The following is a 72,089-nucleotide window of genomic DNA, read 5'->3' on the forward strand; positions in this document are numbered from 1 at the left end:
TGGTAAGATCATTTTGACGCTTACTAGTGAACATGTAAGGCCATAAATGTGCCCATTAGTTCACTAGTAAGAACATTTTGAGGCTTACTAGTTGACATGTAAGCCACAAAATGCCCACTAGTTCTCTAGTAAGATCATTTTGAGGCTTACTAGTGAAGATGTAAGCCACAAAACGCCCACTTGTTCACTAGTAAGATCATTTTGACGCTTACTAGTGAACATGTAAGGCCATAAATGTGCCCACTAGTTCACTAGTAAGATCATTTTGACTCTTAGTAGTGAACATGTAAGGCCATAAATGTGCCCACTAGTTCACTAGTAAGATCGTTTTGAGGCTTACTAGTTGACATATAAACCACAAAACGCCCCTTAGCTCACTCGTAAGATCATTTTTACGCTTACTAGTGAACATGTAAGGCCATAAATGTGCCCACTAGTTCACTAGTAAGATCATTTTGACTCTTAATAGTGAACATGTAAGGCCATAAATGTGCCCACTAGTTCACTAGTAAGATCATTTTGAGGCTTGCTAGTTGACATGTAAGCCGCAAAGCGCTCACTAGTTCACTAGTAAGGTCATTTTGACGCTTACTAGTTAACATGTAAGCCACAAAACGCCCACTAGTTCACTAGTAAGATCATTTTGAGGCTTACTTGTTGACATGTAAGCCGCAAAACTCCCACTAGTTCACTCGTAAGATCATTTTGAGGCTTACTAGTTGACATGCAAGCCGCAAAACGCCCACTAGTTCACTAGTAAGATCATTTTGACGCTTACTAGTGAACATGTAAGGCCATAAGTGTGCCCACTAGTTCACTAGTAAGATCATTTTGAGGCTTACTCGTTGACATGTAAGCCACAAAACGCTCACTAATTCACTAGTAAGGTCATTTTGACGCTTACTAGTGAACATGTAAGCCACAAATTGTCACTAGTTCACTAGTAAGGTCATTTTGACGCTTACTAGTTAACATGTAAGCCACAAAACGCCCACTAGTTCACTAGTAAGATCATTTTGAGGGTTACTTGTTGACATGTAAGCCGCAAAACACCCACTAGTTCACTCGTAAGATCATTTTGAGGCTTACTAGTTGACATGCAAGCCGCAAAACGCCCACTAGTTCACTAGTAAGATCATTTTGACGCTTACTAGTGAACATGTAAGGCCATAAATGTGCCCACTAGTTCACTAGTAAGATCATTTTGAGGCTTACTCGTTGACATGTAAGCCACAAAACGCTCACTAATTCACTAGTAAGGTCATTTTGACGCTTACTAGTGAACATGTAAGCCACAAAACGCCCACTAGTTTATTAGTAAGATCATTTTGAGGCTTACTTGGTGACATGTAAGCCGCAAAACGGCCACCAGTTCACTAGTAAGATCATTTTGACGCTTACTCGTCAACATGTAAGCCACAAAACGCCCACTAGTTCACTGGTAAGATCATTTTGAGGCTTACTGGTGAACATGTAAGGCCATAAATGTGCCCACTAGTTCACTGGTAAGATCATTTTGAGGCTTACTAGTTTACATGTAAGCCGCAAAACACCCACTAGTTCACTGGTAAGATCATTTTGAGGCTTACTAGTTTACATGTAAGCCGCAAAAAGCCCACTAGTTCACTGGTAAGATCATTTTGAGGCTTACTAGTGAACATGTAAGGCCATAAATGTGCCCACTAGTTCACTAGTAAGATCATTTTGAGGCTTGCTATTTGACATGTAAGCCACAAAACGCCCACTAGTTCACTAGTAAGATCATTGTGAGGCTTAATAGTGAACATGTAAGCCACAAAACGCTCACTAGTTCACAAGTAAGGTCATTGTGACGCTTACTAGTGAACATGTAAGCCACAAAAGAACCCACTAGTTCACTATTAAGATCATTTTGAGGCTTACTAGTTGACATGTAAGCCGCAAAATGCCCACTAGCTCACTCGTAACATCATTTTGAGGCTTACTAGTTGACATGAAAGCCGCAAAACGCCCACTAGTTCACGATGAAGATCATTTTCACGCTTCCTAGTGAACATGTAAGGCCATAAACGTGCCCACTAGTTCACTGGTAAGATCATTTTGACGCTTACTAGTGAACATGTAAGGCCATAAATGTGCCCACTAGTTCACTAGTAAGATCATTTTGACTCTTAATAGTGAACATGTAAGGCCATAAATGTGCCCACTAGTTCACTAGTAAGATCATTTTGAGGCTTACTAGTTGACATATAAGCCGCAAAACGCCCCTTAGCTCACTCGTAAGATCATTTTGACGCTTACTAGTGAACATGTAAGGCCATAAATGTGCCCACTAGTTCACTAGTAAGATCATTTTGACTCTTAATAGTGAACATGTAAGGCCATAAATGTGCCCACTAGTTCACTAGTAAGATCATTTTGAGGCTTGCTAGTTGACATGTAAGCCGCAAAGCGCTCACTAGTTCACTAGTAAGGTCATTTTGACGCTTACCCCTGAACATGTAAGCCACAAATTGTCACTAGTTCACTAGTAAGGTCATTTTGAGGCTTGCTAGTTGACATGTAAGCCGCAAAACGCCCACTAGTTCACTAGTAAGATCATTTTGACGCTTACTAGTGAACATGTAAGGCCATAAATGTGCCCACTAGTTCACTAGTAAGATCATTTTGAGGCTTACTCGTTGACATGTAAGCCACAAAACGCTCACTAATTCACTAGTAAGGTCATTTTGACGCTTACTACTGAACATGTAAGCCACAAATTGTCACTAGTTCACTAGTAAGGTCATTTTGACGCTTACTAGTTAACATGTAAGCCACAAAACGCCCACTAGTTCACTAGTAAGATCATTTTGAGGCTTACTTGTTGACATGTAAGCCGCAAAAAAACCCACTAGTTCACTCGTAAGATCATTTTGAGGCTTACTAGTTGACATGCAAGCCGCAAAACGCCCACTAGTTCACTAGTAAGATCATTTTGACGCTTACTAGTGAACATGTAAGGCCATAAATGTGCCCACTAGTTCACTAGTAAGATCATTTTGAGGCTTACTCGTTGACATGTAAGCCACAAAACGCTCACTAATTCACTAGTAAGGTCATTTTGACGCTTACTACTGAACATGTAAGCCACAAATTGTCACTAGTTCACTAGTAAGGTCATTTTGACGCTTACTAGTTAACATGTAAGCCACAAAACGCCCACTAGTTCACTAGTAAGATCATTTTGAGGCTTACTTGTTGACATGTAAGCCGCAAAACACCCACTAGTTCACTCGTAAGATCATTTTGAGGCTTACTAGTTGACATGCAAGCCGCAAAACGCCCACTAGTTCACTAGTAAGATCATTTTGACGCTTACTAGTGAACATGTAAGGCCATAAATGTGCCCACTAGTTCACTAGTAAGATCATTTTGAGGCTTACTCGTTGACATGTAAGCCACAAAACGCTCACTAATTCACTAGTAAGGTCATTTTGACGCTTACTAGTGAACATGTAAGCCACAAAACGCCCACTAGTTTATTAGTAAGATCATTTTGAGGCTTACTTGGTGACATGTAAGCCGCAAAACGGCCACCAGTTCACTAGTAAGATCATTTTGACGCTTACACGTCAACATGTAAGCCACAAAACGCCCACTAGTTCACTGGTAAGATCATTTTGAGGCTTACTGGTGAACATGTAAGGCCATAAATGTGCCCACTAGTTCACTGGTAAGATCATTTTGAGGCTTACTAGTTGACATGTAAGCCACAAAATGCCCACTAGTTCACTAGTAAGATCATTTTGAGGCTTACTAGTTGACATGTAAGCCGCAAAACGCCCACTAGTTCACTAGTAAGATCATTTTGACGCTTACTAGTGAACATGTAAGGCCATAAATGTGCCCATTAGTTCACTAGTAAGATCATTTTGAGGCTTACTAGTTGACATGTAAGCCACAAAATTCTCACTAGTTCTCTAGTAAGATCATTTTGAGGCTTACTAGTGAAGATGTAAGCCGCAAAACGCCCACCAGTTCACTAGTAAGATCATTTTGACGCTTACTAGTGAACATGTAAGGCCATAAATGTGCCCATTAGTTCACTAGTAAGATCATTTTGAGGCTTACTAGTTGACATGTAAGCCACAAAATTCCCACTAGTTCTCTAGTAAGATCATTTTGACGCTTACTAGTGAACATGTAAGGCCATAAATGTGCCCATTAGTTCACTAGTAAGATCATTTTGAGGCTTACTAGTTGACATGTAAGCCACAAAATTCCCACTAGTTCTCTAGTAAGATCATTTTGACGCTTACTAGTGAACATGTAAGGCCATAAATGTGCCCACTAGTACACTAGTAAGATCATTTTGACTCTTAATAGTGAACATGTAAGGCCATAAATGGGCCCACTAGTTCACTAGTAAGATAATTTTGAGGCTTACTAGGTGACATATAAGCCGCAATACGCCCCTTAGCTCACTCGTAAGATCATTTTGAGGCTTGCTAGTTGACATGTAAGCCGCAAAACGCTCACTAGTTCACTAGTAAGGTCATTTTGACGCTTACTCGTGAACTTTTAAGCCACAAATTGTCACTAGTTCACTAGTAAGGTAATTTTGACGCTTACTAGTTAACATGTAAGCCGCAAAACGCCCACTAGTTCACTAGTAAGATCATTTTGAGGCTTACTTGTTGACATGTAAGCCGCAAAACACCCACTAGTTCACTCGTAAGATCATTTTGAGGCTTACTAGTTGACATGCAAGCCGCAAAACGCCCACTAGTTCACTAGTAAGATCATTTTGAGGCTTACTCGTTGACATGTAAGCCACAAAACACTCACTAATTCACTAGTAGGGTCATTTTGACCCTTACTAGTGAACATGTAAGCCACAAAACGCCCACTAGTTCATTAGTAAGATCATTTTGAGGCTTACTTGTTGACATGTAAGCCGCAAAACGGCCACTAGTTCACTAAGAAGATCATTTTGACGCTTACTCGTGAACATGTAAGCTACAAAACGCCCACTAGTTCACTGGTAAGATCATTTTGAGGCTTACTAGTGAACATGTAAGGCCATAAATGTGCCCACTAGTTCACTAGTAAGATCATTTTGACGCTTACTAGTTGACATGTAAGCCACAAAATCCCCACTAGTTCACTAGTAAGATCATTTTGAGGCTTACTAGTTGAAATATAAGCCGCAAAACCCCCACTAGTTCACTGGTAAGATCATTTTGAGGCTTACTAGTGAACATGTAAGCCACAAAACGCCCACTAGTTCACTGGTAAGATCATTTTGAGGCTTACTAGTGAACATGTAAGGCCATAAATGTGCCCACTAGTTCACTAGTAAGATCATTTTGACGCTTACTAGTTGACATGTAAGCCACAAAATCCCCACTAGTTCACTAGTAAGATCATTTTGAGGCTTACTAGTTGACATATAAGCCGCAAAACCCCCACTAGTTCACTGGTAAGATCATTTTGAGGCTTACTAGTGAACATGTAAGCCACAAAACGCCCACTAGTTCACTAGTAAGATCATTTTGAGGCTAACGAGTGAAGATGTAAGCCACAAAACGCCCACTAGTTCACTAGTAAGATCATTTTGAGGCTTACTAGTGAACATGTAAGCCACAAAACGCCCACGAGTTCACTAGTAAGATCATTTTGAGGCTTACTAGTTGACATGTAAGCCACAAAACGCTCACTAATTCACTAGTAAGGTCATTTTGACGCTTACTAGTGAACATGTAAGCCACAAAACGCCCACTAGTTCACTAGTAAGATCATTTTGAGGCTTACTAGTGAACATGTAAGGCCATAAATGTGCCCACTAGTTCACTAGTAAGATCATTTTGACTCTTAATAGTGAACATGTAAGGCCATAAATGTGCCCACTAGTTCACTAGTAAGATCATTTTGAGGCTTACTAGTGAACATGTAAGCCACAAAACACCCACGAGTTCACTAGTAAGATTATTTTGAGCCTTACTAGTGAACATGTAAGCCACAAAACGCCCACTAGTTCACTGGTAAGATCATTTTGAGGCTTACTAGTGAACATGTAAGCCACAAAGCACTCACTAGTTCACCAGTAAGGTCATTTTGACGCTTACTAGTGAACATGTAAGGCCATAAATGTGCCCACTAGTTTACTAGTAAGATCATTTTGACGCTTACTAGTGAACATGTAAGGCCATAAATGTGCCCACTAGTTCACTAGTAAGATCATTTTGAGGCTTACTGGTTGACATGTAAGCCACAAAATGCCCACTAGTTCACTAGTAAGATCATTTTGAGGCTTACTAGTGAAGATGTAAGCCACAAAACGCTCACTAGTTCACTAGTAAGGTCATTTTGACGCTTACTAGTGAACATGTAAGCCACAAAACACTCACTAGTTAACTAGTAAGGTCATTTTGAGGCTTACTAGTGAACATGTAAGGCCATAAATGTGCCCACTAGTTCACTAGTAAGATCATTTTGAGGCTTACTAGTTGACATGTAAGCCACAAAATGCCCACTAGTTCACTAGTAAGATCATTTTGACGCTTACTAGTGAACATGTAAGGCCATAAATGTGCCCACTAGTTCACTAGTAAGATCATTTTGAGGCTTACTAGTGAACTTATAAGCCACAAAACAACCACTAGTTCACTAGTAAGATCATTTTGAGGCTTACTAGTTGACATGTAAGCCACAAAACGCTCAGTAATTCACTAGTAAGGTCATTTTGACGCTTACTAGTGAACATGTAAGCCACAAAACACCCACTAGTTCATTAGTAAGATCATTTTGAGGCTTACTTGTTGACATGTAAGCCGCAAAACGCCCACTAGTTCACTCGTAAGATCATTTTGAGGCTTACTAGTTGACATGCAAGCCGCAAAACGCCCACTAGTTCACTAATAAGATCATTTTGACGCTTACTCGTGAACATGTAAGCCACAAAACGCCCACTAGTTCACTAGTAAGATCATTTTGAGGCTTACAAGTGAACATGTAAGGCCATAAATGTGCCCACTAGTTCACTAGTAAGATCATTTTGAGGCTTACGAGTTGACATGTAAGCCACAAAATGCCCACTAGTTCACTAGTAAGATCATTTTGAGGCTTACTAGTGAACATGTAAGGCCATAAATGTGCACACTAGTTCAGTAGTAAGATCATTTTGAGGCTTACTAGTGAACATGTAAGGCCACAAATGTGCCCACTAGTTCACTAGTAAGATCATTTTGAGGCTTACTAGTGAACATGTAAGCCACAAAACGCTCACTAGTTCACTAGTAAGATCATTTTGACGCCTACTAGTGAACATGTAAGCCACAAAACACTCACTAGTTAACTAGTAAGGTCATTTTGACACTTACGAGTGAACATGTAAGCCACAAAACGCCCACTAGTTCACTAGTAAGATCATTTTGAGGCTTACTAGTTTACATGTAAGCCACAAAACGCCCCTTAGCTCACTCGTAAGATCATTTTGAGGCTTACTAGTGAACATGTAAGCCACAAAACGCCCACGAGTTCACTAGTAAGATCATTTTGAGGCTTACTAGTGAACATGTAAGGCCATAAATGTGCCCACTAGTTCACTAGTAAGATCATTTTGAGGCTTACTAGTTGATATGTAAGCCACAAAATGCCCACTAGTTCACTAGTAAGATCATTTTGACGCTTACTAGTGAACATGTAAGGCCATAAATGTGCCCACTAGTTTACTAGTAAGATCATTTTGACGCTTACTAGTGAACATGTAAGGCCATAAATGTGCCCACTAGTTCACTAGTAAGATCATTTTGAGGCTTACTGGTTGACATGTAAGCCACAAAACGCTCACTAATTCACTAGTAAGGTCATTTTGACGCTTACTAGTGAACATGTAAGCCGCAAAACGCCCACTAGTTCACTCGTAAGATCATTTTGAGGCTTACTAGTTGACATGCAAGCCGCAAAACGCCCACTAGTTCACTAGTAAGATCATTTTGACGCTTACTCATGAACATGTAAGCCACAAAACGCCCACTAGTTCACTAGTAAGATCATTTTGAGGCTTACTAGTTAACATATAAGGCCATAAATGTGCCCACTAGTTCACTAGTAAGATCATTTTGAGGCTTACTAGTTGACATGCAAGCCGCAAAACGCCCACTAGTTCACTAGTAAGATCATTTTGACGCTTACTCGTGAACATGTAAGTCACAAAACGCCCACTAGTTCACTAGTAAGATCATTTTGAGGCTTACTAGTGAACATGTAAGGCCATAAATGTGCCCACTAGTTCACTAGTAAGATCATTTTGAGGCTTACTATTGAACATGTAAGCCACAAAACGCTCACTAGTTCACTAGTAATATCATTTTGACGCCTACTAGTGAACATGTAAGCCACAAAACACTCACTAGTTAACTAGTAAGGTCATTTTGACACTTACTAGTGAACATGTAAGCCACAAAACGCCCACTAGTTCACTAGTAAGATCATTTTGAGGCTTACTAGTTGACATGTAAGCCACAAAACGCCCCTTAGCTCACTCGGAAGATAATTTTGAGGCTTACTAGTGAACATGTAAGCCACAAAACGCTCACTAGTTCACTAGTAAGGTTATTTTGATACTTATTCGTGAACATGTAAGCCACAAATTGTCACTAGTTCACTAGTAAGGTCATTTTCACGCTTACTAGTGAACATGTAAGGCCATAAACTTGCCCACTAGTTTACTAGTAAGATCATTTTGACGCTTACTAGTGAACATGTAAGGCCATAAATGTGCCCACTAGTTCACTAGTAAGATCATTTTGAGGCTTACTCGTTGACATGTAAGCCGCAAAACGCCCCTTAGCTTACTCGTAAGATCATTTTGAGGCTTACAAGTGAACATGTAAGGCCATAAATGTGCCCACTAGTTCACTAGTAAGATAATTTTGAGGCTTAGTAGTTGACATGTAAGCCACAAAATGCCCACTAGTTCACTAGTAAGATCATTGTGAGGCTTAGTAGTTGACATGTAAGCCGCAAAACGCCCACTAGTTCACTAGTAAGGTCATTTTGACGCTTACTAGTGAACATGTAAGGCCATAAATGTGCCCACTAGTTTACTAGTAAGATCATTTTGACGCTTACTAGTGAACATGTAAGGCCATAAATGTGACCACTAGTTCACTAGTAAGATCATTTTGAGGCTTACTGGTTGACATGTAAGCCACAAAATGCCCACTAGTTCACTAGTAAGATCATTTTGAGGCTTACTAGTTGACATGTAAGCCGCAAAACGCCCACGAGTTCACTGGTAAGATCATTTTGATGCTTACTAGTGAACATGTACGCCACAAAACGCTCACTAGTTCACTAGTAAGGTCATTTTGACGCTTACTAGTGAACATGTAAGCCACAAAACACTCACTAGTTAACTAGTAAGGTCATTTTGACACTTACTAGTGAACATGTAAGCCACAAAACGCCCACTAGTTCACTAGTAAGATCATTTTGAGGCTTACTTGTTGACATGCAAGCCGCAAAACGCACACTAGTTCACTAGTAAGATCATTTTGACGCTTACTCGTGAACATGTAAGCCACAAAACGCCCACTAGTTCACTAGTAATCATTTTGAGGCTTACTAGTTGACATGTAAGCCACAAAACGCCCACTAGTTCACTAGTAAGATCATTTTGAGGCTTACTAGTTGACATGTAAGCCACAAAATACCCACTAGTTCACTAGTAAGATCATTTTGAGGCTTACTAGTTGACATGTAAGACGCAAAACGCCCACTAGTTCACTGGTAAGATCATTTTGAGGCTTACTAGTGAACATGTAAGGCCATTTTTTTTTTTTTTTTTTTTTTTCCAAGATGGCGCCCGAGTAGGCAGCCTTCGGCAAGTGCTCTTCAAGAGCCTTGCTTTTTTGTTCTTTTTTGCTGTTTTTGTCTTTTGTTTTGTCACATGTTGTTTGTTGTTTCATTGTGTGGACCTGATATGGACTGTTTTCAGCGCTTTTTGGCCACGACATTCGTCAAAGGAGCAGTATCTGTGCTTGGTGGTTGCGCCTTCTCGGCAGCACGCCTGTACCAGCACAGATTTTGATTGGGAGGAATGTCGGCGCCATTGACTGTCGGTGCTGGACAGACCTGGGGCGCTTGTGTTTTTTGCGCCAGTAATGGGCAGCATTTTTCACAACCCCGATTTGTTCAGTGGCTATGTCAGCGCTGTTGGACAGTTGGCGTTGGTGCGGCTGGATGGATGGCCGCTGAAGTTGAGGATAAGGAGAGAGGAGCGTTGGTGAAGAGCGCCGATGCGTATTTGGAACCGTGAGTTGCCGCTTGGAATTGAAATGGATTTCCATGGGACAGGAGAAGTGAACCAATCTCTTTTTTTGTCAATGGATGCTACAGCTTCTTGTTGACTTTGAAACTTAGCTTGTAGCCGACGTGTGCACATTTTGAGCATGACGTCTCTGATCCACTGGTTAAAGGCCACTTTGATTCTCTCCTCTTTCATCTCAAACCGCTTCAAACAACAAAGCGTGTGACGGAAAAGTGGTTAGGACTGCACGACTGTCTGTGTTTTATGTTATGTGTTGTGTTTATTATTTTACCTTATGTTAACTGTTTTGTAAAGCGCTTTGTTACAGCTGCCGCTGTTGTGAAAGCGCTATATAAATCAGCATGTATTGTATTGTATTGTATTGTATAAATGTGCCCACTAGTTCACTAGTAAGATCATTTTGAGGCTTACTATTGAACATGTAAGCCACAAAACGCTCACTAGTTCACTAGTAAGATCATTTTGACGCCTACTAGTGAACATGTAAGCCACAAAACACTCACTAGTTAACTAGTAAGGTCATTTTGACACTTACTAGTGAACATGTAAGCCACAAAACGCCCACTAGTTCACTAGTAAGATCATTTTGAGGCTTACTAGTTGACATGTAAGCCACAAAACGCCCCTTAGCTCACTCGGAAGATAATTTTGAGGCTTACTAGTGAACATGTAAGCCACAAAACGCTCACTAGTTCACTAGTAAGGTCATTTTGATACTTACTCGTGAACATGTAAGCCACAAATTGTCACTAGTTCACTAGTAAGGTCATTTTCACGCTTACTAGTGAACATGTAAGGCCATAAACTTGCCCACTAGTTTACTAGTGAGATCATTTTGACGCTTACTAGTGAACAGGTAAGCCACAAAATACCCACTAGTTCACTAGTAAGATCATTTTGAGGCTTACTAGTTGACATGTAAGACGCAAAACGCCCACTAGTTCACTGGTAAGATCATTTTGAGGCTTACTAGTGAACATGTAAGGCCATAAATGTGCCCACTAGTTCACTAGTAAGATCATTTTGAGGCTTACTATTGAACATGTAAGCCACAAAACGCTCACTAGTTCACTAGTAATATCATTTTGACGCCTACTAGTGAACATGTAAGCCACAAAACACTCACTAGTTAACTAGTAAGGTCATTTTGACACTTACTAGTGAACATGTAAGCCACAAAACGCCCACTAGTTCACTAGTAAGATAATTTTGAGGCTTACTAGTTGACATGTAAGCCACAAAACGCCCCTTAGCTCACTCGCAAGATAATTTTGAGGCTTACTAGTGAACATGTAAGCCACAAAACGCTCACTAGTTCACTAGTAAGGTCATTTTGATACTTACTCGTGAACATGTAAGCCACAAATTGTCACTAGTTCACCAGTAAGGTCATTTTCACGCTTACTAGTGAACATGTAAGGCCATAAACTTGCCCACTAGTTTACTAGTAAGATCATTTTGACGCTTACTAGTGAACATGTAAGGCCATAAATGTGCCCACTAGTTCACTAGTAAGATCATTTTGAGGCTTACTCGTTGACATGTAAGCCGCAAAACGCCCCTTAGGTTACTCGTAAGATCATTTTGAGGCTTACAAGTGAACATGTAAGGCCATAAATGTGCCCACTAGTTCACTAGTAAGATCATTTTGAGGCTTAGTAGTTGACATGTAAGCCACAAAATGCCCACTAGTTCACTAGTAAGATCATTGTGAGGCTTAGTAGTTGACATGTAAGCCGCAAAACGCCCAATAGCTCACTCGTAAGATCATTTTGAGGCTTACGAGTTGACATGTAAGCCACAAAACGCCCACTAGTTCACTAGTAAGGTCATTTTGACGCTTACTAGTGAACATGTAAGGCCATAAATGTGCCCACTAGTTTACTAGTAAGATCATTTTGACGCTTACTAGTGAACATGTAAGGCCATAAATGTGACCACTAGTTCACTAGTAAGATCATTTTGAGGCTTACTAGTTGACATGTAAGCCGCAAAACGCCCACGAGTTCACTGGTAAGATCATTTTGATGCTTACTAGTGAACATGTAAGCCACAAAACACTCACTAGTTAACTAATAAGGTCATTTTGACACTTACTAGTGAACATGTAAGCCACAAATCGCCCACTAGTTCACTAGTAAGATCATTTTGAGGCTTACTTGTTGACATGCAAGCCGCAAAATGCACAAGAGTTCACTAGTAAGATCATTTTGACGCTTACTAGTGAACATGTAAGGCCATAAATGTGCCCACTAGTTCACTAGTAAGATCATTTTGAGGCTTACTAGTGAACATGTAAGCCACAAAACGCCCACTAGTTCACTAGTAAGATCATTTTGAGGCTTACTAGTTGACATGTAAGCCACAAAACGCCCCTTAGCTCACTTGGAAGATCATTTTGAGGCTTACTAGTGAACATGTAAGCCACAAAACGCTCACTAGTTCACTAGTAAGGTCATTTTGACGCTTACTCGTGACCATGTAAGCCACAAATTGTCACTAGTTCACTAGTAAGGTCATTTTCACGCTTACTAGTGAACATGTAAGGCCATAAACTTGCCCACTAGTTTACTAGTAAGATCATTTTGACGCTTACTAGTGAACATGTAAGGCCATAAATGTGCCCACTAGTTCACTAGTAAGATCATTTTGAGGCTTACTCGTTGACATGTAAGCCGCAAAACGCCCCTTAGCTTACTCGTAAGATCATTTTGAGGCTTACAAGTGAACATGTAAGGCCATAAATGTGCCCACTAGTTCACTAGTAAGATCATTTTGAGGCTTAGTAGTTGACATGTCAGCCACAAAATGCCCACTAGTTCACTAGTAAGATCATTGTGAGGCTTAGTAGTTGACATGTAAGCCGCAAAACGCCCACTAGCTCACTCGTAAGATCATTTTGAGGCTTACGAGTTGACATGTAAGCCACAAAACGCCCACTAGTTCACTAGTAAGGTCATTTTGACGCTTACTAGTGAACATGTAAGGCCATAAATGTGCCCACTAGTTTACTAGTAAGATCATTTTGACGCTTACTAGTGAACATGTAAGGCCATAAATGTGCCCACTAGTTCACTAGTAAGATCATTTTGAGGCTTACTGGTTGACATGTAAGCCACAAAATGCCCACTAGTTCACTAGTAAGATCATTTTGAGGCTTACTAGTTGACATGTAAGCCGCAAAACGCCCACGAGTTCACTGGTAAGATCATTTTGACACTTACTCGTGAACATGTAAGCCACAAAACGCCCACTAGTTCACTAGTAATCATTTTGAGGCTTACTAGTTGACATGTAAGCCGCAAAACGCCCACGAGTTCACTGGTAAGATCATTTTGATGCTTACTAGTGAACATGTAAGCCACAAAACGCTCACTAGTTCACTAGTAAGGTCATTTTGACGCTTACTAGTGAACATGTAAGCCACAAAACACTCACTAGTTAACTAGTAAGGTCATTTTGACACTTACTAGTGAACATGTAAGCCACAAAACGCCCACTAGTTCACTAGTAAGATCATTTTGAGGCTTACTTGTTGACATGCAAGCCGCAAAATGCACAAGAGTTCACTAGTAAGATCATTTTGACGCTTACTAGTGAACATGTAAGCCACAAAACGCTCATTAGTTAACTAGTAAGGTCATTTTGACACTTACTAGTGAACATGTACGCCACAGAACGCCCACTAGTTCACTAGTACGATCATTTTGAGGCTTACTTGTTGACATGCAAGCCACAAAACGCTCACTAGTTCACTAGTAAGGTCCTTTTGACGCTTACTAGTGAACATGTAAGCCACAAAACGCCCACTAGTTCACTAGTAATCATTTTGAGGCTTACTAGTTGACATGTAAGCCGCAAAACGCCCACGAGTTCACTGGTAAGATCATTTTGATGCTTACTAGTGAACATGTAAGCCACAAAACGCTCACTAGTTCACTAGTAAGGTCATTTTGATGCTTACTAGTGAACATGTAAGCCACAAAACACTCACTAGTTAACTAATAAGGTCATTTTGACACTTACTAGTGAACATGTAAGCCACAAAACGCCCACTAGTTCACTAGTAAGATCATTTTGAGGCTTACTTGTTGACATGCAAGCCGCAAAATGCACAAGAGTTCACTAGTAAGATCATTTTGACGCTTACTAGTGAACATGTAAGGCCATAAATGTGCCCACTAGTTCACTAGTAAGATCATTTTGAGGCTTACTAGTGAACATGTAAGCCACAAAACGCCCACTAGTTCACTAGTAAGATCATTTTGAGGATTACTAGTTGACATGTAAGCCACAAAACGCCCCTTAGCTCACTCGGAAGATCATTTTGAGGCTTACTAGTGAACATGTAAGCCACAAAACGCTCACTAGTTCACTAGTAAGGTCATTTTGACGCTTACGGGTGAACATGTAAGCCACAAATTGTCACTAGTTCACTAGTAAGGTCATTTTCACGCTTACTAGTGAACATGTAAGGCCATAAACTTGCCCACTAGTTTACTAGTAAGATCATTTTGACGCTTACTAGTGAACATGTAAGGCCATAAATGTGCCCACTAGTTCACTAGTAAGATCATTTTGAGGCTTACTCGTTGACATTTAAGCCGCAAAACGCCCCTTAGCTTACTCGTAAGATCATTTTGAGGCTTACAAGTGAACATGTAAGGCCATAAATGTGCCCACTAGTTCACTAGTAAGATCATTTTGAGGCTTAGTAGTTGACATGTCAGCCACAAAATGCCCACTAGTTCACTAGTAAGATCATTGTGAGGCTTCGTAGTTGACATGTAAGCCGCAAAACGCCCACTAGCTCACTCGTAAGATCATTTTGAGGCTTACGAGTTGACATGTAAGCCACAAAACGCCCACTAGTTCACTAGTAAGGTCATTTTGATGCTTACTAGTGAACATGTAAGGCCATAAATGTGCCCACTAGTTTACTAGTAAGATCATTTTGACGCTTACTAGTGAACATGTAAGGCCATAAATGTGCCCACTAGTTCACTAGTAAGATAATTTTGAGGCTTACTGGTTGACATGTAAGCCACAAAATGCCCACTAGTTCACTAGTAAGATCATTTTGAGGCTTACTAGTTGACATGTAAGCCGCAAAACGCCCACGAGTTCACTGGTAAGATCATTTTGATGCTTACTAGTGAACATGTAAGCCACAAAACGCTCACTAGTTCACTAGTAAGGTCATTTTGACGCTTACTAGTGAACATGTAAGGCCATAAATGTGCCCACTAGTTCACTAGTAAGATCATTTTGAGGCTTACTGGTTGACATGTAAGCCACAAAATGCCCACTAGTTCACTAGTAAGATCATTTTGAGGCTTACTAGTTGACATGTAAGCCGCAAAACGCCCACGAGTTCACTGGTAAGATCATTTTGATGCTTACTAGTGAACATGTAAGCCACAAAACACTCACTAGTTAACTAGTAAGGTCATTTTGACACTTACTAGTGAACATGTACGCCACAAAACGCCCACTAGTTCACTAGTAAGATCATTTTGAGGCTTACTTGTTGGCATGCAAGCCGCAAAACGCCCACTAGTTCACTAGTAAGATCATTTTGACGCTTACTAGTGAACATGTAAGGCAATAAATGTGCCCACTAGTTCACTAGTAAGATCATTTTGAGGCTTACTAGTTGACATGTAAGCCACAAAATGCCCACTAGCTCACTAGTAAGATCATTTTGACGCTTATTAGTGAACATGTAAGGCCATAAATGTGCCCACTAGTTCACTAGTAAGATCATTTTGAGGCTTACTAGTGAACATGTAAGCCACAAAACGCCCACTAATTCACTAGTAAGATCATTTTGAGGCTTACTAGTTGACATGTAAGCCACAAAACGCTCACTAATTCACTATTAAGGTCATTTTGACGCTTACTAGTGAACATGTAAGCCACAAAACACCCACTAGTTCATTAGTAAGATCATTTTGAGGCTTACTTGTTGACATGTAAGCCGCAAAACGCCCACTAGTTCACTCGTAAGATCATTTTGAGGCTTACTAGTTGACATGCAAGCCGCAAAACGCCCACTAGTTCACTAGTAAGATCATTTTGACGCTTACTCGTGAACATGTAAGCCACAAAACGCCCACTAGTTCACAAGTAAGATCATTTTGAGGCTTACTAGTGAACATATAAGGCCATAAATGTGCCCACTAGTTCACTAGTAAGATCATTTTGAGGCTTACTAGTTGACATGTAAGCCACAAAATCCCCACTAGTTCACTAGTAAGATCATTTTGAGGCTTACTAGTTGACATGTAAGCCGCAAAACGCCCACTAGTTCACTGGTAAGATCATTTTGAGGCTTACTAGTGAACATGTAAGGCCATAAATGTGCCCACTAGTTCACTAGTAAGATCATTTTGACGCTTACTAGTGAACATGTAAGGCCATAAATGTGCCCACTAGTTCACTAGTAAGATCATTTTGAGGCTTACTATTTGATATGTAAGCCACAAAACGCCCACTAGTTCACTAGTAAGATCATTTTGACGCTTACTAGTGAACATGTAAGCCACAAAACGCCCACTAGTTCACTAGTAAGATCATTTTGAGGATTACTAGTTGACATGTAAGCCACAAAACGCCCCTTAGCTCACTCGGAAGATCATTTTGAGGCTTACTAGTGAACATGTAAGCCACAAAACGCTCACTAGTTCACTAGTAAGGTCATTTTGACGCTTACGGGTGAACATGTAAGCCACAAATTGTCACTAGTTCACTAGTAAGGTCATTTTCACGCTTACTAGTGAACATGTAAGGCCATAAACTTGCCCACTAGTTTACTAGTAAGATCATTTTGACGCTTACTAGTGAACATGTAAGGCCATAAATGTGCCCACTAGTTCACTAGTAAGATCATTTTGAGGCTTACTCGTTGACATTTAAGCCGCAAAACGCCCCTTAGCTTACTCGTAAGATCATTTTGAGGCTTACAAGTGAACATGTAAGGCCATAAATGTGCCCACTAGTTCACTAGTAAGATCATTTTGAGGCTTAGTAGTTGACATGTCAGCCACAAAATGCCCACTAGTTCACTAGTAAGATCATTGTGAGGCTTCGTAGTTGACATGTAAGCCGCAAAACGCCCACTAGCTCACTCGTAAGATCATTTTGAGGCTTACGAGTTGACATGTAAGCCACAAAACGCCCACTAGTTCACTAGTAAGGTCATTTTGATGCTTACTAGTGAACATGTAAGGCCATAAATGTGCCCACTAGTTTACTAGTAAGATCATTTTGACGCTTACTAGTGAACATGTAAGGCCATAAATGTGCCCACTAGTTCACTAGTAAGATAATTTTGAGGCTTACTGGTTGACATGTAAGCCACAAAATGCCCACTAGTTCACTAGTAAGATCATTTTGAGGCTTACTAGTTGACATGTAAGCCGCAAAACGCCCACGAGTTCACTGGTAAGATCATTTTGATGCTTACTAGTGAACATGTAAGCCACAAAACGCTCACTAGTTCACTAGTAAGGTCATTTTGACGCTTACTAGTGAACATGTAAGGCCATAAATGTGCCCACTAGTTCACTAGTAAGATCATTTTGAGGCTTACTGGTTGACATGTAAGCCACAAAATGCCCACTAGTTCACTAGTAAGATCATTTTGAGGCTTACTAGTTGACATGTAAGCCGCAAAACGCCCACGAGTTCACTGGTAAGATCATTTTGATGCTTACTAGTGAACATGTAAGCCACAAAACACTCACTAGTTAACTAGTAAGGTCATTTTGACACTTACTAGTGAACATGTACGCCACAAAACGCCCACTAGTTCACTAGTAAGATCATTTTGAGGCTTACTTGTTGGCATGCAAGCCGCAAAACGCCCACTAGTTCACTAGTAAGATCATTTTGACGCTTACTCGTGAACATGTAAGCCACAAAACGCCCACTAGTTCACTTGTAATCATTTTGAGGCTTACTAGTTGACATGTAAGCCGCAAAACGCCCACGAGTTCACTGGTAAGATCATTTTGATGCTTACTAGTGAACATGTAAGCCACAAAACGCTCACTAGTTCACTAGTAAGGTCATTTTGACGCTTACTAGTGAACATGTAAGCCACAAAACGCCCACTAGTTCACTAGTAAGGTCATTTTGACGCTTACGGGTGAACATGTAAGCCACAAATTGTCACTAGTTCACTAGTAAGGTCATTTTCACGCTTACTAGTGAACATGTAAGGCCATAAACTTGCCCACTAGTTTACTAGTAAGATCATTTTGACGCTTACTAGTGAACATGTAAGGCCATAAATGTGCCCACTAGTTCACTAGTAATCATTTTGAGGCTTACTTGTTGACATGCAAGCCACAAAACGCCCCTTAGCTCACTCGGAAGATCATTTTGAGGCTTACTAGTGAACATGTAAGCCACAAAACGCCCACTAGTTCACTAGTAAGATCATTTTGAGGCTTACTAGTTGACATGTAAGCCACAAAACGCTCACTAATTCACTAGTAAGGTCATTTTGACACTTACTAGTGAACATGTAAGGCCATAAATGTGCCCACTAGTTCACTAGTAAGATCATTTTGACGCTTACTAGTGAACATGTAAGGCCATAAATGTGCCCACTAGTTCACTAGTAAGATCATTTTGAGGCTTACTAGTTGAGATGTAAGCCACAAAACGCTCACTAATTCACTAGTAAGGTCATTTTGACGCTTACTATTGAACATGTAAGCCAAAAAACGCCCACTAGTTCATTAGTAAGATCATTTTGAGGCTTACTTGTTGACATGTAAGCCGCAAAACGCCCACTAGTTCACTCGTAAGATCATTTTGAGGCTTACGAGTTGACATGTAAGCCACAAAACGCTCAACAATTCACTAGTAAGGTCATTTTGACGCTTACTAGTGAACATGTAAGCCACAAAACACCCACTAGTTCATTAGTAAGATCATTTTGAGGCTTACTAGTGAACATGTAAGGCAATAAATGTGCCCACTAGTTCACTAGTAAGATCATTTTGAGGCTTACTAGTTGACATGTAAGCCACAAAATGCCCACTAGCTCACTAGTAAGATCATTTTGACGCTTATTAGTGAACATGTAAGGCCATAAATGTGCCCACTAGTTCACTAGTAAGATCATTTTGAGGCTTACTAGTGAACATGTAAGCCACAAAACGCCCACTAATTCACTAGTAAGATCATTTTGAGGCTTACTAGTTGACATGTAAGCCACAAAACGCTCACTAATTCACTATTAAGGTCATTTTGACGCTTACTAGTGAACATGTAAGCCACAAAACACCCACTAGTTCATTAGTAAGATCATTTTGAGGCTTACTTGTTGACATGTAAGCCGCAAAACGCCCACTAGTTCACTCGTAAGATCATTTTGAGGCTTACTAGTTGACATGCAAGCCGCAAAACGCCCACTAGTTCACTAGTAAGATCATTTTGACGCTTACTCGTGAACATGTAAGCCACAAAACGCCCACTAGTTCACAAGTAAGATCATTTTGAGGCTTACTAGTGAACATATAAGGCCATAAATGTGCCCACTAGTTCACTAGTAAGATCATTTTGAGGCTTACTAGTTGACATGTAAGCCACAAAATCCCCACTAGTTCACTAGTAAGATCATTTTGAGGCTTACTAGTTGACATGTAAGCCGCAAAACGCCCACTAGTTCACTGGTAAGATCATTTTGAGGCTTACTAGTGAACATGTAAGGCCATAAATGTGCCCACTAGTTCACTAGTAAGATCATTTTGACGCTTACTAGTGAACATGTAAGGCCATAAATGTGCCCACTAGTTCACTAGTAAGATCATTTTGAGGCTTACTATTTGATATGTAAGCCACAAAACGCCCACTAGTTCACTAGTAAGATCATTTTGACGCTTACTAGTGAACATGTAAGGCCATAAATGTGCCCACTAGTTCACTAGTAAGATCATTTTGAGGCTTACTATTTGATATGTAAGCCACAAAAGAACCCACTAGTTCACTAGTAAGATCATTTTGAGGCTTACTAGTGAACATGTAAGGCCATAAATGTGCCCACTAGTTTACTAGTAAGATCATTTTGACACTTACTAGTGAACATGTAAGGCCATAAATGTGCCCACTAGTTCACTAGTAAGATCATTTTGAGGCTTACTGGTTGACATGTAAGCCACAAAATGCCCACTAGTTCATTAGTAAGATCATTTTGAGGCTTACTAGTTGACATGTAAGCCGCAAAACGCCCACCAGTTCACTGGTAAGATCATTTTGACGCTTACTAGTGAACATGTAAGCCACAAAACGCTCACTAGTTCACTAGTAAGGTAATTTTGACGCTTACTAGTGAAAATGTAAGCCACAAAACGCCCACTAGTTCATTAGTAAGATCATTTTGAGGCTTACTTGTTGACATGCAAGCCGCAAAATGCCCACTAGTTCACTAGTAAGATCATTTTGACGCTTACTAGTGAATATGTAAGGCCATAAATGTGCCCACTAGTTCACTAGTAAGATCATTTTGAGGCTTACTAGTTGACATGTCAGCCACAAAACGCTCACTAGTTCACTAGTAAGATCATTTTGACGCCTACTAGTGAACATGTAAGCCACAAAACACACACTAGTTAACTAGGAAGGTCATTTTGACGCTTACTAGTGAACATGTAAGCCACAAAACACCCACTAGTTCATTAGTAAGATCATTTTGAGGCTTACTAGTGAACATGTAAGGCAATAAATGTGCCCACTAGTTCACTAGTAAGATCATTTTGAGGCTTACTAGTTGACATGTAAGCCACAAAATGCCCACTAGCTCACTAGTAAGATCATTTTGACGCTTATTAGTGAACATGTAAGGCCATAAATGTGCCCACTAGTTCACTAGTAAGATCATTTTGAGGCTTACTAGTGAACATGTAAGCCACAAAACGCCCACTACTTCACTAGTAAGATCATTTTGAGGCTTACTAGTTGACATGTAAGCCACAAAACGCTCACTAATTCACTATTAAGGTCATTTTGACGCTTACTAGTGAACATGTAAGCCACAAAACACCCACTAGTTCATTAGTAAGATCATTTTGAGGCTTACTTGTTGACATGTAAGCCGCAAAACGCCCACTAGTTCACTCGTAAGATCATTTTGAGGCTTACTAGTTGACATGCAAGCCGCAAAACGCCCACTAGTTCACTAGTAAGATCATTTTGACGCTTACTCGTGAACATGTAAGCCACAAAACGCCCACTAGTTCACAAGTAAGATCATTTTGAGGCTTACTAGTGAACATATAAGGCCATAAATGTGCCCACTAGTTCACTAGTAAGATCATTTTGAGGCTTACTAGTTGACATGTAAGCCACAAAATCCCCACTAGTTCACTAGTAAGATCATTTTGAGGCTTACTAGTTGACATGTAAGCCACAAAACGCCCACTAGTTCACTGGTAAGATCATTTTGAGGCTTACTAGTGAACATGTAAGGCCATAAATGTGCCCACTAGTTCACTAGTAAGATCATTTTGACGCTTACTAGTGAACAGGTAAGGCCATAAATGTGCCCACTAGTTCACTAGTAAGATCATTTTGAGGCTTACTATTTGATATGTAAGCCACAAAACGCCCACTAGTTCACTAGTAAGATCATTTGAGGCTTACTAATGAACATGTAAGCCACAAAACGCCCACTAGTTCACTAGTAAGATAATTTTACGCTTACTAGTGAACATGTAAGCCACAAAACGCTCACTAGTTCACAAGTAAGGTCATTGTGATGCTTACTAGTGAACATGTAAGCCACAAAAGAACCCACTAGTTCACTAGTAAGATCATTTTGAGGCTTACTAGTGAACATGTAAGGCCATAAATGTGCCCACTAGTTTACTAGTAAGATCATTTTGACGCTTACTAGTGAACATGTAAGGCCATAAATGTGCCCACTAGTTCACTAGTAAGATATTTTTGAGGCTTACTGGTTGACATGTAAGCCACAAAATGCCCACTAGTTCATTAGTAAGATCATTTTGAGGCTTACTAGTTGACAGGTAAGCCGCAAAACGCCCACCAGTTCACTGGTAAGATCATTTTGACGCTTACTAGTGAACATGTAAGCCACAAAACGCTCACTAGTTCACTAGTAAGGTAATTTTGACGCTTACTAGTGAAAATGTAAGCCACAAAACGCCCACTAGTTCATTAGTAAGATCATTTTGAGGCTTACTTGTTGACATGCAAGCCGCAAAATGCCCACTAGTTCACTAGTAAGATCATTTTGACGCTTACTAGTGAATATGTAAGGCCATAAATGTGCCCACTAGTTCACTAGTAAGATCATTTTGAGGCTTACTAGTTGACATGTCAGCCACAAAACGCTCACTAGTTCACTAGTAAGATCATTTTGACGCCTACTAGTGAACATGTAAGCCACAAAACACACACTAGTTAACTAGGAAGGTCATTTTGACACTTACTAGTGAACATGTAATCCACAAAACGCCCACTAGTTCACTAGTAAGATCATTTTGAGGCTTACTAGTTGACATGTAAGCCACAAAACGCCCCTTAGCTCACTCGTAAGATCATTTTGAGGCTTACTAGTGAACATGTAAGCCACAAAACGCTCACTAGTTCACTAGTAAGGTCATTTTGACGCTTACTCGTGAACATGTAAGCCACAAATTGTCACTAGTTCACTAGTAAGGTCATTTTCACGCTTACTAGTGAACATGTAAGGCCATAAACTTGCCCACTAGTTTACTAGTAAGATCATTTTGACGCTTACTAGTGAACATGTAAGGCCATAAATGTGCCCACTAGTTCACTAGTAAGATCATTTTGAGGCTTGCTAGTTGACATGTAAGCCGCAAAACGCCCACTAGTTCACTAGTAAGTTCATTTGGAGGCATACTAGTGAAGATGTAAGCCACAAAACGCCCACTAGTTCACTAGTAAGATCATTTTGAGGCTTACTAGTTGACATGTAAGCCACAAAACGCCCCTTAGCTCACTCCTAAGATCATTTTGAGGCTTACTAGTGAACATGTAAGCCACAAAACGCTCACTAGTTCACTAGTAAGGTCAGTTTGACGCTTACTAGTTAACATGTAAGCCACAAAACGCCCACTAGTTCACGAGTAAGATCATTTTGAGGCTTATTTGTTGACATGTAAGCCACAAAACACACACTAGTTAACTAGGAAGGTCATTTTGACGCTTACTAGTGAACATGTAAGCCACAAAACACCCACTAGTTCATTAGTAAGATCATTTTGAGGCTTACTAGTGAACATGTAAGGCAATAAATGTGCCCATTAGTTCACTAGTAAGATCATTTTGAGGCTTACTAGTTGACATGTAAGCCACAAAATGCCCACTAGCTCACTAGTAAGATCATTTTGACGCTTATTAGTGAACATGTAAGGCCATAAATGTGCCCACTAGTTCACTAGTAAGATCATTTTGAGGCTTACTAGTGAACATGTAAGCCACAAAACGCCCACTACTTCACTAGTAAGATCATTTTGAGGCTTACTAGTTGACATGTAAGCCACAAAACGCTCACTAATTCACTATTAAGGTCATTTTGACGCTTACTAGTGAACATGTAAGCCACAAAACACCCACTAGTTCATTAGTAAGATCATTTTGAGGCTTACTTGTTGACATGTAAGCCGCAAAACGCCCACTAGTTCACTCGTAAGATCATTTTGAGGCTTACTAGTTGACATGCAAGCCGCAAAACGCCCACTAGTTCACTAGTAAGATCATTTTGACGCTTACTCGTGAACATGTAAGCCACAAAACGCCCACTAGTTCACAAGTAAGATCATTTTGAGGCTTACTAGTGAACATATAAGGCCATAAATGTGCCCACTAGTTCACTAGTAAGATCATTTTGAGGCTTACTAGTTGACATGTAAGCCACAAAATCCCCACTAGTTCACTAGTAAGATCATTTTGAGGCTTACTAGTTGACATGTAAGCCACAAAACGCCCACTAGTTCACTGGTAAGATCATTTTGAGGCTTACTAGTGAACATGTAAGGCCATAAATGTGCCCACTAGTTCACTAGTAAGATCATTTTGACGCTTACTAGTGAACATGTAAGGCCATAAATGTGCCCACTAGTTCACTAGTAAGATCATTTTGAGGCTTACTATTTGATATGTAAGCCACAAAACGCCCACTAGTTCACTAGTAAGATCATTTGAGGCTTACTAATGAACATGTAAGCCACAAAACGCCCACTAGTTCACTAGTAAGATAATTTTACGCTTACTAGTGAACATGTAAGCCACAAAACGCTCACTAGTTCACAAGTAAGGTCATTGTGATGCTTACTAGTGAACATGTAAGCCACAAAAGAACCCACTAGTTCACTAGTAAGATCATTTTGAGGCTTACTAGTGAACATGTAAGGCCATAAATGTGCCCACTAGTTTACTAGTAAGATCATTTTGACGCTTACTAGTGAACATGTAAGGCCATAAATGTGCCCACTAGTTCACTAGTAAGATCATTTTGAGGCTTACTGGTTGACATGTAAGCCACAAAATGCCCACTAGTTCATTAGTAAGATCATTTTGAGGCTTACTAGTTGACAGGTAAGCCGCAAAACGCCCACCAGTTCACTGGTAAGATCATTTTGACGCTTACTAGTGAACATGTAAGCCACAAAACGCTCACTAGTTCACTAGTAAGGTAATTTTGACGCTTACTAGTGAAAATGTAAGCCACAAAACGCCCACTAGTTCATTAGTAAGATCATTTTGAGGCTTACTTGTTGACATGCAAGCCGCAAAATGCCCACTAGTTCACTAGTAAGATCATTTTGACGCTTACTAGTGAATATGTAAGGCCATAAATGTGCCCACTAGTTCACTAGTAAGATCATTTTGAGGCTTACTAGTTGACATGTCAGCCACAAAACGCTCACTAGTTCACTAGTAAGATCATTTTGACGCTTACTAGTGAACATGTAAGGCCATAAATGTGCCCACTAGTTCACTAGTAAGATCATTTTGAGGCTTGCTAGTTGACATGTAAGCCGCAAAACGCCCACTAGTTCACTAGTAAGTTCATTTGGAGGCATACTAGTGAAGATGTAAGCCACAAAACGCCCACTAGTTCACTAGTAAGATCATTTTGAGGCTTACTAGTTGACATGTAAGCCACAAAACGCCCCTTAGCTCACTCCTAAGATCATTTTGAGGCTTACTAGTGAACATGTAAGCCACAAAACGCTCACTAGTTCACTAGTAAGGTCAGTTTGACGCTTACTAGTTAACATGTAAGCCACAAAACGCCCACTAGTTCACGAGTAAGATCATTTTGAGGCTTATTTGTTGACATGTAAGCCGCAAAACGCCCACTAGTTAACTCGTAAGATCATTTTGAGGCTTACTAGTTGACATGCAAGCCGCAAAACGCCCACTAGTTCACTAGTAAGATCATTTTGACGCTTACTAGTGAACATGTAAGGCCATAAATGTGCCCACTAGTTCACTAGTAAGATCATTTTGAGGCTTACTAGTGAACATGTAAGCCACAAAACGCCCACTAGTTCACTAGTAAGATCATTTTGAGGCTTACTAGTTGAGATGTAAGCCACAAAACGCTCACTAATTCACTAGTAATGTCATTTTGACACTTAGTAGTGAACATGTAAGCCACAAAACCCCCACTAGTTCATTAGTAAGATCATTTTGAGACTTACTTGTTGACATGCAAGCCGCAAAACGCCCACTAGTTCACTAGTAAGATCATTTTGACGCTTACTAGTGAACATGTAAGGCCATAAATGTGCCCACTAATTCACTAGTAATGTCATTTTGACACTTAGTAGTGAACATGTAAGCCACAAAACCCCCACTAGTTCATTAGTAAGATCATTTTGAGGCTTACTTGTTGACATGTAAGCCGCAAAACGCCCACTAGTTCACTCGTAAGATCATTTTGAGGCTTACTAGTTGACATGTAAGCCACAAAACGCTCAACAATTCACTAGTAAGGTCATTTTGACGCTTACTAGTGAACATGTAAGCCACAAAACGCCCACTAGTTCATTAGTAAGATCATTTTGACACTTACTCGTGAACATGTAATCCACAAAACGCCCACTAGTTCACTAGTAAGATCATTTTGAGGCTTACTAGTTGACATGTAAGCCACAAAATCCCCACTAGTTCACTAGTAAGATCATTTTGACGCTTACTCGTGAACATGTAAGCCAAAAAACGCCCACTACTTCATTAGTAAGATCCTTTTGAGGCTTACTTGTTGACATGTAAGCCACAAAACGCCCAATAGTTCACTAGTAAGATCATTTTGACGCTTATTTATGAACATGTCAGCCACAAAACGCTCACTCGTTCACTAGTAAGATCATTTTGAACCTTACTAGTGAACATGTAAGCCACAAAACGCCCACTAGTTCACTAGTAAGATCATTTTGACGCTTACTAGTGAACATGTAAGGCCATAAATGTGCCCACTAGTTCACTAGTAAGTTCATTTTGAGGCTTACTAGTTTACATGTAAGCCACACATCGCCTACTAGTTCACTAGTAAGATCATTTTGAGGCTTACTAGTGAACATGTAAGCCACAAAACGCCCAGAGTGGTGGTGGTTTTGTCTGCGTTGAGTGTGAGTTGGTTCTGTTTTGTCCAGTTGTATATGTCGTGGAGATATTTTTGTACTTGTTGTTGTGCCTGTTGTGGTTTGACATGTGTGGATAGAATGGTGATGTCGTCTGCATATGTAACTGTGTGTACATTTGGAGGTGGTTGTGGTAAGTCTGCCATGTATATGTTGAATAGTGTTGGTGAAAGTACTCCCCCCTGTGGTACCCCCGTTTTCGTGTTTCTGTGTTCTGATGTTTCCCCCCGGTATTGAGTGTATTGTCTGCGTCCCCTTATGTAGTTGAAGATGTATTTGATGATGATGTTTGGGGTGTTAGTGTTGTTGAGTTTGTTTGTGAGTGTGTGTAGGTTTACCGTGTCAAAGGCTTTGGACATGTCTAGGGCTATGGCAACTGTTCGTTGTGGTGGTTTTTGTTGATTGAAACCTGTGGCTATGATGTTGTGTATGTGGTGTAGTGCTGTGGTTGTGGAGTGTTGTTTTCGGATGCCGTGTTGGTGAGAGGGTAGTTGAGTGTTGTTGGTAATGAAGGGTAGTATTACCTTTTCCATTGTTTTGGCTATTGGGCTGAGTAGTGCTATTGGTCTGTAAGATGGGCCGAGTGCGTGGTTTTTGTTGGGTTTTGGTATTGGGATTATTTTTGCAGTCTTCCATATTGCGGGGATGGTGTTGGTGTTGAGTGATGTGTTGTAAGTGTGTGTGAGTAGTGTTATTGCTTTGGGGCCTAGGTGTTTCAGATGTCTGATGTTTATGTTGTCTGGGCCTGTGGAGTTGTTGCTTTTGGAGCGTTGTAGTGCTTGTATGACTTGTTGTTCTGTGATGGTTATGGGCGTGGTGTTGAGTTTTCGTATTTTGCATTGTAGTTGTCTGTATGTTCTGTTGGTTTTGTGTTGTATTATGTTGGTGAATTGTTTGTTGAAAGCTCGTGCTTTCTGTTTGTTGGATATTGCCGTGTGTTGTCCGAACTGTATTGTGGTGTTTTCTGGTGCTTTTTGTTCTTTGTTAGATAGTCTTGTTACTGTGTTCCAGAGTATGTATTGTTTGTGTCTGTGGTTCCATGCATCCGTTAAGTGTTCTTTCCATAGCTCTTGTTTGTGTTTTTGGATTTGTTTGTCTATTTCTTTGTTTAGGTCTGTGATGCGTGGGTCTTGGTGGTTTTGTTGTCTGATGTCGTTTCTTTGGCTGATGAGTGTTCTGATGTGTTGTGGTAGGAGAAGTGATTTGCTTTTTATTTTTCCGTGGGGTATGTGGTGTTTGTCTGCTGTAAGTATGAGGTTTGTGAGCATGGTGTTGGCTGTGTGGATGTTGTCAGGTATGGTTATGTTCTCCAGTGCTGATTCTATTTCAGAGGTGTATCCTTCCCAGTCTGCTTTCCTGTAATTTGTGTAAGTTTGAAGGTGTTGTTGTAGGCGGAAAGGAGCACGCGTGTTGTGTGTGATTTTGATAGGAAGGTGGTCTGAACTGAGTGCGTGTATTGTGGTCCATGTTGTTCTGTTTGTGATGCTGTTGCTGGCTGTTGTGATGTCCGGTGATGTTGGTTGTTGGTTGATGTTTGTAGGTTTTCTGGTAGGTGTGTTTGCGTTTAGAGTGATTTGTTGGGAGTTCTGTAGTATGTCTGCAATGAGGGTGCCTCTGTGGTCGTCGTAGGGAGAGTGCCATTGTGTTGAGTGAGCGTTGATGTCTGCGGTTAGAATGGTGTTGTTCAGCGAGTTTATGTATTGGAAGGTGTTGGTGATGTCTGTGTCTTCTGTGGCGTGGTCTGGTCGGGTGGTATCTCTGGGGGGTATATACATGTTGCATATGTGTAGTCTTTTGTGGTTGGTTATGTGAATCTTTACGGTTTGAATTTCTGTAGTGTTGGTGTTAATGTTGTTGGGGATGTTCATGGGAGTGAATGTGACTGATTTGTGAATGTATGTGAGCAGTCCTCCTCCTCCCTTGTGTTCTCTGTCTTTCCTAATGCTGGTGTAGTTGGTGAGACGAGGTGTGTTGTGTTGTTTTTCTAGTTTGGTTTCTTGTATGGTGATGATGTCTGCGTGCTGTTGTGAGGCGAGTTCTTCTAGTTCTGTTTTCTTGTTTTGGATGCCGTTGATGTTTATTTGTAGTATGGTCAGTGTGTGTTTGTTGTTTTTGTTGGTGGGTGTTGTTCTTTGTGGGTTGTTCGGGGGTTGTGGTGTTGGGGTGTTTGTTGTTTGCGTGTGTGTTCTGCATGTCCACGTGTTTGTGTATTGGCGGGTGGTGATGCGGGAGCAATGTCTGTGTATCCAGTGTGTGTGTGTTGAGTTGCATCTGAGTGAGGTTTGTCTGCGTGTGATGATTCTATTGCAGCTATTGCAGGTCCAGGTTTGGGGGGGTGGTCTTGTGTTTGTTGTATCTCTGTTGGAGTTGTCTGTCCGTGTTGCGTTTGAGGGTAGTGTTGGTGAGGCGAGTGTGTTGTTTTGGTCTGTTTGTGCTCTGCTGCCTGTTGGTGTCCTACGAGGTGTTGTTGTTCGTGGTGGTGTTTTGGGATGTAGTCTGCATTTCCATGTTATGTTGTATTGTCTAGTGTTTATGTTTGTGCAATGTTTGTGTACCCAGTGTGGTGTGTGGTGGTTGCATCTGAAGGATGTCTGTCTTCTTGTAATCTGTTGTGTGCAAATGTCGCATGTCCAGGTAGTTTGTTGTGTGTGTGTTTGTTGCGTGCGTGAGAGTGTCTGTGTGGGCCCCGGATTTGTCTCTATGTCCCCCGCCTGGAGCAAAAGGTCCGCCCGCCACCCTGCCAGGTTCAGGGGGCGGTTAGCCGAAAAAAAAAAAAACGGCCGTAAGGGCACCCCGTTCGGGGTGCAGGGATTGGTTCCTTGATTTGTCCCCCCGTTCGGGGGGAACCCTCCAACTGCGAGTAAGCCAAGGAGTTTGGAGGTACAGCAGGTTGACAGCAGTGTGATCGAGCAGATTAGATAGAGTAGAATTTGAATGGGGCTTCACTGATTTATTTCATACAATTCATATCTAAAACACAGTTGAAAAATATTTGATTGTTAAAATATTTAAATACAAGAACTATATCAAGAAATTAACAAAACATAGTTTTTTTAGTTAGGAGAAAAGTCTAAAAACATATCACAAATGACAAACGTTGTGCCTCTCCTCCTCCTGTTCTTCAATGAAGCTGATCACCCTCCAGCTCCCATTAGAAACATCGTGCTGCTGAAGGTGTGCCGGCAGAATGGTTGTGATACAGGAGGTGCTGTGGACTCTCCCAGAAATGAGGACCTAGTTTAGTTGTAGATCCAGTAAAACATAGTGCAAATGTGACATTATTTATAATGCACAGTTACAGTCTTGTGAATATTAAAAAATGTACTTCATGTAATGCAGGAAGCGAATATTTCAAACGAACTAAGGCAGCAAACAGTAAGAGCAAAATCGTGTTCCAAACATTAACTCTTTTTTTAAATGTCAATTAGCTTGTGAGTAATAAGACAAAATGTGACTGTCAGACAGAGAACTGTCAGAGCAAACGGCAGATTTTAGAAAGTCCTGCCGAAATAAATCTGCACCCGACTGCGACTGTCAGCGTTGAACTGCCGCCATTGCTGTCAAAGTCAGACACATCTCCAAAATTGTTGGAGCAAATTTTTAAGCAGGCTTCATCTTGATAAATTGACCACGTATTTGACATTTACACCATAACGTTACCGCCTAAAATAATCGTAAAACAAAATTTTGTGTAACAACAAGAGTAATATGTACCCCAAAAGCTTTCAAAGCGTCTGAAAGTTTTCTCCTCCGTTTTTGTTGGGGCTTGGCTCGAAATGCATCATGATTGGCCGCCCGAAGTCCACGTGTCTGTCGGACGTGCTCTCATTGGTCTACAATACCATCACGGATGAATAAATACTCAAAGGGCTTGCCAGGCAAGCCCTTTGAACCCTTTAAATACTCAATGGGCTTGCCTGGCAAGCCCTTTGAGTATTTATTCCATATTGCCCACTAGTTCACTAGTAAGGTCATTTTGACGCTTACTAGTGAACATGTAAGGCCATAAATGTGCCCACTAGTTCACTAGTAAGATCATTTTGAGGCTTACTAGTTGACATGTAAGCCACAAAACGCCCGCTAGTTCACTAGTAAGATAATTTTGAGGCTTCTAGTGAACATGTAAGCCACAGAACGCCCACTAGTTCACTAGTAAGATCATTTTGACGCTTACTAGTGAACATGTAAGCCACAAAACGCTCACTAGTTCACTAGTAAGGTCATTTTGACGCTTACTAGTGAACATGTAAGCCACAAAACGCTCACTGGTTCACTAGTAAGGTAATTTTGACGCTTACTAGTGAACATGTAAGCCACAAAACGCCCACTAGTTCCCTAGTAAGATCATTTTGACGCTTATTTATGAACATGTCAGCCACAAAACGCTCACTCGTTCACTAGTAAGATCATTTTGACGCTAACTAGTGAACATGTAAGCCACAAAACGCCCACTAGTTCACTAGTAAGGTCATTTTGACGCTTACTAGTGAACATGTAAGCCACAAAACGCCCACTAGTTCACTAGTAAGATCATTTTGACGCTTACTAGTGAACATGTAAGGCCATAAATGTGCCCACTAGTTCACTAGTAAGTTCATTTTGAGGCTTACTAGTTGACATGTAAGCCACACATCGCGTACTAGTTCACTAGTAAGATCATTTTGAGGCTTACTAGTGAACATGTAAGCCACAAAACGCCCAATAGTTCACTAGTAAGATCATTTTGACGCTTACTAGTGAACATGTAAGCCACAAAACGCTCACTAGTTTACTAGTAAGGTCATTTTGACGCTTACTAGTTGACATGTAAGCCGATAAACGCCCACTAGTTCACTCGTAAGATCATTTTGAGGCTTACTCATTGACATGTAAGCCGCAAAACGCCCACTAGTTCACTAGTAAGGTCATTTTGAGGCACATGTTAGTAATTCAACTTTGTTGTTTGATTTGCACCGAGTTAAGAAAATGTGGTATTCCTCTCCATGATATCATCGTTTAGATCCTGATCGTAACTCTTCGAGCAGCCTTCCCCAACGTGATCCGCTTCTGCTGCTGTGTGGCCGTCATTTATTTGGGCTACTGCTTCTGCGGCTGGATTGTGCTGGGACCGTACCATGTGAAGGTACCGCATCGATAAGTCAACCTTACTTTTAAGTACTGTCGAGCCTCAATTTAATGGACTACATCGAAGTGCTTTTTTTGTAGCTTTGAAACACCCAGTAGAGAACAAGCATTGTTTTGGACTTCTTTTGGAGCCTAAAAATCCCCAGTACACGACAACTTTACTTATGTAAAGTTTTTTTTTTTTTTTTTTTTTAAAGAAGAAAAAAAAAAGTTTGAAACTGATTTTTTAAAGTTCATTCAAACTTGCTGAGGGGGCGGATAATGCTTCCTGCGCCTTGATACGGGCAATTCCACAGCAAAAATACGTGCAATTCCACTCTTTTATGAATGCACTTCTTTTATGAATCGATGACATTGATAAGGGTTGTGAAAAAAAAAACTGAGCTGCAACAAAAATATTTTCAAAAGGACTACTAGTGCCTGATTTAAAAAGAAAAAAGCTATTAGTAGAGAGAACATGCGCCTGTTGAGCTGCATGCTTACAGCACTGCTAAGCTATTGTTTCTGCTTTGATGAGACAGTCGGCCCAGCCAACATGGCCGCCACATTGACTCGCATTTTAGCCTGCTCTAGTCTACTGTAACCCAACAACAAAATGAAGCTACGCTCTGAGTCGCCGAACGGTCTGAGTGCACCAGCGCCCGCTCGGAGTACTTGGGCCTACTACGCAACTATTTTTAATGTTGGTCATTTTGGTGCCACTTGGAGAGCTAAGTATTTTTCTTAAGTGTGGCACTTGGTGTAAAATGTTTGCCAACCTCAGGTGTGAAGAGATTTACTGTTTTCAGATCATGTTAAGAAGTGTTTTATTAGACTGTATCCTTGTGCTACAGTTCCGCTCCCTATCCATGGTGTCGGAATGCCTCTTCTCCCTCATCAATGGCGACGACATGTTCGTGACCTTCTCAGGAATGCAGGAGAGCAGCACTCTGGTGTGGCTCTTCAGCCAAGTGTACCTGTACACCTTCATCTCGCTCTTCATCTACATGGTGCTGTCGCTCTTCATCGCGCTCATCACCGGAGCCTACGAGGCCATCAAGGTAGGCCAGCAAACCCGACCTTTTTTTGTCTTAAAGCAGGTGTGCCCATTAGGTAGATCCTTATCTACCGGTAGATCTAAGACGGGTCCCAAGTAGATCCGAGGAGTGTCGAGAAGAAAAAAAACAAACAACCATTTGTTTGTCTTTGTACATGTTAGTAATATATTTTTGTGTTAATATACACTGCACACTAATCATCTTATCAGTCTCATTTTCACAAAAAAAATATATTTAAAAAATAAAATAAAGCAGGTAAATCTTAAATTCGCACGTGTGTGTGTGCGCGCGTGCGCACGCCGGTAAGGGTAGATCCCGTGAGGTTAGTTGATCGAAAAGTAGATCTTCGATCCAAAATGTAGGTTTTCTAGCCTCTATTCCAGGGTTGTCAAACATACGGTACACGGGCCGGAACCGGCCCCCAAGGCAGTTCGATCAGGCCCGCAGGATCATTTAAAAGTGGAAAAATCCATAAAATGAATGAATATTTTTTTACAAGGTGCAATTCGTGGAGTATCCGCTGGCGGATACACTGTTTGATCAGAGTACAAGTCAACATTGTTTTGATCAGAGAAGAAGACAATAGCAGTCTCAGTCTGTCACTGAGACAGACCCAACACAGCAGACGCTATCAAGGACGTGTGAATACTTTATTCTTTACACATTTAATAGCACTCTCCTCAGTTTGTAAGGTGTAGGCAGGGATTCTATTTAGATTTTATATGCGCATGTGTAAATTGTTTAAAAACAAAAATTCTTTATGAACCCAGTTTAATCTGAAAATGCATTATGATATTTTTCAATACCAATTACGTTTTGTGCCTTTGTACAATCAGTTGGATCATATATGTGAATGATAAAAGTAAATTGCACATTTGTTTAAGGAAATCTAAGGTGCTTCATGAAATGTTTTGTAAAAGATACGTTTATTACATTTCCCTAATGTTCTTGTGCTTCTTTGACCAAAACAAAGAAAAGACATTATTTTGGTTATTTATCGCGGAGTATGGTACAATTTTATTGGTCCGGCCCAGTTGACATCTACAGAGACCGTATGTGGCCCACAATGTGAAATGAGTTTGAAACCCCTGCTCTATTCTGTTTTAACTACTTTCAGATGATTTAGGTTTGGGCATCGATCACGGAGAATTGAGTGGCATCCGGCTCTGGAAACCGAATGTAAATGTCAAACTTTTATATGTTGTCGTACAGCATCAGACCCAGGAGCCCATTCACATCACAGACCTGCATGCTTTCATAGCTGAGTGCACCGATGCGCCAAACTCCGGCAAGTTCAGGGGCCTGGAGACATCGCCGTGCTCCTTTTTCTGCTGCTGTGACAGGTAATGCAATACTTTTTCTGTTTGTTTGGGGGGGGGGGGGGGGTTGTAGTGAGTCCTATAAAATCAGAAATGCAACTGTGATATAAATAAGTAGTAGTGGCTTCGCTGTTGTGGTTGCTCAGTACACAATGGCTAAAGTGACAATTGAAATGAATAACAAAATAGAACATGAAGTAACTTCCTGCATGAGGTTGCGGGCAAGCCCTGCCGCAAATTGCGAATATTTGCAAATTACTGTCACACTCTCCTTACAAAAGGGTGTGTAACCGTTTATATTGTAAATGCCACAAAATGGCGGCATCTTAAGTACTCTGAATGTGAATCTCAAAATAGACACACTGATTACATAAAGCAGGGGTCCCCAAACTTTTTCCTGTGAGGGCCACATAACTTTTCCCTTCTCTGATGGGGGGCCGGTGCCAGTTTATAAAAAAGTGTGACGATCGTAGGGGAGCTAAAAAATTTTTATTGTTTTCCAGAAAAGCCACACATAACCAAATAACCCTTTCCAGGTTCTTTACAGAAAAAAGTCAGGAAACAAATAATAACACTAACACAAAAACAGGAAATAAATAATAACTAAATAACTCTCTCTGGGTTCTTCATAGAAAAAAAGCCATGGAACATTGTCACGTTGTACCTGAAGAGACAGAGTAATCGCTTCGTGTATAACCAAATAACTGAAAGTCGATCCCCGAAATAGCAGACACAGAAAGAGGTTTGTCAGAGAACAAAAGGAGTCTTTAATACAAACACAAAATTACCCGACCGGGAGAATAACAAAAAGTGCTGGTCAAAATAAGGACCAGGGATAAAATAAAGAGAACAACCGAAAACGCTTGCGGAAAAAATAGCAAGGAGGGTCTGATTAGACAATACTATAAATTTCACTCGAAAGAGGAATAACGACGCGCAATAATAGCCACAAGGCTAAGAGGCAATGAATAATACGAATAGGAATTGGGCGAGAGAATTTTGGCACGGCGTGGAATACTCCGGCAGTGAGTCAACTGCCAGAGCGCCCAAATAAAGCCCGTGTAATCAATCACAAATCGGTGGCAGGTGTGCAGAAAGCAAGCAAGAAGCCTGCCCCCTGCTGGCAAACACGGGACTTGACAAACATTAACTTTCTTAACCGATAAAAGTTCAGCTCAGTTGTCAGAGCAGAATCTCTCTGACACATGAGCAGTCTCTTAAAGTTCTTGTGTTCCTTCCTTATAATCCTTTTGTAGGTTCCAGTAGGCTTGTAGACACCGCTGTTTGCAGTTTTTTGGGGGCGTTTTTAACAGAGTGACGGGTCATTTTGACCCGAGGACAACAGGAGGGTTAGAGGGCCGGGCCAAATGTACGGGGCCGTAGTTTGGGGACCCCTGACATAAAGCATCAAGCCCACGCATCTAGCATGTAAACAATCGTGAAACCCATGTTCCATAAACAACTGAACTCAGTGGGTGAGTGTAATCAACACAGCCAAAATGCCTTCACATGAGGCTCATCGATACTATTAGCTAGCCTAATGGCCTATTTAACATTTTAACCACAAAGTGATGTGACATCACACACGAACAAACAGAATGATAACATTTTAGGTCATTCAGGAAAATTCTAACTGGCAAATAGAGCGCAAGAGCTGTGAGCAGTTGCATCAGTGAAGAAGCAAAACACTGATCTGCTGTGTTTCCCGTTGACCAGTCCTCAGGGTGCATTCAAATTCCACCAACAAAACAAGATATCTCAAACATCGATGTAAAAACACCACGAATGAACTAAATCAAACAACTACAGTAAGATTCCACCAGGTGGTACCAAAGTATGACTGGTGATACAAAAAGGGGACTTTGGGCTTTCCCCCCTGTCAGAGTCACATCAAACAGCTCTGGATACAATCTGAATACAAACCACCGTCTTGTATTTCCGTCAGGATGACAACATATGAGGACGTCCTGCTGGTGAACTGAGGAAGAATTCGGTTCAACTTACAAGAAGTCCCCTCTGGAACAAGCCTTTTTTTTCCTGGCACTTGACTGAAGGAGGAGGCGTCAATCAGTTGGACCAGGATTTTCCAATGAGGAATGCACGTCATGGATTCATCAGGAACAAGGTGCCTTGTGGGAAGGTGAAAGCACACATATTTATTTAATGGGCCTTGTGTCAGGCCAGCTCAGTGTTTTTTAGATTTTTCATCTTTTTAAAATTTACATTCACAAGAAAATATGTTTCAACCTGCTAGTTTATTAGCAGATTTCAAGCCGATCACTACGCACGAAACTTTGAGGCTGATCCAGTTTGACTGCGGCCTCGGAGGAAATGGCCTCTACACGGTATGCCTGTTAAGTGTTCTCACGTTTGAACCAGAACCATCACTTGAGACTTTTTTTTCCCTACTTTTTGGATTTCAAATTTATACTAAGGAAGAAGGATTACCTCGCTGGACCATAACTCGCTATTTGAAACATTTAATCATCGAAATACTTAAGATAGAGGCATAAACAAGAGAGCAATGGAGAGTATAGCTTATGAAGGGTGCATCCAAATATATAAGGATGTTATGGAAAATGTCATTTATTTCAATGGTTCACTTCAAACCTAATATGCGGTGGATTCACTACAGATAAAGTAGAATTTACTATGATTTTTTTTTCTCTGACTTTGATGGTTACAGTTTAGAACAAACACACTCGGAAGACATTTTATTTTTTATGTAAAATGGATTCGTTTCATCACTCTGTATCATTTGAGTTTTTAACTTTTTAAATTAAACTCCTGAAATAAATTTGAGATGCACCCGCATTATAAAAAATTTAAAGCCCCAAATTGGGTGTCATTTTTTTTTTTTATCTATTTTTTTACTTTCTTGTTGAGAATCTCAGGTTGCACTTAGAATAGGCTGCAATAGCATCATATTTTCATTATGGTTGCTCTCATAGATTTTGCATGATGTACTCACAAATTCATAAAGCACTTGCTGTTCGATCATTCTTACTCAACAAAGAAACTGCTCTTTATTTTGACATGAGATTTCTACAGGAAACAATTTGGCACATTTTGGAAGGCAAACTTGAAGCAACCAACAGATTAACTAATGTATAGCAATTCGCTGTACACTATGTGGTCCTCCTGCACCCCCCTCCCCCACCCCCAGCTCCCACCCCTAAGTATGCTCTTGTCCACATTATGGCTGTTTTTCTATTACGTTTTGTATTTCATGAAACGCACAATCGTCAAAAGATTACTTTCGTTCGGATGACCTTCATTCATTTGTATTCAACAATCACTTCAGTGAAATGTTGAGAAACGTGTGAAATTTAGCCCTAAAGGATATATTATACATACCTGTATGTCTATAATATATCATACTGTAGAAGATATTAGGCACGTGCCTTTACACTGTCATGTTTTTTTTTTAAATACGGTACCCATATTCTACACTTGATCACTACTTGGCAAAATGTAAACGAGTAGAAACATGATATCTTGTACACATGTTGCTGATTAAAGTGTCCTGGATCACCTTTGACGTTCATCATGTTTAGTCCTGGATCACCTTTGACATTGTACCATCATGCTTCAAACTTGTTCAAAAGAGGGTGTCAGTGAGTTATCTTTCGAAGGCTGCTTATGAGAAATTTGGACCATTCAAATGGTGACTTACGTTCCAAATGACGTGGTGTAAATCAAAGCGCTGTGTTGCAGTGTTCGAGCGTGTGTTGGATTCAGGTAGCTGTTCGGTGGAGTGACATTATATACTTTATTATTATAATTTTATGAATTTTTTTTAATTTAATTTTCTAACTTTATTTATAGTGAAGAGTTAAAAAGGAACGAGCCACGCTTTACTCCAACTAAGGAGGAACATTTAATTCTGTCATCAAACGCGATGACGTCATCCCCGCCTATTGATCATGAGGCGGATGTTTGCCTTCCCACCACTCAAAATCGTCATGCATTATGGAAAGCTCTGAAGATGCCTTCCCGCTACCTGCTTGGCCAGCAAGGTCATATGTGCTTTATCGAAGGAATGGGTCATAGCTTTCATTGTCTGTGATGCACAATGGAAGGTCTATGGATGTTTGTTGATGGTGCTTTGAACTCAGCATGGCTCACTCCGTGTGCTCTGTGATTTGGGTGGGACATTCTAAATTTTTAATTATGTCATTACTTTATTTTTTTAATAAACTATATTATAGACTATTGTCCTTACATGTTTTTAGGCATGGACGGCTGAAACAGAGTGATGGCATGTCCATTCATTTCAATTCTGTTTTGAGTTTGAGCATGGTCACAGAACAAATTCAACATGTATCTCAAAGCACCATTTTAGCGATTAATGTGCGCGGATCCTTGCAGACATGTTTTTGCTCATCAACATTTTGAACCTCACTAGTCACCTAGTAAGGTTTAGAAGATCCAACTAGTGTAACTAGTGGACATAATATGCCTTACTAGTGAGCTAGTGATCAATTTTTAAACTGACAAGTTCACTGCTAAGGCCAGAACACCTTAACTAGTGTACCCAGTGGACATTTGGCCCTTACAAGTGAGCATGTCAACTGTAACATGCGATCATTCATGTCTCAGTTGCGACTCGAACACCGACATGTTCACAAGTGGGCTGCATGTAAATGAAGCAGGCGGGACAAGAATTTTGATTGGTCAATATTCAGAGAATGAATATTCAGTCTTAAAGCTTTAACCCTTACGCATCCGGCTCATAATAACTGAAGAAGAATGTACAGAAGTGATTTTATAAAAACAATTCATACTTTTGATTAATCTTTCTCTCTCTCTCTCTCTCTCTCTCTCTTTCTCTCTCTCTCTCTCTCTCTCTCTCTCTCTCTCTCTCTCTCTCTCTCTCTCACTCTATATATATATATATATATATAATACATGTATGTATATATACTGTATATATACAGGTATATATACTGTATATATAATGTTACAATAGAACAAATCTGAATGAAATATCTAATCAATTGCATTTTTAATACATTTTTGAAATGGTAAAGAGACTTTATTCATCCATCGCAGGGCACACATAGACTTTATGGACACCCTATATATATACACACACACACACAGTGGAGGGCAAAAGTAAAATAGAAAACACACACAATACTAATTGCGTATTAATTATCCATCCATCCATTTTGTGATCCGCTTTAACCTCACAAGGGTCGCCGGTTAGGGGGTGCTGGAGTCTATCCCAGCAGTCTTCGGGCAGTTGGCGGGGGACACCCTGAACTGGTTGCAAGCCAATTTCAAGGCACAGAGGGACGAACAACCATCCGCACTCACACCCAGGGACAATTTAGAGTGTTTAATCAATCTGCCATTCATGTTTTTGGAATGTGGGAGGAAACCGGAGTACTTGGAGATTTTGCACTTGTAAAATTGGATTGATTAACACTGTATGGATACTATACAGCATAGGTGTCAAAGTTAAGGGCCCAGATCTGACCTGCCACATTATTTTATGTGGCCCATGAAAGCAAATCAAACATGGCAACATCCATGACGATTGCTAAAATATATACCAACATTTAAAATTCTCATATGTAATAAATAAAAGAGATACTGAAAGCATTTTGTTGTGATTTTTCATTTGCAATTTCCCTTGCTGTTTGCAAGAACTTTTTGTTACCCTCATTCTTATCCTGGTAATTTTGTTACCAGCGTTTTATGTTGTACTTTATTGGCCGTGTGACCTTATTTTGTAACTAAAGCATTTTTATAATACAATTTCTTTTGGTATACGTATGAGGGATCCGCTCCTATTCCGGATTAGTCAGGCACCCAAATTGGCTGAAAGTAGACGTCTCATACGCAGCGAAGTTGAATTCCCATCAATGCCAGCATGTGTCACAAACCCCCACCTGTGAAACAAAGTCGTCAGTAAAACCCGTGTGTAGTTCGAATAAAAATACATACAAAAAAGCAACGACAAAAAATGGTAGTATCAGCGCTAAACTGGTCACTAACTCTTCTTAAATTAGCAATTGAAATGTTTATCGCGCGTGCTTCACTTTCACCGGCAGACCCTTGACGACAGGCACTCTCTATTGCCCTGCACCTTCGCCGAATACGTCTCAGGACGCTGTCCGCCATTGTTGTTCTAAAAAACTAAGTGGGCACAGAATTTCCAAAATCATTAGCCCTGACTGGTGGGATGATACTATTTTGAAACGTACAGCCAATAGGATACCGTTACATGTTTTCGTAATCATCCTTATTTGCATGTAATGCAAGTACAATGTAATGTCACTAGCACTACAAGTGGGCACATTTTTGGCCTTACATGTTCACTAGTAAGCGTCAAAATGATCTTACCAGTGAACTAGTGGGCACATTTATGGCCTTACATGTTCACTAGTAAGCGTCAAAATAATCTTATTAGTGAACTAGTGGGCGTTTTGCGGCTTACATGTCAACTAGTAAGCCTCAAAATGATCTTACTAGTGAACTAGTGGGCACATTTATGGCCTTACATGTTCACTAGTAAGCGTCAAAATGATCTTACTAGTGAACTAGTATTTATTTTTATTTTTTTTTAGCATTACTACTATGCATACAGTGCATCATCCTATGTATGTTTGCACAAATGCCTGCTCTAATTCCTGATAGCCAAGCAGAGCTGCTCCTGTTCCCATTATGTGTGCTTAATATTTTGTAATGCATATTCTACTTGGCAGTATTTTTCTTTATTTTCAAGTTCAACATTAGATGTTTTATTTTTACATCACATGTTGAACTTACCCCGAGCATTGTAAAAAGTGGTTTCATTTAATTTAGTTAATTACCGTACGTTTTTCAGTCTAAAATTCAATTGAAAATGTTTCGATATAATAATATCCTCATCAAACACACCAGTCTTTTTTGTCTCTTATCTGCGACAAGCATTCACATACACTCATCCTGGGATTTGCTCTTTCTTATTAAATCTTGTTAATTACTTTGCACTTTGTGAATGTTTTGAAGATTACATTTTTTTCCAAAAATTGTCTCACAAATGTATTCAACCTCTTTCACAACTCTGACTTTTACCAGATAACCAGCACAAACTAAAACCAACCAGCAAACATACATGCTCACCTTGGTGAGTTTTACCAGGTCACCATACTAGTACATACTGCCACTAAATGGATAGCGGAAAACAAAAAAAAGGTTCATTTATCACTACACTATAAATGAGCTATAGTGTTGACGGTGAGTCTTTGTAAATGGTTGTCTGTCTCTGAGTCCTAAAACAGTGTATGCTTTATGAAATAAATATATTTTTTCCCAATTGCAAAGCAGAGACAATCTTTTTTTTTTTTTACAACTGAGACTGTTACGGCTTTGTAATACACATTTTCCTTTGTCTACGGGGAGTCACTAGTTTTCATGTCATCAAAAGGATTAAGGCCTACTCCAATAATTTATAGTCATTCAAAATTGCATCATAAACTGAACTTTCTTGCTGTGGAAAAAAAATACCACAAACCACAGGTAGCATTGTGACTTTCCTAATTTTCTTTTCATAAAACGACAACTAGTCAAACTAAAACAATGCCCTAAGTAATTGGAATGCCATTGTCATTAAACCAAAAGATAAAAAATTGAACCCACATTCTGAATGAATTAAACACCATTGTGAATGAAATCACTGTCGAGGATTTTAATTTTGGGCGGCCCTATGATTGACTCTGGTTAGCGCATGGCATCACAGTGGAGAGGTGCAGAGTTCGATTCTGGCATGATTGATTTATTGGAAAGGCCCATCACAGTCATTCTCATGCTTCTATGTAGAATTATCAACAGGCCAGTGTTTCTCTCTGTTGTCACGGTAAAAATAGTAATGTATTAAAAAGTTAAAAAGATAATACTCGGCCACAAAAAGGAAAAAAATATATTATCTGCCGTCATCAGCGGATCAGTCTTGCTCATCCATCTTAACTGCTTTTATAGGTTATTTGGTCATATGCAGTCAGTGCAGTCTAAGCATTCTTGTAGAGCTAGCTTTGCTTCATCTGTCCATTTTTTCACAGTTTTAACAACCGGTTTAACACATTTGAGTTTCTGTCTGTATGTAGGTATTAAGTGGATTAAATTGTGGTCAGAAAGACCCAATGCTGCACGGGCGACTGATCGGTATGCATTTTTGATTGTTGAATAGCTGTGGTCTAGAATGTTGCCTTCTCTGGTGAAACAGTCGATGTGCTGCTTATATCTGGGAATTTCACGGTTAAGGTGTGCTCTATTAAAATCGCCCAAAATGATCAGGGGTGACTCTGGGTATTTTAGTTCGAGTTTGTTTACTTGTTCGGCTAGCGTTTTGTATCGCCGTGTTAGCGTTAGCTTGTGGCGCAATGTAAACACTGACTAGTAAAAAGGAGGTGAACTCACGTGGCGAGTAGAATGGCTTGCAGTTTAAAGACAGCGACTCCAGGTCCGGGCTGCAGTGTGCGTCGAGCTTCGTGACATCAGTGCACCATTCTTCGTTGATATAGAAGCAAATCCCACCACCTTTCGATTTCCCTGATAGCTCCGTGTCGCGGTCGGCTCGGAGAAGGCGGAAGCCGGTAGATGTAGCGCGGAATCCGGGTGGCGGTCACTGAGCCAGGTTTCAGTGAAGCAGAGCGCAGCAGAACGTGCAAAGGTTTTGTTGGTCTTTGTGAGAAGAAGTTCATCCATCTTAGTTGGCAGAGATCGTAGATTAGCAAGATGGATCGATGGGATGGTGAAAAAAGGCCGAGCGTAGCCTCCCCAATGCGCAGCAACTTTTCCCTCGTGTAAGTAAGCCGCTCAGGGTCGGCAAAAATAAACGAAAATGACAAAAACAGGGATAATACTAGGGAGCGTGTGACTGAGGCTGCCATACCTGTCGGCGCCTGATGGCGTTTATTATCCGTTGTATTCTTTGCGTTCACTAACAGATGTAATGCAGAGGACCGCAGCAGCGCGACTTTGTGTGTATAAACACGGACACCCTGATTAGGAAAGGACAGTTTCCTACTCAGGAAACTGAGGTCTTTTGGGGTTCAGGGGTCACTCCTTAAGATGTTCTATCCACTCGGTGGTGGCCTCGGCCATCCATTATGGCATTGTCTGCTGGTCAGGCAGCATCTCAGCCCGGGACAGAAAGAGACTGGAGCGACTGGTCAGGAAGGCCAGTTCTGTCCTGGGTTGCTCCCTTGACACTCTGGAGGAGGTGGGCAACAGAAGGATGCTAACTAAGCTAAAAGCTATGATGGCCAGTCCCTCCCACCCCCTCCAGCCCGCCCTGACAGCACTTGGTAGCTCCATCAGCCAGAGACTGTTACACCCGCGCTGCAAGAAGGAGAGATACCGACGCTGGTTCCTACCGACTGCTGTCAGGCTGATGAATAAAAAATAACAATCATAATAATAATTAAATGATGTGAAGGAAAATTGTAAATAGTACTGCGATTTATCCATTTTGTGTTCATATTGCATTTAATTGAAAGATGTTTGTTGTTTTTTTCTCTTTCTTCTTTCTACATACATTCTTGCTGCTGGAGGCTGTAAATTTCCGTAGTGTGGGACGAAAAAAGGATATCTTATCTTATCTTAATGTTTGACTAACCGGAGACCCTGTCTGAGGAGGGCATGTGGCGATAACGATGCGCTGATTGGCTCATTTGAATTTAAGGTGTGCCATACCTTAGCGTCAGCATATACGATGCGCTGATTGGCCCATTTGAATTTAAGGTGTGCCCATACCTAAGCGTCAGCATATACGATACGCTGATTGGCTCATTTGAATTTAAGGTGTGCCCATACTTAACCGTCAGCACGCGTCTCTCCCAATACACACGCATTCAAAATGCCTCGGACGGCGGTCGGAACCGGTCAGCGGCGAAGGGCGCGCATCGGACGATACCCGCCGTCGAACCCGAGCGTCGCGGGGGGCAAAAACGAGACGGCCGAACACCCGCATAGTGCGCAGGATTTTACAGCAGGTAACATAACGCGACGCTCGGGTTCGACGGCGGGTATCGTCCGAGGCGCGCCCTTCGGGTCGCCGCGCGCGGCGGGTCGACGGCCGCGCCATCTTGCAACACACTGTCAGACGAGGGCTCGGAACGCCCCAGTGCGCATGCAAATTAGCCATGTGCGCGAAAGCCGCGCGCGGGTTTCGAAATGTACCACCTTGTCTTGTCGTCCGAAATGAAAAATAAAATAATTTGCCCGCCCGCCGCCCCCTCTCTCTTAAAACTACTCGTCCGAGGCATTTTGAATGCGTGTGCATTGGGATAGACGCGTGCTGACAGCTGACGGTTATGTATGGGAACACCTTAAATTCAAATGAGCCAATCAGCGTATCGTATATGCTGACGCTGTGTGCAGTTCTGGCGTCGCGCATGCGACAGTTTATTTTCCCAATAAACTGCACGCCATTCTACTCGCCACGTGAGTTCACCTCCTTTTTACTAGTCGGTGTTTACATTGCGCCACAAGCTAACGCTAACACGGCGATTCAAAATGGAGGATTGTGTCAGGAAACAGACGCATGCGCAACGCCACAGTGTGCTCACAGCTTCAGCCCAGGAGAGCCGCTCACAGACAATTGGACAAAACGAATCGCGAGAGGTTTCGATTGTGTGCAGTTCTGCTCCCGTCTACCCGGGGTTCTTTGCAGCTGTTTAACAGCATAACACCGCAAGCTAAATGAACGTCACAATGGCGTCCTCAAATAATATTTGCATGCCTCAGACATTGCATTCACTTTCCACTAAAATCCTCGTGGCGGCCCGAAGGGTGCGCCTCGGACGATACCCGCCGTCGAACCCGAGAGTCGCGGGGGGCAAAAACGAGACGGCCGAACACCCGCATAGTGCGCAGGATTTTTCCACTGTCTTCCCGGGGTCCTTTGCAGCTATTTAACAGCAGGACACCGCAAGGTAAATGAGCGTCACAATGGCGTCCTCAAATAATATTTGCATGCCTCAGACATTGCATTCACTTATAGTGGAAGAACAGCACTGCACAGTCCTGTGCTCCTTGTGTCAGTATTTAAAATGGTTCTTAACTCCTCTTCTGATATATTTTTACGTGATTTCAGAGGGGATTTGAAAAGGGGAATTGTACACATGAAAAGGATATTTTTGTTTTCATGTTTAGTATTATTTTGGTAAAATTAGTGCTTTGTTTTTTGTTAAAGTAAGGGAAAAAAGACAACTACTGTTTAACAAAGTTAAAGTAAAAATGTCTTATTTCCCTAAAAGGGCTATTTGTATTATTAAGCAGGCACAACTTAACAAAATAAGAGTTCCTGTGCCTCAACACAATACCTCTCATTATTTGCTGTGTACTGGCAAAGTGAATAATTGTTATTTTCATGCACCCCATTATTGATTGGTTGTGAGGAGTGTTGATTTGTATAAGCTTGGCTTTACCATACTAAATGGGCATATAGCCCTGCTACCCATGATTCCCGAGCATGGAATTGGACCTTGGTCTTATTAAAAAAAACAAAAGTGGACCTACAGCATTTCTAGTTGAGGACCACTGGCCTAAAGTAACCATTACATCTTGCTGCAACAGCGGATAGAGGTAACCTTAAAAATAAAAAAAATAAAAAACGTGAGTAACTTTTTAATGCCTTTGAAAATTATACATTTTTTAAAAAGTATTTACAGTATGTGAACTGAATAAAAAAGTTACTCATTAAGGTGAAAGTAAAATTATATATAATATGTTGTGGTCACTTAACAGTCCTGAGGCCGGTTGTTAGAATCCGAGCTTGGGCCTCCAGAAGTTTGCATGCACTCTCCATGTTTGTTGGGATTTTATGCCTGTACTCTGGCTTCCTCCTGCATTCCAAAACCACACTTTTTCAACAAATCAACAAATAAAAATATTTGTACTCATAACGACTCGCGACGGCGATGATGAAGCAGCCATAACACAGTACAGTCCTGTTACAAGCCTGAAATAAAGGTGTTTTCTTGGTAAAAAAAAGTATGACCAACCTGGTGTTGAAATTGACCATTGAAAATGTCATGTATACATGAGCATATAGTACGTCTGCATATAAACATAGTCTCCGTGCTTTTGCATCAGTGACTTTTTTGTTGTTTGTATTTCTCACAAACATCTTTTTGGGCAGGTGTTGGCTGCTTGTGTTTTTTTTTTCTGTTGCAAACCCGGGTGGCTCCGCCATTGTTGTTTTGGAACTGCAGTGTGGAGGTGACTGATCGAGCGTGTGAGTGTGGTTGCTTTGTATGTGGTGAGTATAGTTTCTTTGGATTTTCCCCAGTGAGTGGTTGTTAAGGCTTTAAGTATTTTGTTTGATTGCTTGGCGCGGGTTAGAGTGTGTTGTGTGTGTTTTGAGAAGGTGAGTTTGGGGTCCCATGTTAATCCCAGTATTTTGGGTTCGCGGACTGTGGGTAGGGTGGTGTTATCTATTTGTAAAGTGAGCCTGTTGCTGTATTCTGCCGGATCCGGTGTGAACAGAGTGGTGGTGGTTTTGTCTGCGTTGAGTGTGAGTTGGTTCTGTTTTGTCCAGTTGTATATGTCGTGGAGATATTTTTGTACTTGTTGTTGTGCCTGTTGTGGTTTGACATGTGTGGATAGAATGGTGATGTCGTCTGCATATGTAACTGTGTACATTTGGAGGTGGTTGTGGTAAGTCTGCCATGTATATGTTGAATAGTGTTGGTGAAAGTACTCCCCCCTGTGGTACCCCCGTTTTCGTGTTTCTATGTTCTGATGTTTCCCCCCGGTATTGAGTGTATTGTCTGCGGCCCCTTATGTAGTTGAAGATGTATTTGATGATGATGTTTGGGGTGTTAGTGTTGTTGAGTTTGTTTGTGAGTGTGTGTAGGTTTACCGTGTCAAAGGCTTTGGACATGTCTAGGGCTATGGCAACTGTTCGTTGTGGTGGTTTTTGTTGATTGAAACCTGTGGCTATGATGTTGTGTATGTGGTGTAGTGCTGTGGTTGTGGAGTGTTGTTTTCGGAAGCAGTGTTGGTGAGAGGGTAGTTGAGTGTTGTTGGTAATGAAGGGTAGTATTACCTTTTCCATTGTTTTGGCTATTGGGCTGAGTAGTGCTATTGGTCTGTAAGATGGGCCGAGTGCGTGGTTTTTGTTGGGTTTTGGTATTGGGATTATTTTTGCAGTCTTCCATATTGCGGGGATGGTGTTGGTGTTGAGTGATGTGTTGTAAGTGTGTGTGAGTAGTGTTATTGCTTTGGGGCCTAGGTGTTTCAGATGTCTGATGTTTATGTTGTCTGGGCCTGTGGAGTTGTTGCTTTTGGAGCGTTGTAGTGCTTGTTTGACTTGTTGTTCTGTGATGGTTATGGGCGTGGTGTTGAGTTTTCGTATTTTGCGTTGTAGTTGTCTGTATGTTCTGTTGGTTTTGTGTTGTATTATGTTGGTGAATTGTTTGTTGAATGCTCGTGCTTTCTGTTTGTTGGATATTGCCGTGTGTTGTCCGAACTGTATTGTGGTGTTTTCTGGTGCTTTTTGTTCTTTGTTTGATAGTCTTGTTACTGTGTTCCAGAGTATGTGTTGTTTGTGTCTGTGGTTCCATGCATCCGTTAAGTGTTCTTTCCATAGCTCTTGTTTGTGTTTTTGGATTTGTGTGTCTATTTCTTTGTTTAGGTCTGTGATGCGTGGGTCTTGGTGGTTTTGTTGTCTGATGTCGTTTCTTTGGCTGATGAGTGTTCTGATGTGTTGTGGTAGGAGAAGTGATTTGCTTTTTATTTTTCCGTGGGGTATGTGGTGTTTGTCTGCTGTAAGTATGAGGTTTGTGAGCATGGTGTTGGCTGTGTGGATGTTGTCAGGTATGGTTATGTTCTCCAGTGCTGATTCTATTTCAGAGGTGTATCCTTCCCAGTCTGCTTTCCTGTAATTTGTGTAAGTTTGAAGGTGTTGTTGTAGGCGGAAAGGAGCACGCGTGTTGTGTGTGATTTTGATAGGAAGGTGGTCTGAACTGAGTGCGTGTATTGTGGTCCATGTTGTTCTGTTTGTGATGCTGTTGCTGGCTGTTGTGATGTCCGGTGATGTTGGTTGTTGGTTGATGTTTGTAGGTTTTCTGGTGGGTGTGTTTGCGTTTAGAGTGATTTGTTGGGAGTTTTGTAGTATGTCTGCAATGTGGGTGCCTCTGTGGTCGTCGTAGGGAGAGTGCCATTGTGTTGAGTGAGCGTTGATGTCTGCGGTTAGAATGGTGTTGTTCAGCGAGTTTATGTATTGGAAGGTGTTGGTGATGTCTGTGTCTTCTGTGGCGTGGTCTGGTCGGGTGGTATCTCTGGGGGGTATATACATGTTGCATATGTGTAGTCTTTTGTGGTTGGTTATGTGAATCTTTACGGTTTGAATTTCTGTAGTGTTGGTGTTAATGTTGTTGGGGATGTTCATGGGAGTGAATGTGTATCTACTGTATATCTATAAAAAAAATCCTCGTCTCACCCCTCAGGTGGTGTCCATCCCTCATTCAGCTGGGGTCCTCTACCAGAGGCCAGGAAGCTTGAGGGTTCTGCGCAGTATCCTTGCCGTTCCCAGCACTGCACATTTCTGGACTGAGATGTCCGATGTTGTTCTCGGGATCTGTTGCAACCACTCATCATCTAGTTAGGTGGTCACTGCCCCGAGTGCTCCGACCACCACAGGCACGACTGTCCCCTTTACCTTCCAGGCTCTCTCCAGCTCCTCTCTGAGCCCTTGAGATTTCTCGAGTTTCTCGTGTTCCTTCTTTCTGATGTTTCCAGCACTTGGGACCGCTACATCCACTACAACGGCTTTCCTCTGCCCTTTATCTATCATCAGGATATCTGGTTGGTTCGCCATTACCATCTTGTCAGTCTGGATCTGGAAGTCCCATAGGATCTTCGCTCTGTCATTCTCCACCACCTTCGGAGGTGTTTCCCATTTTGACCTTGGGGTTTCCAGTCCGTACTCCGCACAGATGTTTCGGTAGACTATGCCAGCCACCTGGTTATGGCGTTCCATATAGGCTTTCCCTGCCAGCACCTTACACCCTGCAGTTATGTGTTAGATCGTCTCAGGTGCCTCTTTGCACAACCTACACCTTGGGTCTTGTCTGGTGTGGTATATCTGGGCCTCAATGGCTCTAGTGCTCAGGGCCTGCTCCTGAGCAGCCAGGATGAGTGCCTCTGTACTGTCCTTCAGGCCAGCCCTCTCTAGCCACTGATGGGAATTCTTGAGATCGGCCACTTCAGTTATGGTCCGGTGGTACATCCCGTGTAGGGGCTTGTCCTCCGATGATGGTCCCTCTTCCAGCGCCTCATCCTCTGTTGCCCATTGTCTGAGACATTCTCTGAGTACGTCATCCGTTGGAGCCTTCTCCTTGATGTATTCATGGAGCTTGGATGTTTCATCCTGGACAGTGACTCTCACACTCACTAGTCCCCAGCCGCTTTCCTTGTTGCCAGTTCAAGGTTGCCATTGGCTTGTGGTACACCGAGGTACTTGTAGCTGTCCTCAATGTCTGCTATTGTTCCTTCGGGGAGTGAGACCCCTTCAGTCCGGACTACCGTTCCTCTCTTAGTCACCATCCGACTATCACATCCCGATGTCGCTGCTGTAGATCCTGGTTGTGTGGATCAGGGAGTCTATGTCCCTTTCACTCTTAGCATACAGCTTTATGTCATCCATGTAGAGGAGGTGACTGATCGTAGCTTCATTTCTGAGGCTGTATCCATAGCCTGTCTTGGTGATTACTTGGCTTAGGGAGTTCAGTCCTATGCAGAACAGCAATGGGGAGAGTGCATCACCTTGGTATATGCCACATTTGATGGACACTTGGGTAAGTGGCTTGCCATTGGCTTCAAGTGTGGTTTTCCACATCCTTATCAAGTTCGCAACGAAGGCTCTTAGGGTCCTGTTCACCTTATACACATCCAAGCATTCAGTGATCCATGTATGTGGCATCGAGTCATAGGCTTTCTTTTAATCAATCCAGGCTGTGCACAGGTTGGTACATCGGGACCTGCAGTCTTGTGCGACTGTTCTGTCAACCAGGAGCTGATGTTTGGCTCCCCTGGTATCTCTACCAATGCCCTTCCGTGCTTCGCTCATGTATTGATCCATGTGTGCACTTATCTTAGCCGCAACATGAGCTTCCAAAATTGTGGAGGGACAGGTTATTGGCCGATAGTTGGATGCGACTGCACCCTTTGAGGGATCTTTCATGATAAGGATCGTTCGCCCTTCGGTTAGCCATCCTGGGTGAGTCCCATCCCTAGGCAGCTGGTTCATTTGTGCTGCTGGGCGCTCATGGAGTGCTGTGAGTCTCTTTAGCCAGTAAGTGTGGACCATGTCCGGGCCTGGTGCTGTCCAGTTCTTCATATTTGAGACTATTTCCTTTATGTCTGCCACTGTTATGGTAATTGGGTTCTGTTCAGGGAGGTGTCTGTGCTCCTCTCTTTGGGTGACCAGCCATTGTGCACTGCTGTTATGTGCAACCTCCTTCTCCCATCTGCCTCTCCAGTACCTTTCAGTTTCCAGTCTTGGTGGATCAGCTCTGTTGTTAGGACCCTGCCACTGAGCGTACACTTTCGCAGGTTGTGTTGCAAACAGCCTGTTTATTCGTCTGGCCTCATTCTCTTTCGTGTACCGCTTTAGGCGGCTGGACAAGGCTTGGAGCCTTTGTTTCGAGTGCTTCATATATGGTCATCTGGATGTACCTCTCAGGATCGGCCTTTTCATCACACCTCTCTGGACCTCAGTCAATTGACTCACATCTTTCCGAGCCGCCTTGATCTTAGCCTCGAACCGTCTTTTCCATGGTCGGTAATGTATCTCATGGCTTCCATGGTTGCTCTTATAGCCAAGCATCTCAAGGATCACTGATGCTGAAGCGTATATCAGTTCATTTCCGTGATCGTTACGGTAAGGATCGCCCTCAGTGCTGAATTCACACTTTCCAAGAGACTTTCAGGTGGTACTTCACATAGCCGTTGTGATCGGATTCTAGGTTTCCCAGCTTTCATTCTTGCCATGATCTTAGCTTTCAGGTCAGTTGCTGCCTCGCTCAGCATTTCATTCATTGGGGCTGGCCTCCCAATCTCATCATCTGCATTCACTCTGGTATGAACTCCTCCTCTGATCTGGCAGCCTGGGGCCCCTCACCATGGAACCTGCGTTGTACCTCATCAATCTCAAGTTGTGACAGCAGTTGCCGTTTGTGGATGTTGGAACACTGAGTTACGAGTTGTTTCGTGGCCACCCGTGACTGTGGGTTTCGAAGTAACCATTTAGCCCACATTCTCTCCATGTAACCTCTCTGACTAGGCTTGCTTGAGTAGTAGCATTCCAACAGAGCCATGTTATTGCATCTTGCCCATCTCTGCTCCATTTTTCATCAAGGTGCTCTGGTTCCCCAGCACCTGACGCAGACCTTGTTTGGCCGGGCGACGTCTGAGCTGGCATGTCATTCATTTTATTGTCTCTCATCATTGTATGAGGTACGCATTAGCGTGAAGGCTCTTGCCCAAGGACCCACACTGGATGGTGTTATGTGCTCATTTTTTGCCCCAAGTGGGGAGCGGAGGGACGGGCGCTGGGGGGGGGACCATCGTGGTGGGGCGGGCCCCTACGCGGGATGTGCCACCGGACCGTGGCTGAGGTGGCTGATCTCAAGAAGTCCTATCGGTGGCTGGAGGGGACTGGCCTGGGGGACAGCGCAGGGGCGCTCATCCTGGCTGCTCAGGAGCGGGCCTTGGGCGCCGGAGCCGTCGAGGCCCGGATGTGCCGCGCCGGACAGGACCCGGGGTGTGGGTTGTGCGGGGAGGCGCCTGGGACGATCCGGCACGTGGCTGCGGGGTGTGGGATGCTGGCAGGGGGGGCCTGCGTGGAGCGCCATGGCCAGGTGGCTGGCGTGGTCTGCCGAGGCATCTGTGCGGAGTGTGGACTGGGGGCCCCGGGGTCGGAGTGGGGGGCACCTCCGAGGGTGGTGGAGGGTGGCGGAGCGGGGATCCTGTGGGACTTCCGGATCCAGACTGGCGTGATGGTGGTGGCGAGCCAGCCAGATGTCGTGGTCGTGGATGGGGGGCGGAGGAGGGCCGTTGTGGTGGATGTGGCGGTCCCAGGTGGTGGAGGCATCGGGAGGGGGGAGCATGGGGGGCTCGGGGGGTACCAGGGGCTCGGGGAGGGGCTGGGGAGGGCCTGGGGGGTGGGGGTGGCGGTCGTGCCTGTGGTGGTCGGGGCGCTCGGGGCAGTGACCCCCGGACTGGATGGGTGGTTGCGACAGATCCCGGGACCAGCGTCGGACATCTCGGTCCGGAGGTGTGCGGTGCTGGGAGCGGCGGGGGTACTGCGCGGGGCCCTCGGGCTTCCTGGCCTCTGGTGGAGGACCCGAGCTGAATGAGGGACGGACACCACCCGAGGACACCTCCTATTGGCTCCATGATAAGAGCTCCACCCAGCAAAGAATTAACCCTTTAAAACCTGATTCTGAGCTTTCACAATTATTTACCGCCATTTGCGTAATATCTACAGTATACAGAAGGAATCAAGCAATTTTTACCAATGTATCTGTAGGTGATGTTTATTTATTATGTACACAGAGATAAAGAGTAATGGCACAGCTCTGCAGTATCTTTCCACTTTTATATATGTATGCTATACTAAATAAAATGAATAGGGCACCATATAATGCAACAGTTATGCAACTCCCTAAATAATGATGTGAATTTTCAGTTGTTGCTAAATCAGTTAGGATGTTATAATTTGTGGTGTAGATGCGAATTTAGGAGAGCAGGACAATATATCGCATTGCAATTGGAGCAGCAGCTTGGTTGATGATGTCCCCAAACCGGCTCATCTATTATATTTGTCGTGCAATACAATGAAAATGAGCACAATTGCAAAACATAGGCTTCTTATATTTTAAAATAAAATAATCACATGTTTACCGTTCTGGGGTTTCTACAATCATGAATGGAGGCATTATTTACAGCAGGTTGATGTTGTTGTTGTTGTTGTCGACCCCACCCGTGCCCCGACATTGGGGGACCGGGCCCTCACTCCGTCTCCCGGATCCCCAGACCCCCCTCCGCCGCACAGCGGGCGAGCAGGGCCGCCACTCCGCTTGGGTTTCGCCAGAGGTCCTCCGGAGTCAGTGTGGTGGGTATGTTTGTGCAGGTGAACAGGTGTTGTGTGTCGTGCACTTGCGTGCCGCATAGCGCACAGAGTGGTGTTGGGTGTGTGTCCGGTGTAATGTTGTGTAGGTAGGAGTGGAGGGCTGGTGATTTGTTGGTTCGGAGTTGTGCTAGGAGTTGTCTGGTTCTGTGTGGTAGGTCTTGCTCTGATGGGTCTATTTCTGGTGCTGGTGCATGTATTACTTTGTTGTGTTGTCTGGTGTCCAAGTGTGTTTGTACAAAGTGGGTGTGTATGTCTTTCATGTTCTGTTTTATGGTGTCGTTGTTGGTGTCCTGTGGTGCTGTGTCTTTGTTGTGTGTGTAGTTGTTGTTGTGGAAGATTGTTTGTTTCTTTTGTCTGGGTGGTGGTGGTTGTTGAGTGAGTGGGTGTAGTGGGTGGGTTGGGTGTTGGGCTTTTTGTCTGATTTGCGATGCGTGTAGTTTTAGATGGGTGTTCAGTGGGAGAGTTTTTGTTTCCTCATGCAAGTGTTGTATGTTTGTGTCTTGTGTGCATCCTGTTGCTATTCTGAGTGCGGTGTTCTGTGTGGTCTGGAGTTTTGTCTTGTTTGTGTCCGATAGTGTTGGTGACCATATAGTGTTTGCGTATTCGAGGCGTGTGAGTGTGGTTGCTTTGTATGTGGTGAGTATAGTTTCTTTGGATTTTCCCCAGTGAGTGGTTGTTAAGGCTTTACGTATTTTGTTTGATTGCTTGGCGCGGGTTAGAGTGTGTTGTGTGTGTTTTGAGAAGGTGAGTTTGGGGTCCCATGTTAATCCCAGTATTTTGCGTTCGCGGACTGTGGGTAGGGTGGTGTTATCTATTTGTAAAGTGAGTCTGTTGCTGTATATTGCCGGATCCGGTGTGAACAGAGTGGTGGTGGTTTTGTCTGCGTTGAGTGTGAGTTGGTTCTGTTTTGTCCAGTTGTATATGTCGTGGAGATATTTTTGTACTTGTTGTTGTGCCTGTTGTGGTTTGACATGTGTGGATAGAATGGTGATGTCGTCTGCATATGTAACTGTGTGTACATTTGGAGGTGGTTGTGGTAAGTCTGCCATGTATATGTTGAATAGTGTTGGTGAAAGTACTCCCCCCTGTGGTACCCCCGTTTTCGTGTTTCTGTGTTCTGATGTTTCCCCCTGGTATTGAGTGTATTGTCTGCGTCCCCTTATGTAGTTGAAGATGTATTTGATGATGATGTTTGGGGTGTTAGTGTTGTTGAGTTTGTTTGTGAGTGTTTGTAGGTTTACCGTGTCAAAGGCTTTGGACATGTCTAGAGCTATGGCAACTGTTCGTTGTGGTGGTTTTTGTTGATTGAAACCTGTGGCTATGATGTTGTGTATGTGGTGTAGTGCTGTGGTTGTGGAGTGTTGTTTTCGGAAGCCGTGTTGGTGAGAGGGTAGTTGAGTGTTGTTGGTAATGAAGGGTAGTATTACCTTTTCCATTGTTTTGGCTATTGGGCTGAGTAGTGCTATTGGTCTGTAGGATGGGCCGAGTGCGTGGTTTTTGTTGGGTTTTGGTATTGGGATTATTTTTGCAGTCTTCCATATTGTGGGGATGGTGTTGGTGTTGAGTGATGTGTTGTAAGTGTGTGTGAGTAGTGTTATTGCTTTGGGGCCTAGGTGTTTCAGATGTCTGATGTTTATGTTGTCTGGGCCTGTGGAGTTGTTGCTTTTGGAGCGTTGTAGTGCTTGTTTGACTTGTTGTTCTGTGATGGTTATGGGCGTGGTGTTGAGTTTTCGTATTTTGCGTTGTAGTTGTCTGTATGTTCTGTTGGTTTTGTGTTGTATTATGTTGGTGAATTGTTTGTTGAATGCTCGTGCTTTCTGTTTGTTGGATATTGCCGTGTGTTGTCCAAACTGTATTGTGGTGTTTTCTGGTGCTTTTTGTTCTTTGTTAGATAGTCTTGTTACTGTGTTCCAGAGTATGTATTGTTTGTGTCTGTGGTTCCATGCATCCGTTAAGTGTTCTTTCCATAGCTCTTGTTTGTGTTTTTGGATTTGTTTGTCTATTTCTTTGTTTAGGTCTGTGATGCGTGGGTCTTGGTGGTTTTGTTGTCTGATGTCGTTTCTTTGGCTGATGAGTGTTCTGATGTGTTGTGGTAGGAGAAGTGATTTGCTTTTTATTTTTCCGTGGGGTATGTGGTGTTTGTCTGCTGTAAGTATGAGGTTTGTGAGCATGGTGTTGGCTGTGTGGATGTTGTCAGGTATGGTTAAGTTCTCCAGTGCTGATTCTATTTCAGAGGTGTATCCTTCCCAGTCTGCTTTCCTGTAATTTGTGTAAGTTTGAAGGTGTTGTTGTAGGCGGAAAGGAGCACGCGTGTTGTGTGTGATTTTGATAGGAAGGTGGTCTGAACTGAGTGCGTGTATTGTGGTCCATGTTGTTCTGTTTGTGATGCTGTTGCTGGCTGTTGTGATGTCCGGTGATGTTGGTTGTTGGTTGATGTTTGTAGGTTTTCTGGTAGGTGTGTTTGCGTTTAGAGTGATTTGTTGGGAGTTCTGTAGTATGTCTGCAATGAGGGTGCCTCTGTGGTCGTCGTAGGGAGAGTGCCATTGTGTTGAGTGAGCGTTGATGTCTGCGGTTAGAATGGTGTTGTTCAGCGAGTTTATGTATTGGAAGGTGTTGGTGATGTCTGTGTCTTCTGTGGCGTGGTCTGGTCGGGTGGTATCTCTGGGGGGTATATACATGTTGCATATTTGTAGTCTTTTGTGGTTGGTTATGTGAATCTTTACGGTTTGAATTTCTGTAGTGTTGGTGTTAATGTTGTTGGGGATGTTCATGGGAGTGAATGTGACTGATTTGTGAATGTATGTGAGCAGTCCTCCTCCTCCCTTGTGTTCTCTGTCTTTCCTAATGCTGGTGTAGTTGGTGAGACGAGGTGTGTTGTGTTGTTTTTCTAGTTTGGTTTCTTGTATGGTGATGATGTCTGCGTGCTGTTGTGAGGCGAGTTCTTCTAGTTCTGTTTTCTTGTTTTGGATGCCGTTGATGTTTATTTGTAGTATGGTCAGTGTGTGTTTGTTGTTTTTGTTGGTGGGTGTTGTTCTTTGTGGGTTGTTCGGGGGTTGTGGTGTTGGGGTGTTTGTTGTTTGCGTGTGTGTTCTGCATGTCCACGTGTTTGTGTATTGGCGGGTGGTGATGCCGGAGCAATGTCTGTGTATCCAGTGTGGGTGTGTTGAGTTGCATCTGAGTGAGGTTTGTCTGCGTGTGATGATTCTATTGCAGCTATTGCAGGTCCAGGTTTGGGGGGGTGGTCTTGTGTTTGTTGTATCTCTGTTGGAGTTGTCTGTCCGTGTTGCCTTTGAGGGTAGTGTTGGTGAGGCGAGTGTGTTGTTTTGGTCTGTTTGTGCTCTGCTGCCTGTTAGTGTCCTACGAGGTGTTGTTGTTCGTGGTGGTGTTTTGGGATGTAGTCTGCATTTCCATGTTATGTTGTATTGTCTAGTGTTTATGTTTGTGTACCCAGTGTGGTGTGTGGTGGTTGCATCTGAAGGATGTCTGTCTTCTTGTAATCTGTTGTGTGCAAATGTCGCATGTCCAGGTAGTTTGTTGTGTGTGTGTTTGTTGCGTGCGTGAGAGTGTCTGTGTGGGCCCCGGATTTGTCTCTATGTCCCCCGCCTGGAGCAAAAGGTCCGCCCGCCACCCTGCCAGGTCCAGGGGGCGGTTAGCCGAAAAAAAAAAAAAACGGCCGTAAGGGCACCCCGTTCGGGGTGCAGGGATTGGTTCCTTGATTTGTCCCCCCGTTCGGGGGGAACCCTCCAACTGCGAGTAAGCCAAGGAGTTTGGAGGTACAGCAGGTTGACAGCAGTGTGATCGAGCAGATTATATAGAGTAGAATTTGAATGGGGCTTCACTGATTTATTTCATACAATTCATATCTAAAACACAGTTGAAAAATATTTGATTGTTAAAATATTTAAATACAAGAACTATATCAAGAAATTAACAAAACATAGTTTTTTTAGTTAGGAGAAAAGTCTAAAAACATATCACAAATGACAAACGTTGTGCCTCTCCTCCTCCTGTTCTTCAATGAAGCTGATCACCCTGCAGCTCCCGTTAGAAACATCGTGCTGCTGAAGGTGTGCCGGCAGAATGGTTGTGATACAGGAGGTGCTGTGGACTCTCCCAGAAACGAGGACCTAGTTTAGTTGTAGATCCAGTAAAACATAGTGCAAATGTGACATTATTTATAATGCACAGTTACAGTCTTGTGAATATTAAAAAATGTACTTCATGTAATGCAGGAAGCGAATATTTCAAACGAACTAAGGCAGCAAACAGTAAGAGCAAAATCGTGTTCCAAACATTAACTCTTTTTTTAAATGTCAATTAGCTTGTGAGTAATAAGACAAAATGTGACTGTCAGACAGAGAACTGTCAGAGCAAACGGCAGATTTTAGAAAGTCCTGCCGAAATAAATCTGCACCCGACTGCGACTGTCAGCGTTGAACTGCCGCCATTGCTGTCAAAGTCAGACACATCTCCAAAATTGTTGGAGCAAATTTTTAAGCAGGCTTCATCTTGATAAATTGACCACGTATTTGACATTTACACCATAACGTTACCGCCTAAAATAATCGTAAAACAAAATTTTGTGTAACAACAAGAGTAATATGTACCCCAAAAGCTTTCAAAGCGTCTGAAAGTTTTCTCCTCCGTTTTTGTTGGGGCTTGGCTCGAAATGCATCATGATTGGCCGCCCGAAGTCCACGTGTCTGTCGGACGTGCTCTCATTGGTCTACAATACCATCACGGATGAATAAATACTCAAAGGGCTTGCCAGGCAAGCCCTTTGAACCCTTTAAATACTCAAAGGGCTTGCCTGGCAAGCCCTTTGAGTATTTATTCCATATTGCCCACTAGTTCACTAGTAAGGTCATTTTGACGCTTACTAGTGAACATGTAAGGCCATAAATGTGCCCACTAGTTCACTAGTAAGATCATTTTGAGGCTTACTAGTTGACATGTAAGCCACAAAACGCCCGCTAGTTCACTAGTAAGATAATTTTGAGGCTTCTAGTGAACATGTAAGCCACAGAACGCCCACTAGTTCACTAGTAAGATCATTTTGACGCTTACTAGTGAACATGTAAGCCACAAAACGCTCACTAGTTCACTAGTAAGGTCATTTTGACGCTTACTAGTGAACATGTAAGCCACAAAACGCTCACTGGTTCACTAGTAAGGTCATTTTGACGCTTACTAGTGAACATGTAAGCCGCAAAACGCCCACTAGTTCACTAATAAGATTATTTTGACGCTTACTAGTGAACATGTAAGCCGCAAAACGCCCACTAGTTCACTAATAAGATCATTTTGACGCTTACTAGTGAACATGTAAGCCACAAAACGCTCACTAGTTTACTAGTAAGGTCATTTTGACGCTTACTAGTGAACATGTAAGCCACAAAACGCTCACTAGTTCACTAGTAAGGTCATTTTGACGCTTACTAGTGAACATGTAAGCCGCAAAACGCCCACTAGTTCACTAATAAGATTATTTTGACGCTTACTACTGAACATTTAAGGCCATAAATGTGCCCACTAGTTCACTGGTAAGATGATTTTGACGCTTACTAGTGAACATGTAAGGCCATAAATGTGCCCACTTGTAGTGCTAGTGACATTACACTGTACTTGCATTAAATGCAAATAAGGATGATTACGAAAACATGTAACGGTATCCTATTGGCTGTACGTTTCAAAATAGTGTCATCCCACCAGTCAGGGCTCATGATTTTGGAAATTCTGTGCCCACTTAGTTTTTTAAAACAACAATGGCGGACAGTGTCCTGAGACGTATTCGGCGAAGGTGCAGGGCAATAGAGAGTGCCTGTCATCAAGGGTCTGCCGGTGAAAGTGAAGCACGCGCGATAAACATTTCAATTGCTAATTTAAGAAGAGTTAGTGACCAGTTTAGCGCTGATACTATTCAAAGTTTGATTCAAAGTCCAATAGATCTCCGATCTGTCATCATTGCGGGACCCACTCCTAATGGTGGACGTGTTTGTTCCCATGTGGCACATCGTTTGCACACAGGTAAAATGGCTACCATTTTTTGTCATTGGTTTTTCGTATGTATTTTTATTCGAACTACACACGGGTTTTACTGACGACTTGCTGTGACTTACCTTCTATCACCCTGTCAAACGTCGTTTTATACCAGTGGTTTTCCTGCAAATCAGTAGACTATTAAGTAACGCGATGGCTGTACACTTTTAAGCAATAACTAGTGATCTTTTAGTTATTCAATTATAAGTTTGAATTATTTTTTTCTTGAGTAAAATGGTTAGAGAAAATAGCTGCTCGTGGTTTTGAAGCTGCATATACTTTTATGTACATCTGTGTCTATATGCCTGTACTGTATACAGTATATAAAAAACACGTAGTGATTCGTTTGCTTGAATTCCTTAATCCTTTTATTTCCATACTTTAGGTAGACGAGGAAGACCAGCACTTGACATTACAAGTGATCAAATTGAACTGCTCCCCACTCAGGGCTTTACAGTGAGAGCCATCACTGAGATGTTGTGTTGTTCCTCTTCATACCTGCATAAAAAAAATGAAGTTTTTTCAGATTTCAGCCAGAAATAGATTTACTCCCATTCATGATGTTGACCTGGAAGAGCATGTCAGAAGATTGCACAGCCAATTTCCCAGATCAGGCTCGGAAGCAAGTGTTCTGCTACATACTCTTGTCCCTTCATGTATATATCATTATATTCATTGTGAAAGTGTACTTTCTTTATTGTGTTGTTTTATGAACCTGTTGCAGATGATGAGGGCATACCTGCGTGCTGATGGTATTGTAGTACAAAGAAAAAGAGTTCGAGAAATCCTCAACCGTATTGAGCCAGCTGCTGCAGCCCAGAGATGGAGCCAGACTGTGGCTAGAAGAACATACTATGTGCCATTCCCCAATAGTTTATGGCACATAGATGGGCATATGCGTCTCATTCGGTAATAAGGGATCATCTTATATTTGTACTCGTGGGAGCATTAGAAAGCCATATTGTATGGACAGCACAGATTAAATTGAATTTTATCATTTGTATATCCAAGTTACACAAACTCCAAATTGCCTCCATGTAGTCTTAAGTGCACAGCAATACCTTCTCTACCGAGATGATATTTCAAACAAGATATGAAACTTGATTGTTTTCTTGTATTTAATCATTATTCTTTTCATGTTTGTTTTACAGGTGGGTGTTTGTGACACATGCCGGCATTGATGGGAATTCCAGGCTAATAACGTACCTTCAACTGGAGCACAGACAACACAGCTTTGACAGTGTTGAAATATTTTGTCCAAGCCACCTGCCTGTATGGGTTACCCTCCAGAGTAAGATCCGACCATGGTGGTGAAAACACTGGTTGCTCTTTTAATGAACCTACTGCAGGGACAAGACACCAAAATTATTTCTAGCTCCAGCCAACACCCCCTCACAATTTACTCACACCTCCCATGGCCTGATTATCCACCAACAGGGGCCCTTTTTGGATTATCATTTTGGCATAGGAACTTTCCTTTCCTATCCTAACCGAGTGAGATGAGCCGGTAGCACCTGGAGCAAAGATCGTCTAAATTTTAATAATGCTTAGGAAAGGTTCTGACCATCCTTTACGAAAGGAAAGGAGATATATTATGCAGCAGGAATATTTAAAGGGGAAGTCTTTTTTTATGTTGTTGTTGTTGTTGTTGTCGACCCCACCCGTGCCCCGACATTGGGGGACCGGGCCCTCACTCCGTCTCCCGGATCCCCAGACCCCCCTCCGCCGCACAGCGGGCGAGCAGGGCCGCCACTCCGCTTGGGTTTCGCCAGAGGTCCTCCGGAGTCAGTGTGGTGGGTATGTTTGTGCAGGTGAACAGGTGTTGTGTGTCGTGCACTTGCGTGCCGCATAGCACACAGAGTGGTGTTGGGTGTGTGTCCGGTGTAATGTTGTGTAGGTAGGAGTGGAGGGCTGGTGATTTGTTGGTTCGGAGTTGTGCTAGGAGTTGTCTGGTTCTGTGTGGTAGGTCTTGCTCTGATGGGTCTATTTCTGGTGCTGGTGCATGTATTACTTTGTTGTGTTGTCTGGTGTCCAAGTGTGTTTGTACAAAGTGGGTGTGTATGTCTTTCATGTTCTGTTTTATGGTGTCGTTGTTGGTGTCCTGTGGTGCTGTGTCTTTGTTGTGTGTGTAGTTGTTGTTGTGGAAGATTGTTTGTTTCTTTTGTCTGGGTGGTGGTGGTTGTTGAGTGAGTGGGTGTAGTGGGTGGGTTGGGTGTTGGGCTTTTTGTCTGATTTGCGATGCGTGTAGTTTTAGATGGGTGTTCAGTGGGAGAGTTTTTGTTTCCTCATGCAAGTGTTGTATGTTTGTGTCTTGTGTGCATCCTGTTGCTATTCTGAGTGCGGTGTTCTGTGTGGTCTGGAGTTTTGTCTTGTTTGTGTCCGATAGTGTTGGTGACCATATAGTGTTTGCGTATTCGAGGCGTGTGAGTGTGGTTGCTTTGTATGTGGTGAGTATAGTTTCTTTGGATTTTCCCCAGTGAGTGGTTGTTAAGGCTTTAAGTATTTTGTTTGATTGCTTGGCGCGGGTTAGAGTGTGTTGTGTGTGTTTTGAGAAGGTGAGTTTGGGGTCCCATGTTAATCCCAGTATTTTGCGTTCGCGGACTGTGGGTAGGGTGGTGTTATCTATTTGTAAAGTGAGTCTGTTGCTGTATATTGCCGGATCCGGTGTGAACAGAGTGGTGGTGGTTTTGTCTGCGTTGAGTGTGAGTTGGTTCTGTTTTGTCCAGTTGTATATGTCGTGGAGATATTTTTGTACTTGTTGTTGTGCCTGTTGTGGTTTGACATGTGTGGATAGAATGGTGATGTCGTCTGCATTTGTAACTGTGTGTACATTTGGAGGTGGTTGTGGTAAGTCTGCCATGTATATGTTGAATAGTGTTGGTGAAAGTACTCCCCCCTGTGGTACCCCCGTATTCGTGTTTCTTTGTTCTGATGTTTCCCCCTGGTATCGAGTGTATTGTCTGCGTCCCCTTATGTAGTTGAAGATGTATTTGATGATGATGTTTGGGGTGTTAGTGTTGTTGAGTTTGTTTGTGAGTGTTTGTAGGTTTACCGTGTCAAAGGCTTTGGACATGTCTAGGGCTATGGCAACTGTTCGTTGTGGTGGTTTTTGTTGATTGAAACCTGTGGCTATGATGTTGTGTATGTGGTGTAGTGCTGTGGTTGTGGAGTGTTGTTTTCGGAAGCCGTGTTGGTGAGAGGGTAGTTGAGTGTTGTTGGTAATGAAGGGTAGTATTACCTTTTCCATTGTTTTGGCTATTGGGCTGAGTAGTGCTATTGGTCTGTAGGATGGGCCGAGTGCGTGGTTTTTGTTGGGTTTTGGTATTGGGATTATTTTTGCAGTCTTCCATATTGCGGGGATGGTGTTGGTGTTGAGTGATGTGTTGTAAGTGTGTGTGAGTAGTGTTATTGCTTTGGGGCCTAGGTGTTTCAGATGTCTGATGTTTATGTTGTCTGGGCCTGTGGAGTTGTTGCTTTTGGAGCGTTGTAGTGCTTGTTTGACTTGTTGTTCTGTGATGGTTATGGGCGTGGTGTTGAGTTTTCGTATTTTGCGTTGTAGTTGTCTGTATGTTCTGTTGGTTTTGTGTTGTATTATGTTGGTGAATTGTTTGTTGAATGCTCGTGCTTTCTGTTTGTTGGATATTGCCGTGTGTTGTCCAAACTGTATTGTGGTGTTTTCTGGTGCTTTTTGTTCTTTGTTAGATAGTCTTGTTACTGTGTTCCAGAGTATGTATTGTTTGTGTCTGTGGTTCCATGCATCCGTTAAGTGTTCTTTCCATAGCTCTTGTTTGTGTTTTTGGATTTGTTTGTCTATTTCTTTGTTTAGGTCTGTGATGCGTGGGTCTTGGTGGTTTTGTTGTCTGATGTCGTTTCTTTGGCTGATGAGTGTTCTGATGTGTTGTGGTAGGAGAAGTGATTTGCTTTTTATTTTTCCGTGGGGTATGTGGTGTTTGTCTGCTGTAAGTATGAGGTTTGTGAGCATGGTGTTGGCTGTGTGGATGTTGTCAGGTATGGTTAAGTTCTCCAGTGCTGATTCTATTTCAGAGGTGTATCCTTCCCAGTCTGCTTTCCTGTAATTTGTGTAAGTTTGAAGGTGTTGTTGTAGGCGGAAAGGAGCACGCGTGTTGTGTGTGATTTTGATAGGAAGGTGGTCTGAACTGAGTGCGTGTATTGTGGTCCATGTTGTTCTGTTTGTGATGCTGTTGCTGGCTGTTGTGATGTCCGGTGATGTTGGTTGTTGGTTGATGTTTGTAGGTTTTCTGGTAGGTGTGTTTGCGTTTAGAGTGATTTGTTGGGAGTTCTGTAGTATGTCTGCAATGAGGGTGCCTCTGTGGTCGTCGTAGGGAGAGTGCCATTGTGTTGAGTGAGCGTTGATGTCTGCGGTTAGAATGGTGTTGTTCAGCGAGTTTATGTATTGGAAGGTGTTGGTGATGTCTGTGTCTTCTGTGGCGTGGTCTGGTCGGGTGGTATCTCTGGGGGGGTATATACTGTACATGTTGCATATGTGTAGTCTTTTGTGGTTGGTTATGTGAATCTTTACGGTTTGAATTTCTGTAGTGTTGGTGTTAATGTTGTTGGGGATGTTCATGGGAGTGAATGTGACTGATTTGTGAATGTATGTGAGCAGTCCTCCTCCTCCCTTGTGTTCTCTGTCTTTCCTAATGCTGGTGTAGTTGGTGAGACGAGGTGTGTTGTGTTGTTTTTCTAGTTTGGTTTCTTGTATGGTGATGATGTCTGCGTGCTGTTGTGAGGCGAGTTCTTCTAGTTCTGTTTTCTTGTTTTGGATGCCGTTGATGTTTATTTGTAGTATGGTCAGTGTGTGTTTGTTGTTTTTGTTGGTGGGTGTTGTTCTTTGTGGGTTGTTCGGGGGTTGTGGTGTTGGGGTGTTTGTTGTTTGCGTGTGTGTTCTGCATGTCCACGTGTTTGTGTATTGGCGGGTGGTGATGCCGGAGCAATGTCTGTGTATCCAGTGTGGGTGTGTTGAGTTGCATCTGAGTGAGGTTTGTCTGCGTGTGATGATTCTATTGCAGCTATTGCAGGTCCAGGTTTGGGGGGGTGGTCTTGTGTTTGTTGTATCTCTGTTGGAGTTGTCTGTCCGTGTTGCCTTTGAGGGTAGTGTTGGTGAGGCGAGTGTGTTGTTTTGGTCTGTTTGTGCTCTGCTGCCTGTTGGTGTCCTACGAGGTGTTGTTGTTCGTGGTGGTGTTTTGGGATGTAGTCTGCATTTCCATGTTATGTTGTATTGTCTAGTGTTTATGTTTGTGCAATGTTTGTGTACCCAGTGTGGTGTGTGGTGGTTGCATCTGAAGGATGTCTGTCTTCTTGTAATCTGTTGTGTGCAAATGTCGCATGTCCAGGTAGTTTGTTGTGTGTGTGTTTGTTGCGTGCGTGAGAGTGTCTGTGTGGGCCCCGGATTTGTCTCTATGTCCCCCGCCTGGAGCAAAAGGTCCGCCCGCCACCCTGCCAGGTTCAGGGGGCGGTTAGCCGAAAAAAAAAAAACGGCCGTAAGGGCACCCCGTTCGGGGTGCAGGGATTGGTTCCTTGATTTGTCCCCCCGTTCGGGGGGAACCCTCCAACTGCGAGTAAGCCAAGGAGTTTGGAGGTACAGCAGGTTGACAGCAGTGTGATCGAGCAGATTATATAGAGTAGAATTTGAATGGGGCTTCACTGATTTATTTCATACAATTCATATCTAAAACACAGTTGAAAAATATTTGATTGTTAAAATATTTAAATACAAGAACTATATCAAGAAATTAACAAAACATAGTTTTTTTAGTTAGGAGAAAAGTCTAAAAACATATCACAAATGACAAACGTTGTGCCTCTCCTCCTCCTGTTCTTCAATGAAGCTGATCACCCTGCAGCTCCCGTTAGAAACATCGTGCTGCTGAAGGTGTGCCGGCAGAATGGTTGTGATACAGGAGGTGCTGTGGACTCTCCCAGAAACGAGGACCTAGTTTAGTTGTAGATCCAGTAAAACATAGTGCAAATGTGACATTATTTATAATGCACAGTTACAGTCTTGTGAATATTAAAAAATGTACTTCATGTAATGCAGGAAGCGAATATTTCAAACGAACTAAGGCAGCAAACAGTAAGAGCAAAATCGTGTTCCAAACATTAACTCTTTTTTTAAATGTCAATTAGCTTGTGAGTAATAAGACAAAATGTGACTGTCAGACAGAGAACTGTCAGAGCAAACGGCAGATTTTAGAAAGTCCTGCCGAAATAAATCTGCACCCGACTGCGACTGTCAGCGTTGAACTGCCGCCATTGCTGTCAAAGTCAGACACATCTCCAAAATTGTTGGAGCAAATTTTTAAGCAGGCTTCATCTTGATAAATTGACCACGTATTTGACATTTACACCATAACGTTACCGCCTAAAATAATCGTAAAACAAAATTTTGTGTAACAACAAGAGTAATATGTACCCCAAAAGCTTTCAAAGCGTCTGAAAGTTTTCTCCTCCGTTTTTGTTGGGGCTTGGCTCGAAATGCATCATGATTGGCCGCCCGAAGTCCACGTGTCTGTCGGACGTGCTCTCATTGGTCTACAATACCATCACGGATGAATAAATACTCAAAGGGCTTGCCAGGCAAGCCCTTTGAACCCTTTAAATACTCAATGGGCTTGCCTGGCAAGCCCTTTGAGTATTTATTCCATATTGCCCACTAGTTCACTCGTAAGGTCATTTTGACGCTTACTAGTGAACATGTAAGGCCATAAATGTGCCCACTAGTTCACTAGTAAGATCATTTTGAGGCTTACGAGTTGACATGTAAGCCACAAAACGCCCGCTAGTTCACTAGTAAGATAATTTTGAGGCTTCTAGTGAACATGTAAGCCACAGAACGCCCACTAGTTCACTAGTAAGATCATTTTGACGCTTACTAGTGAACATGTAAGCCACAAAACGCTCACTAGTTCACTAGTAAGGTCATTTTGACGCTTACTAGTGAACATGTAAGCCACAAAACGCTCACTGGTTCACTAGTAAGGTAATTTTGACGCTTACTAGTGAACATGTAAGCCACAAAACGCCCACTAGTTCCCTAGTAAGATCATTTTGACACTTATTTATGAACATGTCAGCCACAAAACGCTCACTCGTTCACTAGTAAGATCATTTTGACGCTTACTAGTGAACATGTAAGCCACAAAACGCCCACTAGTTCACTAGTAAGGTCATTTTGACGCTTACTAGTGAACATGTAAGCCACAAAACGCCCACTAGTTCACTAGTAAGATCATTTTGACGCTTACTAGTGAACATGTAAGGCCATAAATGTGCCCACTAGTTCACTAGTAAGTTCATTTTGAGGCTTACTAGTTGACATGTAAGCCACACATCGCCTACTAGTTCACTAGTAAGATCATTTTGAGGCTTACTAGTGAACATGTAAGCCACAAAACGCCCAATAGTTCACTAGTAAGATCATTTTGACGCTTACTAGTGAACATGTAAGCCACAAAACGCTCACTAGTTTACTAGTAAGGTCATTTTGACGCTTACTAGTGAACATGTAAGCCACAAAACGCTCACTAGTTCACTAGTAAGGTCATTTTGACGCTTACTAGTGAACATGTAAGCCGCAAAACGCCCACTAGTTCACTAATAAGATTATTTTGACGCTTACTACTGAACATTTAAGGCCATAAATGTGCCCACTAGTTCACTAGTAAGATCATTTTGACGCTTACTAGTGAACATGTAAGGCCATAAATGTGCCCACTAGTTCACTAGTAAGTTCATTTTGAGGCTTACTAGTTGACATGTAAGCCACACATCGCCTACTAGTTCACTAGTAAGATCATTTTGAGGCTTACTAGTGAACATGTAAGCCACAAAACGCCCAATAGTTCACTAGTAAGATCATTTTGACGCTTACTAGTGAACATGTAAGCCACAAAACTCTCACTAGTTCACTAGTAAGGTCATTTTGACGCTTACTAGTGAACATGTAAGCCACAAAACGCTCACTAGTTTACTAGTAAGGTCATTTTGACGCTTACTACTGAACATTTAAGGCCATAAATGTGCCCACTAGTTCACTGGTAAGATGATTTTGACGCTTACTAGTGAACATGTAAGGCCATAAATGTGCCCACTTGTAGTGCTAGTGACATTACACTGTACTTGCATTAAATGCAAATAAGGATGATTACGAAAACATGTAACGGTATCCTATTGGCTGTACGTTTCAAAATAGTGTCATCCCACCAGTCAGGGCTCATGATTTTGGAAATTCTGTGCCCACTTAGTTTTTTAAAACAACAATGGCGGACAGTGTCCTGAGACGTATTCGGCGAAGGTGCAGGGCAATAGAGAGTGCCTGTCATCAAGGGTCTGCCGGTGAAAGTGAAGCACGCGCGATAAACATTTCAATTGCTAATTTAAGAAGAGTTAGTGACCAGTTTAGCGCTGATACTATTCAAAGTTTGATTCAAAGTCCAATAGATCTCCGATCTGTCATCATTGCGGGACCCACTCCTAATGGTGGACGTGTTTGTTCCCATGTGGCACATCGTTTGCACACAGGTAAAATGGCTACCATTTTTTGTCATTGGTTTTTCGTATGTATTTTTATTCGAACTACACACGGGTTTTACTGACGACTTGCTGTGACTTACCTTCTATCACCCTGTCAAACGTCGTTTTATACCAGTGGTTTTCCTGCAAATCAGTAGACTATTAAGTAACGCGATGGCTGTACACTTTTAAGCAATAACTAGTGATCTTTTAGTTATTCAATTATAAGTTTGAATTATTTTTTTCTTGAGTAAAATGGTTAGAGAAAATAGCTGCTCGTGGTTTTGAAGCTGCATATACTTTTATGTACATCTGTGTCTATATGCCTGTACTGTATACAGTATATAAAAAACACGTAGTGATTCGTTTGCTTGAATTCCTTAATCCTTTTATTTCCATACTTTAGGTAGACGAGGAAGACCAGCACTTGACATTACAAGTGATCAAATTGAACTGCTCCCCACTCAGGGCTTTACAGTGAGAGCCATCACTGAGATGTTGTGTTGTTCCTCTTCATACCTGCATAAAAAAAATGAAGTTTTTTCAGATTTCAGCCAGAAATAGATTTACCCCCATTCATGATGTTGACCTGGAAGAGCATGTCAGAAGATTGCACAGCCAATTTCCCAGATCAGGCTCGGAAGCAAGTGTTCTGCTACATACTCTTGTCCCTTCATGTATATATCATTATATTCATTGTGAAAGTGTACTTTCTTTATTGTGTTGTTTTATGAACCTGTTGCAGATGATGAGGGCATACCTGCGTGCTGATGGTATTGTAGTACAAAGAAAAAGAGTTCGAGAAATCCTCAACCGTATTGAGCCAGCTGCTGCAGCCCAGAGATGGAGCCAGACTGTGGCTAGAAGAACATACTATGTGCCATTCCCCAATAGTTTATGGCACATAGATGGGCATATGCGTCTCATTCGGTAATAAGGGATCATCTTATATTTGTACTCGTGGGAGCATTAGAAAGCCATATTGTATGGACAGCACAGATTAAATTGAATTTTATCATTTGTATATCCAAGTTACACAAACTCCAAATTGCCTCCATGTAGTCTTAAGTGCACAGCAATACCTTCTCTACCGAGATGATATTTCAAACAAGATATGAAACTTGATTGTTTTCTTGTATTTAATCATTATTCTTTTCATGTTTGTTTTACAGGTGGGTGTTTGTGACACATGCCGGCATTGATGGGAATTCCAGGCTAATAACGTACCTTCAACTGGAGCACAGACAACACAGCTTTGACAGTGTTGAAATATTTTGTCCAAGCCACCTGCCTGTATGGGTTACCCTCCAGAGTAAGATCCGACCATGGTGGTGAAAACACTGGTTGCTCTTTTAATGAACCTACTGCAGGGACAAGACACCAAAATTATTTCTACCTCCAGCCAACACCCCCTCACAATTTACTCACACCTCCCATGGCCTGATTATCCACCAACAGGGGCCCTTTTTGGATTATCATTTTGGCATAGGAACTTTCCTTTCCTATCCTAACCGAGTGAGATGAGCCGGTAGCACCTGGAGCAAAGATCGTCTAAATTTTAATAATGCTTAGGAAAGGTTCTGACCATCCTTTACGAAAGGAAAGGAGATATATTATGCAGCAGGAATATTTAAAGGGGAAGTCTTTTTTTATGTTGTTGTTGTTGTTGTTGTCGACCCCACCCGTGCCCCGACATTGGGGGACCGGGCCCTCACTCCGTCTCCCGGATCCCCAGACCCCCCTCCGCCGCCCAGCGGGCGAGCAGGGCCGCCACTCCGCTTGGGTTTCGCCAGAGGTCCTCCGGAGTCAGTGTGGTGGGTATGTTTGTGCAGGTGAACAGGTGTTGTGTGTCGTGCACTTGCGTGCCGCATAGCGCACAGAGTGGTGTTGGGTGTGTGTCCGGTGTAATGTTGTGTAGGTAGGAGTGGAGGGCTGGTGATTTGTTGGTTCGGAGTTGTGCTAGGAGTTGTCTGGTTCTGTGTGGTAGGTCTTGCTCTGATGGGTCTATTTCTGGTGCTGGTGCATGTATTACTTTGTTGTGTTGTCTGGTGTCCAAGTGTGTTTGTACAAAGTGGGTGTGTATGTCTTTCATGTTCTGTTTTATGGTGTCGTTGTTGGTGTCCTGTGGTGCTGTGTCTTTGTTGTGTGTGTAGTTGTTGTTGTGGAAGATTGTTTGTTTCTTTTGTCTGGGTGGTGGTGGTTGTTGAGTGAGTGGGTGTAGTGGGTGGGTTGGGTGTTGGGCTTTTTGTCTGATTTGCGATGCGTGTAGTTTTAGATGGGTGTTCAGTGGGAGAGTTTTTGTTTCCTCATGCAAGTGTTGTATGTTTGTGTCTTGTGTGCATCCTGTTGCTATTCTGAGTGCGGTGTTCTGTGTGGTCTGGAGTTTTGTCTTGTTTGTGTCCGATAGTGTTGGTGACCATATAGTGTTTGCGTATTCGAGGCGTGTGAGTGTGGTTGCTTTGTATGTGGTGAGTATAGTTTCTTTGGATTTTCCCCAGTGAGTGGTTGTTAAGGCTTTAAGTATTTTGTTTGATTGCTTGGCGCGGGTTAGAGTGTGTTGTGTGTGTTTTGAGAAGGTGAGTTTGGGGTCCCATGTTAATCCCAGTATTTTGGGTTCGCGGACTGTGGGTAGGTTGGTGTTATCTATTTGTAAAGTGAGCCTGTTGCTGTATTCTGCCGGATCCGGTGTGAACAGAGTGGTGGTGGTTTTGTCTGCGTTGAGTGTGAGTTGGTTCTGTTTTGTCCAGTTGTATATGTCGTGGAGATATTTTTGTACTTGTTGTTGTGCCTGTTGTGGTTTGACATGTGTGGATAGAATGGTGATGTCGTCTGCATATGTAACTGTGTGTACATTTGGAGGTGGTTGTGGTAAGTCTGCCATGTATATGTTGAATAGTGTTGGTGAAAGTACTCCCCCTGTGGTACCCCTGTTTTCGTGTTTCTATGTTCTGATGTTTCCCCCCGGTATTGAGTGTATTGTCTGCGTCCCCTTATGTAGTTGAAGATGTATTTGATGATGATGTTTGGGGTGTTAGTGTTGTTGAGTTTGTTTGTGAGTGTGTGTAGGTTTACCGTGTCAAAGGCTTTGGACATGTCTAGGGCTATGGCAACTGTTCGTTGTGGTGGTTTTTGTTGATTGAAACCTGTGGCTATGATGTTGTGTATGTGGTGTAGTGCTGTGGTTGTGGAGTGTTGTTTTCGGAAGCCGTGTTGGTGAGAGGGTAGTTGAGTGTTGTTGGTAATGAAGGGTAGTATTACCTTTTCCATTGTTTTGGCTATTGGGCTGAGTAGTGCTATTGGTCTGTAAGATGGGCCGAGTGCGTGGTTTTTGTTGGGTTTTGGTATTGGGATTATTTTTGCAGTCTTCCATATTGCGGGGATGGTGTTGGTGTTGAGTGATGTGTTGTAAGTGTGTGTGAGTAGTGTTATTGCTTTGGGGCCTAGGTGTTTCAGATGTCTGATGTTTATGTTGTCTGGGCCTGTGGAGTTGTTGCTTTTGGAGCGTTGTAGTGCTTGTTTGACTTGTTGTTCTGTGATGGTTATGGGCGTGGTGTTGAGTTTTCGTATTTTGCGTTGTAGTTGTCTGTATTTTCTGTTGGTTTTGTGTTGTATTATGTTGGTGAATTGTTTGTTGAATGCTCGTGCTTTCTGTTTGTTGGATATTGCCGTGTGTTGTCCGAACTGTATTGTGGTGTTTTCTGGTGCTTTTTGTTCTTTGTTTGATAGTCTTGTTACTGTGTTCCAGAGTATGTGTTGTTTGTGTCTGTGGTTCCATGCATCCGTTAAGTGTTCTTTCCATAGCTCTTGTTTGTGTTTTTGGATTTGTGTGTCTATTTCTTTGTTTAGGTCTGTGATGCGTGGGTCTTGGTGGTTTTGTTGTCTGATGTCGTTTCTTTGGCTGATGAGTGTTCTGATGTGTTGTGGTAGGAGAAGTGATTTGCTTTTTATTTT

General features: G+C 42.3%; 1 protein-coding gene across 1 annotated transcript; it reads left to right on the forward strand.

The window, feature by feature from the left end:
- The first annotated feature begins 31,934 nt into the window (after positions 1 to 31,934).
- LOC127595653 (mucolipin-3-like) lies at positions 31,935 to 36,977 on the forward strand. The gene is made up of 4 exons (XM_052057307.1): positions 31,935 to 32,074; positions 32,910 to 33,116; positions 34,326 to 34,456; positions 36,378 to 36,977. Exons 2-4 carry the CDS (start codon positions 32,925 to 32,927, stop codon positions 36,412 to 36,414), a joined length of 360 nt encoding a protein of 119 aa, XP_051913267.1. The 5' UTR covers positions 31,935 to 32,074; positions 32,910 to 32,924; the 3' UTR covers positions 36,415 to 36,977.
- The last annotated feature ends 35,112 nt before the right edge of the window (positions 36,978 to 72,089 follow it).

The sequence above is a fragment of the Hippocampus zosterae genome, chromosome 2 (assembly GCF_025434085.1).
Source record: "Hippocampus zosterae strain Florida chromosome 2, ASM2543408v3, whole genome shotgun sequence".
NCBI lineage: Eukaryota > Metazoa > Chordata > Actinopteri > Syngnathiformes > Syngnathidae > Hippocampus > Hippocampus zosterae.

What these genes read in the sequence shown, in the direction of transcription:
- LOC127595653 (XM_052057307.1), top strand. Translation starts at nt 32,925, where the DNA reads ATGGTGTCGGAATGCCTCTTCTCCCTCATCAATGGCGACGACATGTTC. An exon ending in GAGCCTACGAGGCCATCAAG is followed by an intron (nt 33,117 to 34,325) that starts GTAGGCCAGCAA and finishes GTTGTCGTACAG; the next exon opens with CATCAGACCCAGGAGCCCAT. An exon ending in TTTTTCTGCTGCTGTGACAG is followed by an intron (nt 34,457 to 36,377) that starts GTAATGCAATAC and finishes TATTTCCGTCAG; the next exon opens with GATGACAACATATGAGGACG.